This window comes from Lygodium microphyllum, chromosome 5 (genome assembly GCF_053477565.2).
Source record: "Lygodium microphyllum isolate KBCC chromosome 5, Lygodium_microphyllum_v1.1.10, whole genome shotgun sequence".
Taxonomy (NCBI): domain Eukaryota; kingdom Viridiplantae; phylum Streptophyta; class Polypodiopsida; order Schizaeales; family Lygodiaceae; genus Lygodium; species Lygodium microphyllum.
This window is the reverse complement of record NC_141139.1, coordinates 84,239,140-84,311,228: the sequence shown is the minus strand read 5'-3', so window position 1 is coordinate 84,311,228 and position 72,089 is coordinate 84,239,140.

Sequence of the window (72,089 nt, the reverse complement as noted above, 5' to 3'; positions counted from 1 at the left end):
ATTAGTCTTAGTGCATAATCAAGCCTCTTTACCTTTCTCTCTAGCTTTCATGGCTTCTTTGCTCTCTCTTTGTCTCTCTTCTTGTCTTTCTTTCTCTTTTCCTAGTCTCTCTCCTTGTATCTCCTCTTTGTAGTATTCTCTCTCTTCTCTTCTCCCTCTCTACTCCTCTCCATCACATCTCTCCTCTTCTCCGCACATGCACATAAGCTCTACGGAAATCCACTAAAGTTCTCTCCTCATCTCACCACACACATATGGAAGTTATGTCAAAATCCACTAAGCTTATCTCTTCTCTCCCATATGTGCATAGAGGATCTATCAAAATTCATTGAGCATTTCCTCTTTTTTCCTCTATCATATGGAAGCTCTATCAAAAACCACCAAGATTTTTTCCCTCTTCTCTAGAATCATGCAAAATCTTTGCTAAAATCCACCTAACCTTTTTCTCCTTTTTCACAATAATGTGAAAGCTCCATCAAAATTTGCTTTAAAAAATGGCTCCTAAGAGACATCATAAAGATAAAGATGCCCTTCAGAAAGACACTTCTCAAGAATTCAAGGAAGACACCCTAATGAAGAACATAGTAGGATGTAGATAGCATCAAGGATATAGATCATATTATACTGAGTCATGATAATTGGGTTTGAGTTATTTTATTTTTATTTGATTAAAAGTTCTAATGTAGTTGAGCTTTTTTATTGATAAAAAAGATTGTATTCCTTGCTTTGGTATGTCTTCTTTATGATTTTACTTGTGAATTAATGGAAAATTTAGGAGGACATATAGTGTTGGATCTATGTGATCAATAAAAAGAGGATATGTAGCTATTGGATCCACAAGACTAATGAAGCCATAAGCAATTTATCTAGCCCAAGGTCAAATGGAAATGTCAAAATGATTGAGATTTGAGATAAAACCAGAAGGGTACTACTTGATATCCAAGGCGGAGAGCTAAATGGTTAGATAGGCCAAGCTGGTTGTGTTGCTACATCAACTTGGGTGTGAAGAAGCTTAGATGAGCTTTGAGCTAGTAGATTCCTCAGTGGCCTATGATAGGAGCATAGAGTTTTGTAATCCCCATCACTAATGAGGGATGGATGACCTCAAACACTAGTCAAGAGGTGGGATGACCTTGAGGGGTTGAGAGTCCTTTTGAGAGGGACTAAGATAGCTTTGCGAAGGTCATGATCCTCATGGGGATCGTAATAAAGAAAGTGATCTCTAATTAAAAGGGATTTTTTCCCCCTTATTGATTCTTTATATCTTATGCCTAAATTATGTGCAACAAACCTTATGCAATAGGATAATAGAAGGAAGTTCCTTTATATGTTCTCATAGTGTAATAGCATGTTTTCTAATTAGATAACTAAGACAAACCCATCGAGGAAAGTGGGAGGCATCAGCCCTAACCATTGAGTATCTATAGTTGGGTGAACTTGATTAGTTAGATAACTTTCCTATATACTAAATAGAGTTATTAGAACATGACTTTGAACTTGATGGGATTGTTAATCAGCTTAGCATTATTTTAGGAGGTTGTAGCTAAAATTTAACCTTATGGATAGGGGAATTGAGTTACACTCAATGTCACGTTGTCGAAGGATTTTGAAAGCAAAGTCGCGACCACAGAGGACTTTGAATAATTTCAGGATAGAAGGTCAATTTAGCAGATCAAATTCAATTTGAAAGCTCTATTTCTACACCATTTCTAGTCTCTGAATCTGTAAATAACTAGGGTACATTCATGCACAACATCAGTAATATGAGGAGATTCTAATGCAAGTTTGTAAGTTTGCATCAATGTATTTCTGCCTTTCAAAACATCAACAGGCTAAACTTCATCTTCAAAGGCAAACTGCATAATACAAAGAGAATCATGTCGGGCAAGATCAACATCTTCACAAACAAAACCTATCATAAGGTGCTGTTCTGGATCAGCTCTAAGTAAAGTCATGGTAATTGTGCTGAATCTCTAAGTGTTGTTGCAGCAGCTATCACTGGATATCTCTCTCTATCTCCTCTGAGCATTCTCCTCCTTGATTCCTCTGATTTGACCAGAGATGCATATTCTGGATTAAACCAAAATCGTGCAATTTCATTAAAAAGGACCACTGTTTCAATCCGCAAGTTTTCAACCAGAAGAATGAAAAACCTTCTTATGGCCCCCAAACAATACAAGAGCCTTGTATCCTTCTTTTTCCAAAGTGACCTGACAAAGAGCAGGAAGAAGAAGCTGCACAACCATGGAAGAATTTTCTACAGAATCTGATGTAATACCAAATAGATATACTGAAGTAAAGACAGAAATTGAGCTCTGAGTTTCTTCTGGGAGGGAGGTGCGTCTATCAAATATCTTCCAAACCAGAAGTAATTATTCAGAACTGCCAATCATCCAAGCTGATGCCAAAAACTCATCTCCTTTTGTCAAATTCTTCTTCTTTGATTCCTGTTAAAAAAAACAAATCAATCACAGTACTCATGGTCTCATTCAAGGCAGAAATCATTCGCTTCAGAGTTATGTCACATAGTCTTGTCTCATCCGTTTCTTCAACAATCACATCTATGACAGTTTTTCATAAGGCATAACAAGCAGCCAAATTATCATGCCTCCTCCTTCATGTCTGCATCTTCCTTCGGCACGCTCATCCCCTCTCCGTGGCTGTAAGGACGTTAAAGGAAGTCACTACACAAGGTCTTTGATAGATGCGGTCGACGACATGAAGAGTCAAATCAAAGCTAATCTTCAGGCTTCGTCGTACCCTTCGCCTTCTTCTCATCCGATTCTTCCGCTATGACCATTCCAGCCTGGATTCACGTAGTCATAGCTCCAACAAGTCGATCCTTTTCTTCCGATACATCAAGGCCACTGAAACGAAAATATATGAGGTGTCCAGGATTCACACCAGAAGCAGGCTTGGGAAAAAAAATATTCTTTGATCACTTGGGCTTTTCCTCAACAAACAAGTTAGGTAATCGACTCAGGTAGACTGCATTAAACAGCGCTCTAGTTAGTAGGAAAAATGAAGCAGATCCAGGGTATGTCATCGTTGCTTTATCCTCCTTGCTCTAGGCACGATGGGATCCATCGTTACGAGAGGAATAATGTAAGCCTTTATCCTTCTTGCTTTTCCTGCTGTCTGTGTCTGACCTGGGAATCCGATATGTCAAAATCCACTGCATAACGCTCTGAATAGCGCACTTCTCCCGTGAAAAAGCGATGCTTTTTCTCTACTATATGTCGATGAAGGCAAGGATCAATTCAATTGTCTCACAAGGATTCAGAACAAACACCCCCTTCGTCGACTGAGAAAAACATTCCCCTCCTTTCCGTTGAATTCGCGCCGTTTTTCTCCTCCACAGTCGATTTCCCCTCCTAATTAGCTCTTTCAAAAATAGTTCTCTTTCACTTTTGCTTTTTCACGCCCCCTTTGTCCTCTTCCCCAGCACAGATATAGGCATAATGGTAGGCACATCAAGTACATACACTTCAACTCCAATAGTTGATCCCACACCCATCTGCTAGCTTGTAGCCAACCCGCGAAATGCATTTCCATCATTCAACTTGGGATGGTGTCCATAAAGGTAAGCCAAAGAGATAGCCATTGCACTCCATGATACGACATTTCGAAACGGTAAGCCAATAAACATACTCTCTGCTTCTTGTATGGTCCCATGTGCTCCATACATGCTCACAAGGCCATTACCAACAAAGACATCTGAAATATAACCCCTCATACAAGCATCATGATGCAATGTCTAACCAATGAGCAAACATAACGACTAAGTATGTACAAAGTATCAAATCACACACACAACTTTTGGGTGGTTTTCACACCTCGAATGCGCAGCAATACGACAACGTTAGTTTATACTATCATAAAATGCACAATGTTAGGTGCAATGTGAAAGGTAAGGGGAAAGCACAAGAAAATGCAAAGTCCATTGAGATTGTACCTAAGTCTAATGTGAAGATAGAGGAGATAAATCCCTTGGAGTACAGTTTTGATAACTATATTCTTATTACTTCAACACCTGATGCTACTCAATGTCCCCTCTACTTACTCTCAAAGTTGGCTTCTTGATTTGGGGGACTTCATTTCATATTACTGTACATCACCATTAGTTTCATAACTCCTGTACTATTACATGTTTTGTTAGATCGAGAGATGACACTACATTGGATGTCATTGGTATATGTGATGTTAGACTACAGTTTAGTACTAGTTCTCCTTTTTTGCTTCATGACATACATGATTTCTTGGCTTTGAAAAAAAGCCTTATTTCAACTAGATAATTGGATGATGGCAGACAACATGTATCTTTTGGTGAGTTTTCATAGAATATCAAACATGTCAATCTTGTTTTTGCTAGAGGTGCCAAGGTTGATAGCCTCTACCCTTTGCTTGTTTCCAGGTTTGTTGTCCATGTTTTGGTTGTGAATAATCTTCCACATGTATCTTCATGGTGTCTCGCCTTGGGTATATATCTTTGAAAGGAATGAAATTATTAACTCATTTATAGTATCTTTCACCATTGGATTATTCTTTTTTAGATTCATGTGATCATTGTTTATATGGCATGTAGACTTGTAGGTTGCATAAAAAGTTTGACTATGCATGTGGGTGAGCATTTATCTCTTGTGCATTTAGATGTTTATGGCCCCATTCCCTATCAATCATAGGGTGATAGAAGTACTGTATTACATTCATAGATGACTGTTCACATAAGATTTTGACGTGTCATTAAGCATTAGTTGACCACCTATAAATTGTTGAGATATTTGCAATCACACCTACTTTAGTCCCTTTGAGAGAAGCAGTGAGGGCTTAGGACTAGAATCCCATATGCACAGTAGGAGAAAGTACCACCACTCAATTCCTATAAAGTGTTGTACTTACACTCTTTTTCTAATGCAATGATAGTACTCTTTTCTTTCCACTAAAGTGTCATGTCACTATCAATACACAAGATTGTGTTTATGAGTCCAAGTCTCAATCTTGGAACCTAATTCACTTGTGTAAAAATTTATCCTAGTCAGGATCAATGTCCTAGTCAGGGCCAATTTGTCCTAGTTAGGGTCAATGTCTTCATGAGTTTCTTTTTCCTCGTTCAACCTCCATAGCTTTTGCATCTGCCATGCTCTAAATCCCGAGTATTTCACATGGTATCAGAGATCAGTTGAGAATGGCCCAACTCTCCTTTCACTCCTCTCAGCTCCTTTCCATCTCTTGTCAGCTCAGTTTGAGTATTGGAACCTATCTCCAACTTCATTTGCATTCCTACCTTCAATGAAGCTTCCATGGCAGCCATAGACAGTAGCACCCTATCAGTTTGAAGCTTTCATATCTCTCTCCACAAGCCAAATCTCTCTAAACTTCCTTCTGGAGAAGTGTTTCTCTACTTCCAAAGCTCCTTGTTGGCACCTCAATTATTGAGATTGGGCAACTATAGCTTCAGCATTTCCTCTTTTCAGAGTTGCTGCCATAACTGTGTGTGTGGACATCACCTACCTACCTCTGTTGGAGTAGCCATATCTCATCAACCAAGCCATATCTCTTTGAGCTTTCTTCTCAAAATTTTTCTTCAGGTCAAGGCGCAAATTCTGGCACAAAAATCAAGGATATTGATGCACACCATGCCCGGCATTTGCATTTTTTCAAATATGGGCGTAGTTTTAACAGCGACCACTTTGAAGGCTTAGATCTCTCAATTGGAGCATAATGAGTACAAACCCTCTTGGGGGGAGTTAGACCCATTAGTAAGGGTTCTCTATCTCAATGAGTTTGAGCAGATTCAACCTGTGGAGTGCGTGGGAGATCATTTACCAGTTGCTGGTCCCTGTTTTGACAGGACAGCCATAGCCACTTACCTTTAAGCTCATTTTCCCTTCATTTTCTCTCTCCTACCACTTAAACCAAGCCAAGGCCACTCTAACCTCAAGTTTTCAAAAAGTATTCAACCATCAAATCAGCGAGGAGGAAAAGCTATGAAGATTTTTTGAAGATCATCAAGTAAAACTCAAGCAACAAACATCAAATTGCAAACTAGTATGTTTTGATACTTCACTGCCATTGCTTGTGTCTTTTGACACATACAAAGATCAACTCATTCCTGGTTATTCTCAGTCATTTGAAGCTAATTTACTACTGGTCTCTCAAGTCAAACATGGGCAAAGATTCTCCAACAGCCCATTTCAAAGGAGTCGGGTTTCATACATGGCAGACCTGCATCAAATTGATCCTGATGAAGAAGGGCCTCTGGGCCATTACCACTAGAAAAGAAAAGAAGCCTCGTGATGCGGATCTTGCTGTCACTTGGCAAAAGAACGATGATAAGGCTCAGGCCATTATCAAACTGGAGCTAGACGACAGCTATATCCACCATGTGGATAACTGTGAGACCTCACAGGATACATGGAAGAGACTTGACACCTTGTTCGGTGCACAGTCTAAACCATCAAAGTATGGTCTCCTAATTGAGTTTTTCAGGTTTGAAATGAAGTCCAACACATCACTTGCCACACACCTAAATTACATGGAAGGACTTTTAACCCAACTTGCAAGAATCAACATTAAAATGGAAGAAGATGTTTTCATCGGTGTTCTACTTAAGAGTTTGCCTCCTGAATATAATAATGTATCAAAAACTTTAATCAACATGCCAAATCCTGAACTTGTTGATATCCAAGCATCATTGTTAGAGGGGGAAAAGAAGCTAAAAACTAAGGAAGAACCAAGTACCTCTAGATATGAGCATGCATTATATGTTGGCAACAGGTACAAAGGCAAGAAGGGTCAGCTCTTCTGTGACTTCTGCAAAAGGACCGGACACACCAAGAAGTTCTTCCATGCTAGAAAGAGGTCCCAAAAGGCCTATCTAGTTGTAGTCAAAGAAGAAGAAAATGGAGCAAAGGAAGAAGAAGAAGAAGAAGAAGACCACCAGGAGAAGGACAAACCTCATTAGTCCTTCTATTCAGATAGAATTTTTTAGTTTTGTATTTCCTAGCTCTAATGCCTCAAACATAAACTTGTAAACTCCTTAGTTATCCTTGTACTACAGCCTCTGTACACTTTGTGAGGTCCCTGCTACAGCCTCTGGATGTCCATCATGTTTGTGGTACCCACACTTAGCCTTTTCTGCGACAGCCTCTGGTGTTTTTGCCATGTTTATGGTGTGCCCACACTTTATAGGTGTTGCTTTCACTAAAGCTGCTACATACTTTTGGTTGTGATTGAGGAGGGGTGTTGAGATATTTGCAATCACACCTACTTCAGTTCCTTTGTAAGGAGCAGTGAGGACTCAGGACCAGAATCTCATATGCATAGTAGGAGAAAGTACCACCACTCAATTCCTATAAAGCATTGTACTTGCACTCTTTTTCTAATGCAATGATAGTACTCTTTTCTTTCCAGTAAAGTGTCATGTCACTGTCAATATACAAGATTGTGTTTATGAGTCCAAGTCTCAATCTTGGAACCTAATTCACTTGTGTAACAATTTGTCCTAGTCAGAGTCATTGTATTCATGATTTTCTTTTTCCTCTTTCAACCTCCATAGCTTTCGCATCTGCCATGCTCTAGATCCCGCGTATTTCACATAAACACCACCCTGGAATGGTGTTATAGAATAGATGAATAGGACTCTTTGTTAGAAGTGTAGCATGAGAACCCTTAATGAGTAAGGGTGAACGAGGGAAGATAAGGTGTGAATGAACTAAAGGGCAAGGAAAACCCTAACCATAGCCCATAATACAACTATATAAATAGCTTGAAGGTCTCTCAAATGTATAGAAAATGTACTAGTTGTAGCTTGAGCAACTTACTAAGCAAGATTTCTTGAAAGGGAAGTAGAGCCATGAGGAAGAAGCTTGGTGGTGAGAGTTATGGCAGATGGAGAGCAAGAGCAAGAGAGAGAGAGAGAGAGACTCAAAAGTGGGAACTCTAACAACCACAATGTGTGGCCAGGCCTTCCTTTATTTAAACTATCACTAAAAGAATAAAGAATAAGTGACTCTGATGGGCGCCTACCACCGGCAGTATGCAATGGCAGGTACTGTCAGTGTAGTAAAGTGTAGTAATACACGGGCGGCTAGACAAAGGTGCCTTTACCCCCAACAACCTCTCATTTAAAGGAGAATCTTCCCCAATGAGAAAGAAAAGAAAAGAAAAGATAGTACAATATGTACGCATGTACAATAGGATGAGAAAAAAGATGTCATCTCATCCAACGCCCATCAATCTCCTGAGGAAAGCAAAACGCTCCATAATGAGGCTCTTCGTGAGCAAGTCTGCAGGATTCTGCTTAGTTGGAATCTTGACAAGGTCAACAGACCTATCCTCAACAACCTTACGAATGAAGTGATACCTCACCTCAATATGTTTCATCTTCACATGGAAGACCAAATTATTAGCCCGAATTACTGGCCAACGGAATGGCACTCATAGAATCCGAATGCAGTATAGGCATAGCATCTGTCATACCACGATCTGCAAATCAAACGGCCTAACCAAATAGCCTTCTTGCAAGCCTCTATGGCTGCAATATACTCGTTCTCTGTAGTAGAAAGAGCCGTACACTTCTGCGCCCTGGACATCCAAGAGATAGCCTCTCTAGCATAAGTGAACACATAGCCAGAAGTGGACTTCCTATATCTACATGTCCTGCATAATTAGAGTCAATGTAACCCACGATTCCTGTATCCTAGCTGCCATAGCAAACACACATATCTATTGTGCCCTTTAGGTACCTCATGATACCCTTCACGACATCCTAATGTTTCTTGCCAGATGTAGCCATATAACGTGCCACAACCCCAACTGCAAGAGAAATATCTGGATAGGTGGCTATCATGGCATACATAAGACTGCCCACGACTAATGCATAGGGAATCTTGGCCATCTCGGCCCTCTGCTCATCTGTCTATGGACAATTGGCATGTGAAACCTTCACGTGAGAAGGTAATGGATAACCAATAGGCTTAGCATCCTGCATACGGAAGCGCTCAAGGACTTTATGAATGTACTCCCTCTATGAGAGATAGAGTAGTCCCTGAGATTTGTTGCGCGTAATGCGCATACCAAGTATATGAGAGGCATATCCCACATCTTTTATCTCAAAGCTCTACTTGAGCTGAGCCTTAAGAGCATCTAGCTCCTCATGAGTTGTCCCTGCTAAAAGTATATGAGAGGCATGTCCCAGATCTTTCATCTCAAAGCTCTACTTGAGCTGAGCCTTAAGAGCATACCAAGTATATGAGAGGCATGTCCCAGATCTTTCATCTCAAAGCTCTACTTGAGCTGAGCCTTAAGAGCATACCAAGTATATGAGAGGCATGTCCCAGATCTTTCATCTCAAAGCTCTACTTGAGCTGAGCCTTAAGAGCATCTAGCTCCTCATGAGTTGTCCCTACTAAAAGCATGTCATCCACATAGAGTACCAAAATTAGTAAAGATCCATCACGAGCTTTCTTCGTGTACAAGCACAGAATCATAGCACTGTGGCTGTAGCCCTATGACTGCATGAATGCATCAAACTTATGGTACCATTTCCTAGGTACCTGCTTCAAGCCATATAGACTCTTCTTTAGCTTGCACACTAGGTGTTCCCTACCAGGGTCTACAAAGCCCTTAGGCTGCTCCATGTAAATCTCATCATGCAAGTCCCCATGTAAAAAAGTCATCTTTACATCCATCTGGTGCAAGTAGAGGTCAAGCTATGCAACCAAAGCCAAGACTAAGCGTAGGGTGGTCATCTTAACCACATGAGAAAAGACTTCATCAAAGTCAACACCATGCTCCTGCTTGAAGCCCTTAGCAACCAATTGAGCCTTGTATGACAACTTGGGGTTTCTAGGATTCATGCATTCAGTCATACCATTTCAGGGAGGGTTGTAAGGGGCGGTCAACTAATGCTTAATACCTTGCTCATCACAAAACTGCTCAAAAGCATGTGATACATACTCACCCCCATTATCTGACTTTAGGCATTTCAGCCTTTTCCCAAACTGGTTCTCTGCTAATGCAAGCCAACGTTGAAATGTGTCTAAGACATCAGATTTTCTCTTTCTGGGATAAGCCCAAACCTTACGTGAGTAATCATCCATGAAAGTAACAAAATACTTTGCCCCACCGACTGACAGGGCATGGGTCCACATACATCTGAGTGCACAAGAGCCAAGCGCTCACCCATGCATTTCTTACCAGAATTTTTATGTGTATTCCTAGTCTGCCAGCCATACAAACAATGATCACAAGAATCAAAATGAAAAGAGTCAAAAGGTGGAAGATACTACAAAGCACGGAGCATTTTCATTCCTTTAAGGGACATATGCCTCAAACGAGCATGCCAGAGGGATATATGGGGGATAAAACCCACAGAAAAAATATGATTTAATGTAGCTCTAGATACAAGTAAGGGATAGAGGTTGCTAAACTTGGCACCTCTTGCAAGCGCAAGCCTGCCATGAGTAATCTTCCATGTAGAGTCTCCAAAAGACACAAAATACCTTGCATCATCAGGTTGTCCAACTGACATAAGGCTACGAGTCAACGCAGGTACATGACGTACATAATGCAAAACAAAAGAACTGCCTGAAGAAAACTGTAGCCTAACATCTCCAATGCCCATAATGTCAAGAGACCTGTCATCACCAAGATGCACAGAACGAGAGATGGTATGATAGGTATGAAACCAATCTCTATAGGGTGTCACATGAAATGATGCACCCGAATCCAAAAGCCAGCACTGTGCATACATAGAATGTGTCTCAAAAGCCTGTAAGGCATCGCATGAAGAAGTTGCAAGTATGTAATCCTCATCTGAATCAGTGGCCTGCATGACATTAACCTCTTCTATCTTTACATTGGACTTTGCAGGTAGAATACTGTGCTCAAAATTTTTTTCCTGCACTTTCTCTTTTCCCTTTTCCTTGCGCTTATCATTGTGCATCTTATGGTACTACGGCCTAATATGTCCTGCATTCCCACAATAATGACAGGTGAGATCAGCGGGACTTACTACAGCCACATGACTTTGACCTGGACTTCTAAGAGTCCTTGCCCGTATGATCATTATCATGCTTGCCATGTCTGCCACCTCTAATGGTCAATGCATGTGTAGAATGGGAAGCATCATTGTTTCTCATGCTGATTTCCTCAGCCAATAAAGCACTCTCAACATATTTGATTTTCGACCCATCAAGCTTATTCTTGCATATGGCAGTACGGAAGACATCCCATGATTTAGGCAAGGTGCCAAGCAAAAACAACAGGTGCAAGTTGTCTTTGAACTCAATATCTTGTGACAACAGAATCTTCATGATAGCATGAAACTGACTGAAATGAGATGATAGGGATGTCCCCTCCTTCATGTGAAGGTTCATTAACTGCTTTAGCCAATACATTTGTGACATAGGACTTTGTTGTATATAAAGCTCCTGAATCTTCTCCCATAAGTCCCATGCACTCTGATTCTCATCTTCAACAACATTATGATGGACCTCTTTTGAGAGTGATAAGATAATGGTAGACTTGCATAGCTCACATCAACTTCCATCCAAACATCATCATCCATATCTTTGGGTTTAACATCCTTGAAACGCAAGGGTTTAGTCTGCAAATTCTAGACCAAAACGTTCCATATCTGGGACTTCCAATACCCATAGTTGGTACCATCCAACTCGGCAATGTTAAAGAGAGCTATGTCTTTTAGATGACCAGCCATACTATCCTAAATCAAAGCAAAAATGCAAAATTGTAGGTTGTTGTAATTAATAGAAAATGCACTAAAACCACTACTAAAACTGGCTGAAAAAGTGGATATCACTAAGAGAACCAACTGTACACCGAATATGACCAAGATAACATCAAACAGTAAGCATTACCCTCACACAAGTGCTCGAAATTTGCAAATTTCAGCTTGTTGGAATAAATTATAGCAATATGTAAAACTATCCCAAAGTGAAGCAATCACTAATGCATATGTCACTGCAATTGCCATGTAGCAAGATACATCCAACAGTGAGTGTCAAGGGGCAAGAAGGTACCAAGAACTGCCAAACCAATAACCTGTCAGGCAAGAGACATCTCATAGGTCTAGAAGTCATGCACGTAATGGGTCTCAAGGTAAGAGAAAAGACCAAACACAAGCACAACTGATAGAGCAAGAAGCTCAATGCATAACCTTCCAAGATGCATAAAAATTTGACAAACCTATGACAAAGATAGGTGCTTGCTCCAATAGGTGTATCAAATCAGCCCACTATAGACTAACTGCAGACATAAAGCTCTCAATAGAGCAAATGCATGTAACTGTCCCACAAGCTCAAGCTCAAGTGTAAGTAAAGTGTGTACATCCGAATATGCCAAGAGGCTCCCACTAGAAGTAAAGTTAGATGCAAATAGAGCAAGAAATGCTCAAATACATCGAGTACATAGCATCAGACATTCCAAATCCTAGTAGGGTACATCTAGAGCATAAATCCCAAGCTATCTCAGACCCGTAAAGCATAAGCCTGAAAGTAGTCAAATAGCATGTAACTGAAAACCAAATATAATGTCCAGTAGGTCCAAAATACTCAAATACATCCAAAGACGAAGCTCCAAGTGACTATCAAGCATGGGCAAACCAAGTGGCATCCATATCTAACCAAAGCATAAATGCAAGAAGCCTAAATGTCAAGCAATGACAATAGGCATAAACTGGTCCAAAGCATGCCAGCTCAATCCCAATGCCAATGAATGATGACCAAGAGAGAGCCTAATCCAAGCTCAAAAGTATTCTAGAACCAAAAAGAAGCATTTGACAATCGCCAAATACATTGGTATGATCATTCAAATCTTCAGTAAGCACCCCATATCCAAGAACCAATGCATACACCAAGTAAATGAGCTTCAACCCATTCTATTACAGCGGCATATTCACTATCAAATGAACCTCAATCGGTCCCCAAGTTTGCTCCAAATTAGTCCCAAAGCATAGACATAGCATCCCATAACATCTGGGCATCACCGGGCATCAATAGGCATCAAACGAGCAATGCCAAGAAGTATCAAATATTAAATGTCAAGTGTTGCCCTATTTTTTACAGTCCTAGGATTGTGTATACATCAATGGATGAAGGTGGAAGCACTCATACAAATCTCCGAGAGCCAAGATCCAATGCTGAGGAGTTCGAAGATGATTGAGAAGGTTGAAAGAAATGCCAAGAAGCCAGGGAAGGAGCTGAAAATGCCATGAGGGGATCAGCTCAGCCCCTTAAAAATGCGCTCCATTTTGTGTTGGCTACTCCTAGGGGCCAGGGAGCCTTCAGCAGTGCTATTGAGCACTTGGCAATGATTAGGGGGCTCTGATGTAGCCCTGCAAGGTGCTGAATGAAAGCCGAAAGATTGTGGAGGAGGTAGAAGATCAAAACATACTTGCAAATGAAGGTGCCATGGCTGCCATTGAAGCTCGAGTTGAAGCTCTTTAAATCCGGGCTAAAAAGAATGCCGAGCAAGCTCCAACTCCTTTGCTCTGATACCAATTGAAAGGGAAGTAGAGCCCAGGAGGAAGAAGCTTGGTGGTGAGAGCTATGGCGGATGGAGAGCAAGAGAGAGAGAGAGAGAGAGAGAGAGAGAGAGAGAGAGAGAGAGAGAGAGAGAGAGAGAGAGAGAGAGAGAGAGAGAGAGAGAGAGAGAGAGAGAGAGAGAGAGAGAGAGAGAGAGAGAGAGAGAGAGAGAGAAACTCAAAAGTGGGAACTCCAACAACCACAATGTGTGGTTGGGCCTTCCTTTATTCAAACTGTCAGTAAAAGAATAAATAATAAGTGACTGTGACGGGCGCTCGCCACCTCTAGTGTGCAATGGAGGGTACTGTCAATGTAGTAAAGTGTAGTAATACACGGCCTGTTAGGCGGAGCCGCCTTGACCCCCAACATTTCTTTCTTATGCTTGAGCTCTCTCTCCCTCTTGTGCACATAGATTTATGCTCTCACTTTGATCTTCAAACATGGTATCAGAGCCATCTCTTATCAACTACACTTTCTTTAACTCCATCCTCCTAAGTGCATAAGAAGACCTTATTCTTCTCACTTTACCATTTCTCCACCATAGCCAGTTCTGACCACCAGCTACTAGTGGAGGAACTTGAGAAAGGAAATGAGGAAATATATCTATCAATTTCCTTCTGGAAACTTTCTCTCCACCTCATGGAATAGTAGCATGGTGCATCAGGGATTGACATTGGGCACACAAGAGCTCAGCATTTTGTGTTCTCCAAAAACAGCATAGATTTGAACAACATGGAGTTTTTATCAATTTTGTTGTGAGCTATAGGGGGTGCAATCATATGTGCCACCATGGGGCTTTGTTATCCCCCCAAGTGGGCTATCCAATGATAAAAAAAATTCTTGAAAATCTTTCTAAGTTGCTCATATAGAGCGAAACCCTAAGTATGGGTCTAGCTGGCAACCATAGCCAAAAAGCTTCAAGATTTCCCACTCCAACTTTAATCACTCTAGAAGTCACTAACAATTATTCTAATAACTAATTAATCTTCTCTGGAGTTTATTACAAACTTGGAAGCTCCTCTTTAGGCTTGAACACAATAAGTCCATCAATGTTTCACATCTCAAGTGAGGCATAAATTTGAGATGAGTGCTTGTAAGCACTAATACCCCATTTCTCAATCATAATCGTGGTCTAAATCCATTATGGAAGATATTTTATGTCTTTAGAGATTAGGTTTTCATCTTAATCATATCCTCTCAATGCTTAAATCTCATCATCTCACTTTGGAACATTGTAAGGCTATGTGCCAGATATAAACACATAGACCATTTCCTTCTCTTCATCTAATCTTAGTACACATCAATTATTTTTAGCTTAGGATTAAAATATAATTTTAGTTGCTTCCACTAGTATTGCCCTCCTTGTAAAGGATTAGAAATGGCCATTGCCTTATGCAATTGTTAAGACCTTTCTATCATGGCCTACTTGATGTAAAGCCAAATCCACAAGTTTGATGGGAGAGACTTCCACCCACAGTAGGTGTTAGTAAAATATAAAATGATGGAGAGGGGTTATTGGCCCTTCATCAAAGGGTGGTTGCCATTGATCCATCAACCCATATAGATGTAGAAGATGATGAAAGATCCCAAGCCATAGTAATGTTGCACTTGTGGATGAATCCTTAATTCACCATATTGACTAGCTTGCAACTATAAAGGAGGAGTGGGATAAGCTTGAGAAATTGTATGGTGCAAGAGGAAATAACTCCAAAATCTTATTCAAAATAGAGTTCCTTATCTTGGAATACAAGTAAGGAGAAGACCTAGGAAAGTTCATTTTCCACATGAAGGGTCTGATGGCTTAATTAGCTTCAATTCAAGCTCTGGTTGTTGCTAAAGAAGATGCCATTGCAATAATCTTGAAAGCCCTAAGGAAATTCTTTTCAACTCTTATCACTACCCTAAAAAATGTAACAAATTCTACACTTGAAGGTGTCATTCAGTCTTGTTTGGGTGAGGAGAAAATAAACCAAAAGGAAGGCAACACCAACTCAACATCTACCTCAACAAATCAATTCTTAGTCCATACTGTGGCTATTAAATGTTTCTTTTGCAATAAAAGAGGACATGTTGTAAAAATTTGTTGGAAAAACATCCCAACAAGATAAAGTGCAACGAATGTAAACAAACAAGGCATATCACTAGTAAATGTCTAAACTCTCCTAAAATGTAAACAAACAAGGCATATCACTAGTAAATGTCTAAACTCTCCTAAAATTCCCAAAGAATTGGAGGCCAACTATGTCTCCAAAGCACCTAATTACCAACTTTTCTAATATCTATTGTATCATTTTTCCATAATCATTAGTGAAGCCGATTTTATGAAGGCATCCCACTAATTCATTGAGGGAGGAACCATTTACATGCTATGTAATCCAATACCACCTTGGCATTGAGGGGGGTGTTAGAAGTATAGCATGGAAACCCTGAGTAAGAAAGGGTGCATGAGGGAAGATAAGGTATGAATGAACTGAAGGGCAAGGGAAACCCTAACCCTAGGCCATAGAAAGGCTATATAAATAGTTTGAAGGTCACTCTCAAGTGTGCAAAGAGTGTACCAATTGTATATTGAGCAACTTCCTAAGCAAGATTCCCTTCTTCTACTTGAGCTCTCTCTCCCTCTTCTTTACATATCTTTATGTTCTCACTCTAATCTTCCAACATTATTCAAGAAAGAGCCTATAGTATGCTTAGTTAGGTAGGCTTATTATAGCATTTTTGGGCTGAGACAGATACTATTGTCATGAATCTCATTAATAGATCCTTGTGCACTACTCTTGGTGGTAGAGTTATAGAGAAGGTATGGGCTAGTAAACCTCCCTCCTATGGACACTTGTGAGTCTTATGATGTGAGGGATTTTTCTATATTCCCAAAGGCAAGTATAATGAGTTATATCCAAAGTCCATCAAATGTATATTTCTTGAATATGGTGATGCAAGTAAGATGGGCTATTTTCTTTGGGATCCACATGCTTGGAAAGTTATCGACATCCCATGATGCTATTTTTCATGAGTTACAATACAACCAACCCCAATGAGATGGCATGACTGTTGATGGTATAATGGACCAAGATCCGCTTGTTGTATAGGATCATGATGTTGAACAAGGAGAACAAGCCATATGATCCCCATTTTTAATTGTGGGATACTCCACTAGAACTTCACATCATTTTGATTACTATGAGTCCTCTATGGAATATGTCATGGTGGGAAACTTTGTTGAGCCACTTAGCTATACGAGGAGACTATTCATAGAGGTGAGTCTCATTCTTGTGAGAGGGATATGTAGTCTAAGTTTGATTTGTTGTAGAAAAACGAATCATGGGACTTACTTTCTTGCCTAATGGAAATCGTGCATTGCCATGTAAGTGGATGTATAAGTTGAAGAGTACCATTGGTCACCCTAAGCCAACATATAAGGCTAGATTTTTTGCTAAGGGATTTAAGTAGAAAAAGGGAGTTGACTTTGATGAGATATTCTCTCCTATAGTCAAGATGACTACTATGCTTGGTCTTCTCTTTAGTTGCTTAGTTGGATTTGGATCTCTATCGGATGGATGTTAAGATGTCTTTCTTACATAGGAACCTATATGAGGATATTTATATGCAACTGCCTTAGGGATTTGTGGAAAAAGGTAGGGAATACCTAGTGTGCAAATTGAAGAAGAATCTTTATGGGCTTAAGTAGGCACCTAGGGAATGGTACCATAAGTTTGATACTTTTATGCATTCACAAGGATATTCCCACAGTAATATGGATTCGTGTTTATGCAGGAAAAAGATCCATGATAGTAGCCTTATAAACTTGGTACTTTATGTTGATGATACACTTATTTTTGGGAGTACTTATTCTATGTTGGATGCTTTAAAGACTCAACTCAAGAAGATCTTTGAGATGAAGAACATGGGTTAGTCGTGACATACTTGGTATGCGTATTATGCACAATTGCTCTAAGGGATGAAGAAAATGGGGGCAGTCCTGACATACTTGGTATGCGTATTGTGCACAATTTCTCTAAGGTACTTTTATACTTGTCCCAAAAGGAGTACATTCATAGAATACAAGAGCAATGCCATATGCTAGATGATAAGCCTATTGGCTATCCATTACCTTCTCATGTGAAGGTTAGTCAAGTAGATTGAGATGATGAGAGGGTTGAGATGGCCAAGGTTCTGTATGCATCCATAGTGGGCAGTTTGATATATGCCATGAAAGTCACTTGATGCCTTAAAATACCATTTGCAGTGGGAGTTGTGGCACATTATAGGACCACACCTAGTAGGAAAAATCGGGACATCGTGAGAGGTTTCATGAGATACCTTAAAGGCATTGCACATATGTCCATTTGCTATGGTAGCTAGGATATAGGAGTCATGTATTACATTGACTCAAATTATGCAAGATATGTAGACATTAGGAAGTCCACCTCTAGGTATATATTTACTTATGATGGAGATGCTATCTCTTAGATATCCAATGTGTAGAAATACATGGCCTCATCTACTATTGAGGCTAAGTATATTGAAAATACTAAGGCTTGCAAGAAGACCCTATGGTTAAGCCATCTAGTTATAGATATTGGTATGACTATGACTCTTATGCTACACTCGGATTTGATGAGTACCATTCAATTGGCCCCATAATTTGGTCTTATATACAAAGACAAAACACATTGAAGTGCACTATCACTCTATCATGGAGGTGGTAGAGGACAAGTCCATTGAGTCTATCAAGATACCTATCGATACAAATGCCATAAATCTATTCAATAAAAGTTTCTTAGTGGAACAATATGTCTTTCTTAGGAGATTGATAGGCATAGGATAAGATGATGTCTTTCCTCATTCTATTGTACTCTATGTATATATTGTATTTTAATTTTTTTTCTTTCACTTCTTACTAAGACACATTTTCCTTTAATAAGTGAAATGTTTTTGGGGGTCAAAAGCCACTTAAACCTAGTTGCTCTGATTATTTATATACTATATTCGTACACTTGTACACTATAAGTGGTGGGTGTCTATTACTATCACTTTATTCTTTATTCTTTTAGTGGCAATAGAATAAGAAAAGATAAGTCAAACATTGTGACTATTGGAGTTTCCACATACCAGTCTCTCTTTTCTTGCCTGAATCTCCATAGCTCTTGCTGCCTTCTTGCTTTTTGCTTGTACTTCCACTTTTGCTCCATCTTTTAGAGAGGTGGAGTTTTGTTACACTAGGAGGTATCAAATGTGTTGAGATATCGAGCTCCACTCGTGATACGCCAGGGTGACCGTTGTGTATTTATGTCACCGACTTGTCAGTTGTTGCAGACTCGGTTGGTACACCGCCCATGAATAATAGCTACATGATAGCTATCCTTATCTACTCTAGTTCGTGGCTCAGTTAGTATGCCACCTTAGTTAGTTGAGTTTGGTTTGAGACCCATATATAGGGTTCTTCTATTTCTTTGTACTAGAGTTCTTTTGGCTTACACAAAACTAAGAAGAGGAAAACTGTTTTCAGCCTCCACTCTTGTGTGTATTCCCCCATTGTGCAAGCAAGAAAGCTACAAGTGAGACTCCTTCCTTCTCTCCCACAATCTTGACATGGTATCAGAGCCTTGTTCGTGGTAAGGAGCTCAAGAAAGCAAGCCAAGCTCGCGGTGTTCTGGTAAGAGGAGCAGTGTTGCTTTCATTTTCTGTTTTGGGAGCAGATCTCTGCAGGTAGCACAGCCGGAAATTGCAGGAGTGCATTGTCTCAGGTTGAGACGCCCTTCGCGTTGAAGCAAGAGGGCAGTATATGTTGCGGAGAGGGCTTTAGCCCTGGGCGACCTTGTTTTTTTGATTTGAGGCCATTTCGGGGCCTGTTTTGCAGACAGAAGTTTTCTACACGCACTCAGGAAAAGGCTCAGTTTTATGCTGTGCAACCACTGTTCTACAGGTCGGTTAAAAGTTATTGTAGAAATTGCATTGTATGCTTGTGCGCAGAGACATTGGGAGTTTCATAATCATCCTTGGTTCCTGTTTATGCAAAATCGTCACTAGGAAGTGACTGTGTGGTCAAATACCACTTTCGCCAGTTTTGCAGATTTGCCCTTGTGAGGGTGAAGCTGTGTTTTTTGCAGTGACAGAATTTCTTGCAGTATTCTGTAATGGCGTCTGATTCTCTTTCACAGATTGTCACTGAAAAGCTTGACAAGAACAACTTCCAGGCATGGAAGTTTAGAATGACGAATTTCCTTATGGGAAAAGGATATTGGGAATTTGTTGCAGGAAATGAAGAAGAACCAGTTCTTCCTGATGTTCCCAATCAACAGCAAATGCAGGCATTCAAAGCATGGCATGAGAGAGCCAGGAAAGTTATGTACTGGCTGTCTATCAGCATTTCAGACTCTATGATTGTGCATATTCAGGATGCAAGTACGCCAAAGGAGGCATGGGATACTCTGTCAAAGATGTATAGCACAAATACGCAAGCCAGGAAAATGCAGCTCAAGCAAGAGTTGCACAATGTGCAAAGAGAAAATATGAGCATCAATGACTACCACATGAAGGTGAAGAAGATTGCAGATGCACTTGCTTCCATTGGGTCGCCAATGGAAGATGATGATTTAGTTTCTGTGACCTTGAATGGTCTAGGAAAGGATTATGCACAGTTTCGGACATCCATTTCAGTTCGTGAAAGATTTCCTGATTTTGAGGAGCTGATTGCTCTTCTAATTTCTGAGGAACAGAGAAATGGTGGTGCATCTTCTTCAAGAGGAACTTCAAAAGAAGCTGTCTTCTACTCAAATGCTGGAAGAGGTAGAGGCAGAGGTAGAGGAGGCCGATTTGGAGGCCGTGGTAGAAATCAGAATATGCAGCAAACTCAAGAAAACCAGTCCTATGGAGGAGGACGTGGTAACTCTAGAGGCAGGGGGAGCCAAAGAGGTCGTGGTGGATGGCAAAGAGGTCAAAATGCAAACAGTAATGTTGAATGCTACTATTGTGGTAAAATGGGTCATATGGCTAAAGACTGCTATAAAAAGCAGAATGACATCATGAATGGAAAACTGCAACAAGGAAATTATGCATCCTCTAGTAGACAGGGTGATGACAGAAATGAGCATTTGTTTATGGTGCAGCACATGAACAATTCTGTGACAAGTGCAGAAGAAAGCAACGATGTATGGTATGTTGACTCAGGTGCATCAAACCACATGACAGGTCATGCAGAATGGATGGAGGATGCAAGGAAAATGGAAAAACCAGGATTTGTGGAGACTGGTGATGATACTGCACATCCTATTGTGCAGATTGGAAAAATTCCCTTGTCTATGTAGGATGGGAAAAAGAAATACCTGTCCGATGTATTTCATGTCCCGAATATCACCAAGAATCTGGTTTCAGTTGGTCAAATGGTTGAACAGGGCTTGCAGGTCAGATTTAATCCTCATGGATGCTTTGTTGAGGATATGAAAAATAAAGGTCGCTTGATAGCAAAAGGAAAGAAGAAGGGCAGAATGTTTACATTGGATGCAGACATGTCTGAATTGAGTGCAGCAATGTTTGCACATGGGACCGGTGTAGTTGCAGATATTGATATCTGGCATAAACGCATTGGTCATGTTAATGTACAGCGACTTAAATCAATGCAGGCCCAAAATATTGTTGCAGGATTGCCCAAATTCAAGGTTGCAGAAATGCATAAGGTATGTGAAGCCTGTCAGTTTGGAAAACAGGCAAGGAAACCATTTCCTAGACATGTTCAAGAGAGTAAGAAGCCATTGGAATTAATCCACTCTGATGTGTGGACTACTAAAGCTGCATCTCTTGGAGACTGTCATTATTTTGTCACTTTTATTGATGACTATAGCAGAAAAGTTTGGGTGTATTTTATGAAAAAGAAAAGTGAAGTTTTTGGGCATTTCAAAACCCTTAAAGCTATGGCTGAAAAAGAAACAGGTCTGCAAATAAAATGCCTAAGGTCAGATGGAGGGGGAGAGTACCTCTCAAATGAGTTTGCAAAGTTCTTGCAGGAGCATGGCATAAAGCAGCAATATTCATGCAGTTATACCCCACAACAAAATGGAATTGCAGAAAGGAAAAACAGGCATATTGGAGAGGTATCTCGTGCCATGCTCAATGAAAAAGACTTGCCAGATTTTTATTGGGCTGAAGCAGTTGCTACAACAGTCTACATAATGAACAGGACTCCCACTGCAGCAATACATGGAATGACTCCAGAGGAGAGATATACTGGTAGGAAACCAGATATTTCTCATTTGAAAATTTTTGGTTGCATTGCCTATGTACATGTGCCAGATGAGTTGAGATCCAAGTTGGATCCAAAAGCTGAGAAGTGCATCTTTATTGGTTACTCTCTGCAGCAAAAAGGGTATAGATGCTATAACCCTTCTACTCGTAAGTTTACAGTGAGCAGAGATGTTGTTTTTGATGAGATGAGTAGCTGGTATAAACCAGTACATGTGATTGATGATGTAGATGCACAAAATGGTAATGCTGCACAAAATTCACAGCAGCAGTCACAAAATATTAGTGGACCTGGAGCGTCCTCTAGTAGTGGTTCACATTCTTCACCATGGACAGGCAGATTGAGATCAGGAGAATCTTCTCAAAGTAATGCAGATAGTGGTATGCAGGTATCATGAAAAGGAAAAGAGAAGGTTGATCAGTCCATGTTTGATGTGAATGCAGGTCACTCTTATGTGGATGGTGAATCCAGTGGCTCAGAACAGAGCATTGATGATGAGTTGGGTATTCCTTCTATTGTTACACCTGGAGTAAGGAAGACCAGGGATGTTTTGAGAGCACCTGGGAGTGAACCTACTTTGCACAGGTCTACGAGAGCTAGGTATCCTGTGGATAGGTTGAAATATGATGGATTTACAGCCATTCACTATGCATATATGGTCAAAGTGATACAGGAACCAGAACCCACATCTTTTGAGCAAGCCATGGGAAAAGAAAAATGGGAGAAAGCCTTGGATGAAGAAATGGATGCCTTGGAAGAAAATGCTACATGGGAGTTAGTACCTTTGCCTAAAGGTAAGAATGCAATTGGCTGTAAGTGGGTTTATAAGGTGAAGTACAATGCAGATGGTTCTGTGAACAGATACAAGGCAAGATTAGTAGTCAAGGGGTATGCACAAACATATGGCATTGACTATGAAGAAACATTCAGTCCAGTTGCAAGGATGGCAACTGTAAGAGCAGTCATTGCTATGGCTGCATCAAAGGGATGGTCTTTACATCAGATGGATGTAAAGAATGCCTTCTTGCATGGTGATTTGCAAGAAGAGGTCTATATGGAGCAGCCACCGGGTTATGTGCATGCTGTTCATCCTGAGTTTGTTTGCAGGTTGAAGAAAGCCTTGTATGGCTTGAAGCAAGCACCTAGAGCATGGTCTGACAAGATAGGACAGTATCTTGTCACTATTGGCTTTCAGATTTCCAAGGCAGATTTCTCACTTTATGTGAGAAAAACAGAGAAAGGTATTATGCTACTTGTCATTTATGTTGATGATTTGATTATGACAGGTGACAGTGATGAAGATATCCTTCATGTGAAAATGCTATTGAAGCAGAAGTTTGAGATGAAGGATTTGGGAGAGCTACGTTATTTCTTGGGCATTGAGGTGATTAGATCACCAAGTGGGATACAGCTCTTGCAGAGGCAGCATGGATTGGACATGCTGTCCAAATATGGGATGACAGGCTGTAAGCCTATTTCAGTTCCTTTGGAGCAGAATGTGAAGCTGAGCGCAGATGCAGGTGAACTTCTAGAAGACCCTACTATGTACAGACGCATAGTAGGAAGTTTGATTTATATGACTATTACCAGGCCAGATTTGAGCTATGCTGTTGGATTGGTAAGTCAGTTTATGCAGGCTCCAAGGAAACCACATTTGGATGCGGCTAGACGCATACTCAGGTATGTGAAGTCCACATTGCAGTATGGACTATTTTATGAGACTGGGGTTCAGATACAGTTGCATGGATACACTGATGCTGATTGGGCTGGTAGTATTTCTGATAGACGATCTACCAGTGGATATGTGTTCTCTTTTGGGAGTGCTGCAGTCACTTGGAGCAGCAAGAAACAGCCTACAGTTGCCTTGTCGAGCACAGAGGCTGAGTACAGGGGTGCAGCAATGGCTGCATGTGAGGTAGCTTGGTTGCATAAGCTACTTTATGATATGCATCAGTCTACAGATGGGCCAGTTGTCATTTATTGTGACAACATGAGTAGTATACACTTGGCAAATAACCCAGTCTATCATGCTAGAACAAAGCACATTGAGGTGCATTATCACTATGTGCGGGAGAGAGTTTTACTAGGTCTTATTGATCTAGTTTATGTCAGCACAGAGGATCAGGTAGCTGACATATTTACGAAGGCATTGGGCGCAGAGAAGCTGCGCAAGTTCAGAGACCTGCTTGGTGTGCAGGAATTGGGATTGAGCTCGAGGGGGAGTGTTGAGATATCGAGCTCCACTCGTGATACGCCAGGGTGACCGTTGTGTATTTATGTCACCGACTTGTCAGTTGTTGCAGACGCGGTTGGTACACCGCCCATGAATAATAGCTACATGATAGCTATCCTTATCTACTCTAGTTCGTGGCTCAGTTAGTATGCCACCTTAGTTAGTTGAGTTTGGTTTGAGACCCATATATAGGGTTCTTCTATTTCTTTGTACTAGAGTTCTTTTGGCTTACACAAAACTAAGAAGAGGAAAACTGTTTTCAGCCTCCACTCTTGTGTGTATTCCCCCATTGTGCAAGCAAGAAAGCTACAAGTGAGACTCCTTCCTTCTCTCCCACAATCTTGACAAAATGTAAAGGATTAGAATATGAAGGCAATGATAACTAAAGAATTTCTCAAAATCTAAGGCAAGGATTGCTTGCCTACTTAATCAAGCTTAGTAAAGCTAATTAGGATAAGGATTCAAAAGAAAAATCTTCTTGGATGAAAGAATATACAAAAATTTTCCCTAAAAAATCGATTGAAATTTGAAGGGAGCTCTCTCTAGCTCAACCCGCGAGATCTATATGTTGAGATATCGAGCTCCACTCGTGATATGCCAAGGTGACCGTTGTGCATTTATGTAACCGACTTGTCAGCAGATGCGGTTGGTACACCGCCCATGAATAATAGCTAGATGACAGCTATCCTTATCTACTCTAGTTCATGGCTCAGGTAGTATGCCACCTTAGTTAGTTGAGTTTGGTTTGAGACCCATATATAGGGTTCTTCTATTTCTATATACTAGAGTTCTTTTGGCTTACACAACTAAGAAGAGGAAAACTGTTTTCAGCCTCCACCTATGTGTGTATTCCCCCATTGTGCAAGCAAGAAAGCTACAAGTGAGACTCCTTCCTTCTCTCCCACAATCTTGACATGGTATCAGAGCCTTGTTCGTGGTAAGGAGCTCAAGAAAGCAAGCCAAGTTCGTGGTGTTCTGGTAAGAGGACCAGTGTTGCTTTCATTTCTCTGTCTTGGGAGCAAGTCTCTGCAAGTAGCACAGCCAGAAAGTGTAAGAGTGCATTGTCTCAGATTGAGACGCCCTTCGCAATGTAGCAAGAGGGCAGTATATGCTGCGGGCAAGGGCTTTAGCCCTAGATTGCTCTGTTTTTTTGATTTGAGGCCATTTCGGGGCCTGTTTTGGAGGCAGAAGTTTTCTGCACGCACTCAGGAAAAGGTCTTGTTTTGTGCTGTGCGACCATTGTTCTATAGGTCAGTGAAAAATTACTGTAGAAATTGCATCGTATGCTTGTGCGCAGAGACATTGGGAGTTACAGAATCATCCTTGTTGCCTGTTGATGCAAAATCGTCACTAGGAAGTGACTGTGTGGTCAAATACCACTTTCGTCAGTTTTGCAAATTTGCCCTTATGAGGCTGAAGCTGTGTTCTTTGCAGTGACAGAATTTTTTGCAGTGTTTTGTAATGGCGTCTGATTCTCTTTCACAGATTGTCACTGAAAAGCTTGACAAGAACAACTTCCAAGCATGGAAGTTTAGAATGACGAATTTCCTTATGGGAAAAGGATATTGGGAATTTGTTGTAGGAAATGAAGAAGAATCAGTTCTTCCTGATGTTCCCAATCAACAACAAATGCAGGCATTTAAAGCATGGCATGAGAGAGCCAGGAAAGTTATGTATTGGCTATCTATCAGCATTTCAGACTCTATGATTGTGCATATTCAGGATGCAAGTACGCCAAAGGAGGCATGGGATACTTTGTCAAAAATTTATAGCACAAATACGCAAGCCAGGAAAATGCAGCTCAAGCAAGAGTTGCACAATGTGCAAAGAGAAAGTATGAGTATCAATGACTACCACATGAAGGTGAAGAAGATTGCAGATGCACTTGCTTCCATTGGGTCACCAGTGGAAGATGATGATTTAGTTTCTGTGACCTTGAATGGTCTAGGAAAGGATTATGCACAGTTTCGAACATCCATTTCCGTCCGTGAAAGATTTCCTGATTTTGAGGAGTTGATTGCTCTTCTAATTTTTGAGGAGCAGAGAAATGGTGGTGCATCTTCTTCAGGAGGAACTTCAAAAGAAGCTGTCTTCTACTCAAATGCTGGAAGAGGTAGAGGCAGAGGTAGAGGAGTCCGATCTGGAGGCCGTGGTAGAAATCAGAATATGTAGCAAACTCAAGAAAACCAGTCCTATGGAGGAGGACGTGATAACTCTAGAGGCAGGGGGAGCCAAAGAGGTCATGGTGGATGGCAAAGAGGGAAAAATGCAAAAAGCAATGTTGAATGCTACTAGTGTGGTGAAATGGGTCATATGGCTAAAGACTGCTATAAAAAGCAGAATGACATCATGAATGGAAAACTGCAACAAGGGAATTATGCATCTTCTAGTAGACAGGGTGATGACAGAAATGAGCATTTATTTATGGTGCAGCACATGACTAATTCTGTGACAAGTGCAGAAGAAAGTAACGATGTGTGGTATGTTGACTCACGTGCATCAAACCACATGACAGGTCATGCAGAATGGATGCAGGATGCAAGGAAAATGAGAAAACTAGGATTTGTGGAGACTGGTGATGATACTGCACATCCTATTGTGCAAATTGGAAATATTTATTTGTCTATGCAGGATGGGAAAAAGAAATACCTATCGGATGTATTTCATGTTCCGAATATCACCAAGAACTTGGTTTCTGTTGATCAAATGGTTGAGCAGGGCTTGCAGGTCAGATTTAATTCCCATGGATGCTTTGTTGAGGATATGAAAAATAAAGGTCACTTGATAGCAAAAGGAAAGAAGAAGGGCAGAGTGTTTACATTGGTTGAAGACATGCCTGAATTGAGTGTAGCAATGTTTGCACATGGGACCGGTGTAGTTGCGATATTGATATCTGGCATAAACACATTGGTCATGTTAATGTACAAGGACTTAAATCAATGCAAGCCCAAAATATTGTTGCAGGATTGCCAAAATTCAAGGTTGCTGAAATGCATAAGTTATGTGAAGCCTGTCAGTTTGGAAAACAGGCAAGGAAACCATTTCCTAGACATGTTCAAGAGAGTAAGAAGCCATTGGAATTAATCCACTCTGATGTGTGTGGACTACTAAAGCTGCATCTCTTGGAGGCTGTCATTATTTTGTCACTTTTATTGATGACTATAGCAGAAAACTTTGGGTGTATTTTATGAAAAAGAAAAGTGAAGTTTTTTGGCATTTCAAAACTCTTAAAGTTGTGGTTGAAAAAGAAACAGGCTTGCAAATAAAATGTCTAAGGTCAGATGGAGGGGGAGAGTACCTCTCAAATGAGTTTGCAAGGTTCTTGCAGGAGCATGGCATAAAGAAGCAATATTCATGCAGTCATACCCCACAGCAAAATGGAATTGCAGAAAGAAAAAACAGGCATATTGGAGAGGTATCCCGTGCCATGCTCAATGAAAAAGACCTGCCAGACTTTTACTGGGCTAAGGCAGTTGCTACAGCAGTCTACATAATGAAAAAGACTCCCACTGCAGCAATACATGGCATGACTCCAGAGGAGAGGTATACTAGTAGGAAACCAGATATTTCTCATTTGAGAATTTTTTGTTGCATTACCTATGTTCATGTGCCAGATGAGTTGAGATCCAAGTTGGATCCAAAAGCTGAAAAGTGCATCTTTATTGGTTATTCTCTACAGCAAAAAGGGTATAGATGCTATAACCCTTCTACTCGTAAGTTTATAGTGAGCAGAGATGTTATTTTTTATGAGATGAATAGCTGGTATAAACCACTAAATGTGATTGATAATGTAGATGCAAAAATGGTAATGTTGCACAGAATTCACGGCAGTAGTCACAAGATATTAGTGGACCTGGAGCGTCCTCTAGCAGTGGTTCACATTCTTCGCCATGGACAAGCAGATTGAGATCAGGAGAATCTTCTCAAAGCAATGCAAATAGTGGTATGCAGGTATCACGAAAAGGAAAAGAGAAGGTAGATCAGCCCATGTTTGATGTGAATGCAGGTCACTCGTATGTGGATAGTGAATCTAGTGGCTCAGAACAGAGCATTGATGATGAGTTGGATATTCCTTCTATTGTTACACCTGGAGTAAGGAAGACCAGGGATGTTTGAGAGCACCTGGGAGTGAATCTACTTTGCGCAGGTCTACCAGAGCTAGGTATCCTGTGGATAGGCTGAAATATGATGGATTTACAGCCATTCACTATGCGTATATGGTCAAAGTGATATAAGAACCAAAACCCACTTCTTTTGAGCAAGCCATGGGAAAAGAAAAATGGAAGAAAGCCATGGATGAAGAAATGGATGCCTTGGAAGCAAATGCTACATGGGAATTGGTACCTTTGCCTAAAGATAAGAATGCAATTGGTTGTAAGTGGGTTTATAAGGTGAAGCACAATGCAGATGGTTCTGTGAACAGATACAAGGCAAGATTAGTAGGCAAGGGGTATGCACAAACATATGGCATTGATTATGAAGAAACATTCAGTCCGGTTGCAAGGATGGCAACTGTAAGAGCAGTCATTGCTATGGCTGCATCAAAGGAATGGTCTTTACATCAGATGGATGTAAAGAATGCCTTCTTGCATGGTGATTTGCAAGAAGAGGTTTATATGATGCAGCCACCAGGTTATGTGCATACTGTTCATCCTGAGTTTGTTTGCAGGTTGAAGAAAGCATTGTATGGCTTGAAGCAATCACCTAGAGCATGGTCTGACAAGATAGGATAGTATCTTGTCACTATTGGCTTTCAGATTTCCAAGGCAGATTTCTCACTTTATGTGAGAAAAACAGAGAAAGGTATTATGCTACTTGTCATTTATGTTGATGATTTGATTATGACAGGTGATAGTGATGAAGATATCCTTCATGTGAAAATGCTATTGAAGCAGAAGTTTGAGATGAAGGATCTGGGAGAGCTGCGTTATTTCTTGGGCATTGAGGTGATTAGATCACCAAGTGGGATACGGCTCTTGCAGAGGTAGTATGGAATGGACATGCTGTCCAAATATGGGATGACAGGTCGTAAGCCTATTTCAGTTTCTTTGGAGCAGAATGTGAAGCTGAGCGCAGATGCAGGTGAGCTTCTGGAAGACCCTACTATGTATAGACGCATAGTAGGAAGTTTGATTTATATGACTATTACCAGGCCAGATTTGAGCTATGCTGTTGGATTGGTAAGTCAGTTTATGCAGGCTCCAAGGAAACCGCATTTGGATGCGGCTAGACGCATACTCATGTATGTGAAGTCCACATTGCAGTATGGACTATTTTATGAGACTGGGGTTCAGATGCAATTGCATGGATACACTGATGCTGATTAGGCTGGTAGTATTTCTGATAGACGATCTACCAGTGGATATGTGTTCTCTTTTGGGAGTGCCGCAGTCACTTGGAGCAGCAAGAAACAGCCTACAGTTGCCTTGTCGAGCACAAAGGCTGAGTACAGGGGTGCAACAATGGCTGCATGTGAGGTAGCTTGGTTGCATAAGCTACTTTATGATATGCATCAGCCTACAGATGGGCCAGTTGTCATTTATTGTGTCAACATGAGTAGTATACACTTGGCAAATAACCCAGTCTATCATGCTAGAACAAAGCACATTGAGGTGCATTATCACTATGTGCGGGAGAGGGTTTTACTAGGTCTTATTGATCTAGTTTATGTCAGCACAGAGGATCAGGTAGCTGACATATTTACGAAGGCATTGGGCGCAGAGAAGCTGTGCAAGTTCAGAGACCTGCTTGGTGTGCAGGAATTGGGATTGAGCTCGAGGGGGAGTGTTGAGATATCGAGCTCCACTCGTGATATGCCAGGGTGACCGTTGTGCATTTATGTCACCGACTTGTCAGTTGCAGATGCGGTTGGTACACCGCCCATGAATAATAGCTAGATGACAGCTATCCTTATCTACTCTAGTTCATGGCTCAGTTAGTATGCCACCTTAGTTAGTTGAGTTTGGTTTGAGACCCATATATAGGGTTCTTCTATTTCTATGTACTAGAGTTCTTTTGGCTTACACAACTAAGAAGAGAAAAACTATTTTCAGCCTCCACCTGTGTGTGTATTCGCCCATTGTGCAAGCAAGAAATCTACAAGTGAAACTCCTTCCTTCTCTCCCACAATCTTGACACTATGGACCACTTATTGGTCAAGCGTTTCAAGCCGAGTGGCCATGGCTCCTCTCACATAGGCAACGTGCTATCCCTACCCATGGGGTGTAGTGATCTTACCTTGATGGTCAATCGAGTACCTTCCTCTCTCTTGCATACCAGTAGCTCTAGGATCCTTGAGGCAAGCTCAAGCAATCTCAATCCCTCTCCATTAAGCTCCATCCTCCATAGCCGCGTGAGACTAGAGAACAGAAGTGAAGAGAAGAAGATGAAGAGAGGAGATGGGGAGCTTCTTCTCCTCGATCCCTTGCTCTCACACACTCACTCCCTCACTCTCTCACACTCTCTCACTCCCTCACTCAAGCGCTCATAAGAAGGCAAGAGAAGAGAAGTAGAAGAAGAAGCTTTTTGCCACACACCCAAGAATGAGCTCTCATTCATCTTTTGAACTTTATATACAAAGCCCTCAATTCCATTTGGGTGGTCATCCCCTTTTTACATAGCAGATCATAACCTAGCCCCTTTTTTCCATTGTCCTCCTATCTTCCTAGCTTCCTTCCTACCGCCCATCTACCTTTACAATTTGCACAACCCTTTTTGCCTTGGCCTTGTTTTCTGCTTTAGAGTTTCCCAATGTTCCACCTTGTTCCTCTGAGGGTTAACATTACCCCCCTCCTAGATGAGTGCTAGTTCCATGGCACTTGCTGATGGTGAGAGGGATGGTGCTGTTGGGTGGCCAGGGGATTCTTGAGGCTGTGGTCATACTGTGTTGAGGGTGTGTTGGAGGGAGATCTGGAATTGGAAGGTTCTTGAGGGTGAAATGAGCCCTGATATTTGAGGGATTGATGGAGCTATTGGAGGGATTTATGGAAATGAAAGGTCGTCACGTTGGGTATGATCCTTGGTGTTGGAGGAATGTTGAGGGGCGGGTCCATCTTTGAAATTCAAAATGGTGTTAGATGGATCCACACTTGGAGGATGGCGTGTGGATAGATCCTTAGTTGAAATTTAAGATGGTACATGTTGAGATATTTGCAATCACACCTACTTCAGTCCCTTTGTGAGGAGCAGAGGGCTCAGGACCAGAATCCCATATGCACAATAGGAGAAAGTACCACCACTCAAATCCTATAAAGCATTGTACTTGCACTCTTTTTCTAATGCAATGATAGTATTATTTTATTTCCAGTAAAGTGTCATGTCACTATCAATACACAAGATTGTGTTTATGAGTCCATGTCTCAATCTTGGAACCTAATTCACTTGTGTAACAATTTGTCCTAGTCAGGGTCATGTCTTCATGAGTTTCTTTTTCCTCTTTCAACCTCCATAGCTTCTGCATCTGCAATGCTCTAGATCCCCCGTATTTCATATGGTATCAGAGCTCAACTGAGCATGGCCCAACTCTCCTTTCACTCCTCTCAACTGCTTTTCATCTCTACTCAGCTCAGTTTGAGTACTAGACCCTATCTCCAACTTCATTTGCATTCCTACCTTCAATGAAGCTTCCATGGCAACCATAGCCAGCAGCGCCTTGTCAGCTTGAAGCTTTCATATCTCTCTCCATAGGCAAAATCTCTCTGAACTTCCTTTTGGAGAAGTGTTTCTCTACTTCCAGAGCTCCTCTTGGCACCTCAATCATTGAGATTAGGTAACTATAGCTTCAGCATTGCCTCTTTTCAGAGTTGCTACCATAACTGTGTCTGTGGACAGCACCTACCAACATCTGTTGGAGCAGCCATATCTCATCAATCAGACCATATCTCTTGAAGTTTTCTTCTTGAAAGTTGTTCTTCAGATCAAGGCGCAAATTATTGGCACAAAAATAAAGGAGATTTATGCACATCATGCCCGACATTTGCATTTTTCCAAATCTAGGTGTAGCTTTGAGAGCGACCACTTTGAAGGCTTAGATCTCTCAACTCGAGCAAAATGAGCACAAACCCTCTTAAGGGGAGTTAGACGCATTAGTGAAGGTCCTCCATCTCAAAGGGTTTGAGCAGATTTGACCTATGGAGCTCGTGGGAGCTCATTTACCAATCATTGGTCCTTGTTTTGACATGATAGCCATATCCAAACTTCACCAAGCTAAAAAATCTCATCATTTTCTCTCTTTGACCACTGTAACAACCCACTGCCACTCAAACCTTAAGGTCCCAGTATCAAATCAAGAAGGGGAAGATCTGGATCTGAAAGAACTTGAAGGATTTTTGCAGGTTTGAAAGACTCAGGAAAGAAACATAGTGTCTATTGGAAGATCTAGATCTGAAAGAACTTGAAGGACTTTTCCAAGTTTGAAAGACTCAGGGAAGAAACATAGTGTCTATTGACACTCATTTTTAGTGATCTAAACACTTGTGTCTCTTGACACATCTCAACCAACTCTTCTACTATTTAAATTTGATAAGTCTAAAGCTGATTTGCTGTTGGTCCCTCAAGTCGAACATGGGAAAAGATTCTCCAACTTTCCAAAGGAGTCGGGTTTCATACCTAGCAGACCTGCATCAAATTGATCCTGATGAAGAAGGGCCTGTGGGCCATTACCACTAGAAAAGAAAAGAACCCTCGTGATGCGGATCTTGCTATCACTTGGCAAAAGAACGATGATAAGGCTCATGCCATTATCAAACTGGAGCTAGACGATAGCTATATCCACCATGTGGATAACTGTGAGACTTCACAGGATACATGGAAGAGACTTGACACTTTTTTTGGTGCACAGTCTAAATCATCAAAGTATGGCCTCCTCATTCAGTTTTTTAGGCTTGAAATGAATTCCAACACATTAGTTGCTACACATCTAAATTACATGGAAGGACTTCTAACCCAATTTGCAGGAATCAACATTAAAATGGAAGAAGATGTTTGCATCGGTGTTCTACTTAAGAGTTTGCCTCCTGAATATAATAATCTATCAACAACTCTAATTAATATGCCAAATCGTGAACTTGTTGATATCCAGGCATCACTGTTAGAGGAGGAAAAGAAGTTAAAAACTAAGGAAGAACCAAGTATCTCTAGAGATGAGCATGCATTATATGTTGGCAACATGTACAAAGGCAAGAAGGATCAGCTCTTTTGTGATTTTTGCAAAAGGACCGGACACACCGAGAAGTTCTGCCATGCTAGAAAGAGGTCCCAAAAGGCCTATCTAGTTGCAGTCAAAGAAGAAGAAGAAAATGGAGAAAATGAAGAAGAAGAAGAAGACCACCAGGAGAAGGACAAACCTCATCAGTCCTTCTATTCAGACATAATTTTTTAGCTGTGTATTTCCTAGCCCTAATGTCTCAGACCTAAACTTGTAAACTCCTCAGTTAACCTTGTACTACAGCCTCTATGCACTTTGTGAGGCCCCTGCTACAACCTCTACATATTCATCACGTTTGTGGTACCCACACTTAGCCTTTTTTGCGACAACCTCTAGTGTTTTGCCATGTTTATGGTGTGCCCACACTTTGTAGGTGTTGCTTTCACTAAAGCCGCTACATACTTTTGGTTGTGATTGAGGAGGGGTGTTGAGATATTTGCAATCACACCTACTTCAGTTCCTTTGTAAGGAGCAGTGAGGGCTCAGGACCAGAATCCCATATGCACAGTAGGAGAAAGTACCACCACTCAAATCCTATAAAGCATTGTACTTGCACTCTTTTTCTAATGTAATGATAGTACTCTTTTCTTTCTAGTAAAGTGTCATGTCCTTGTCAATACACAAGATTGTATTTATTAGTCCAAGTCTCAATCTTGGAACCTAATTCACTTGTGTAACAATTTTTCCTAGTCAAGGTTAATGTCTTCATGAGTTTCTTTTTCCTCTTTCAACCTCCATAGCTTTTGCATTTTCCATGCTCTAGATCATGCGTATATCACAAGACGGATCTGTCATTTAATGCTCCGTGGAGCCAAGTTCACCTGCGCTATTCCAAATGAGCTTCTTCATTCACTTTTGGATTGAGGCTGGCGCATTCGCACCTTTCTTGGGTACGCTTTTCCGGATGGCACAGGGACTGGGATGGGGAGTGCATTGCATGGATGATGGGGTCTCTAGAGCTAGTGGTGGGGCCTTTGCTTGTACTTGGAAAGAAAAGAAGGTGCACTACCCAGGGTGTGCCTGCCTGACCGTGGAGTGCATGGTGCCAATGCTTGTGGAACTGGGAGATGGGTCTACCTTGGGCAAGACCTTGGTGGTGTCCCATATTTGAAGACCCAGTTGGTGTAGACGAAGGGTGCAGTGTGGGTAGCTTAGGGTGATAGGTCTAACCATAGGTGAGTGGTACCTCCCTAGGTGTGTCTTGCCCTTGTTGTGCCCTAAGCATGTGTCATGGGGGGTGGAGCCAGGTATGAAAACACTAGGGGTAGTGATTTGTGGTGTGCAAAGTGTTTTTTTTTTTGGGATACTTAGGGTGCTTTCAAACTCTACCATGATCCTCAGATGAGTCGCGAGGTGGTCTTAGAGATTTAGTTAAGAAGGTGTGGCTTTGTAGGTATTCCTTGATGTTAGCCCTTGCATTGAGAGGTGTGGTTGACAAAAAATGGTGGCTGCACCTCGTAATGTGACTATCATTCATGTCTTCAAGGATCCTCATGAAAAACAAGGGAAGTAAGGTTGCCCTCATCATGAGCCTAGTCATAGCACAGCTATCTATTCCTAGGTTAATGTCAAAAAAGAGTGGGGGAAGGTGGGCTTTCTTAGCTACTGGCTTTTGTTTAAGAAGAAACCTAATGATCCTAAGGTAATTACAAGTGGTTATGAAGGCTGGGTCTGGGTAGGAAGAGAAGTCCTCAAGGAAGTGATTAATAGGAGGGTGCAAGTCCCCTATTCTAAAGGTCATGCATTCCTCGGGAGTTGTTGCATTGACATTGTAGATCTTTGGAAAGTCATACCTGCCATGCACCCAACTAACGTAATCCACTCCGTGTCTGCGAGGGTAGGGCCTATTGGCAAGATCATTCTATTTTTCCTATAGCGTGCCGCAGAAGGCCATCCATGCATCAAAATTGGTGTCCCAAATCTTCCTCCGCCACTTTGGTTGTGCTTCATAGCCTTGGACGGTTTTGGGAACTTGATAGATATTGTCATGCTAGTAGTTTGTGGACTTCCACCTCCATTGTGTGATGATGATGCTTCGCTCCTCGACCCATCGGTTTGCTAGAGTATTGCCCAATCGAATCAATCGAATGATTCCTTCGACTACTTTCAAGGGTAAGACTCAATTTAGGGCCCATGGGTAGAGGAAGGAGAACTCGAAGGGTTGGGATTGGAGCTCTTGTTGTTGCTAGATAGTCAGCTTGTGTGGCTAGTTAATGGGATGGTGATCCTTGCATGGTAGCATGGGCTCGTCAGGAAGCTACTATGGTTGTCCACGTGTCCTCTATTGGGCTTGCTCCACAAGTTCCTGTCTTCTTCTTCTTGCAGCAATAACACGCTTAGGAACCTGGGTAACCTCCGCCTCTTTTGGGGTAGATTAGGTAAGGGCGGACTCGCCTCCTTGATTTATGGTTCTTCTTTGAATGCTTACTCAAGGTCTAGCCCTTCCTCAAGCTATTCCTCGGTATCTTGTTCCATAAGAGTTGGATTGGGGGTGGGTGGGGCTGCTCTTGTTCCTCAAAATCCAAGTTCCCTGAGCTCATCGGTGGAGAGGCCAACTTCTTTCAAGTAGCTACATTACTGCTCCTTGGTTATGCCCATGCTGGTTGGAAGTGTGTGCTCTTGAGGACATATCTTAAGCTCTAGTTGTCAGTCATTCTCTCCACCGATTCCTTGCCTTCAACTTGTGTGACCTAAAGCATAGTGCTCAAAAAGGATTTCCTCTATGTGTTGGAACACGCTTCAACGGCCTCAGCTCTAGACTCAGCGAGCACCCTTTCACATTCTGATAGTGCTAGATGGTCTGTTAGTCCCTGGAGTCTTTTAAGGTTACATTCCTCCCACTGCTATGCCTTTTCTTCCATGTTTTCCTTAACCCTCTCCATCTCTTGAGACCGCATCATTACCACCTGTTGCTGCTTGCTCCATATTTCCATCATTTGGATCTTCTCTTTATCTTAGAGGTTCAGTTGCTTTTCGGCTATCCTCCTACCTTGCTCAGCACAGAGTACTATTGGTAGGCTTTTGCAATCCATTTTGATAGATATTCAGTGGTAAGCACAACTTTCAAGCTCTTCCCGGTGCAGCTTCCTTTTGATCATGGCCACGTCCATAAGTGCCTCCACCTCCTCCCGGGCATTTTTCAGGTTGTATTGCAAGCTTCCTGTGGCTTTGTCGATGGCCCCAACCCTCATTTCTGTCACGGATTCTATTTCTCTCTCCAGCCTTCCTTGCTCTTCCATTGTTGTCCACAGTTGGAATACCAGGGCCTCCTCCTGTTCTTGGCATTTTTCTTTTCATGCATGGTCTCCTTCTTGCAGGCTTCCTTGTAGTTCTGCATGCATAGATTCCACCCTCGCCATTCGCTGTTGGAGCTCAACATATTGCTAGATGAGCCACTTGTGGCCCCGCTTCTTAGCCACCAAGTCTTGGGCTTCATCCTCTAGTCTTTGTCTTAGGCCATCTTCATTTTCTTGAGACTTCTTTTCTTGGGCACTAAGTTGCTCTTTCAAGCTCTGAATTTCTTTCTGATGCTCAAAGGCTTGCCGTGTCATCTCTAGGCCATCTTCATTTTCTTGAGACTTCTTTTCTTGGGCACTAAGTTGCTCTTTCAAGCTCTGAATTTCTTTGTGATGCTCAAAGGCTGGCTGTGTCATCTCTAGTCTTAGGGCTGCCACAACCTCTCTTTCGGCCTCCACCTCCACAACATCATCCTTCTTCTCTTTCTTTGCCCTCTCTAGTTGGGCTAGGATTTAAGCCACATAGATGTCATAGTCCGTGGCCGATTGCATCGTTGGCAGTGTTGTGGTGGATGCTTCCAGCTTTTGCTACTTTCGGTCCTACTTGGACTCGGTGTGTGCCACAAACAACCTTCTGACTCCTGTCCATAGTGCCATCTCTCGTACTTTTGTGACCAGGAATTGCATCATGGACATGAGCTGAGTAGTGTCCATGGCAAACATTGGCACCAGTGTGGTAGAGGTGGTGGTGGCAGTTTGAGGCGTGAGAGTCAAAGGGAGGGGGTGCAATGGGGCCTTGCCCTTCCCCACAATGATTGGGGCTACTACAACACTGCTGCTTGGTTTGCCTTTGTGCTATGGACTCAAGGTGGCCACTCCTCTTGAACGGTAGGCCTCCTCTACAAACTTGTGCATGGCCTCCACCATGTCTTCATCTTCCTTTCTTTTTAGCTCTTATGCCTCTCTCTCAGCTCTTCTCTTTCTCTCATCTTCGGCCCTCTTGGACTCTTTTTGGGCCTTCCTCAAGTTGGCCCATTCTTCCCTTGTCATCGTTTCTTTTGTCTCCTTCTTCAGCTTTGATGGGGTTTCCTTCATCTATGCCTTTGGCTCTCCTTGGTGGCCGAGACTGCATCTCTTGCTCTTCCTTATCACTTATAGTCATTTCGCTTGACTACACTTGTTCATGATGAGGTAGTCAGTCAGGGGTTTCCCCTACTCCCTCTCCACCTTCCTTTGTGTCCTTCAAGGCCATCTAGATGATGGCCGTTAGGATCCCACCAAACCTAATGGTGGATGCTTTGAAGGAGGACTTCTTTCAAATTGATCTTGTTGTGGAGGTCAAGGATTCTTCTCTTGCTACCATTCTAATAGTGGTCAAAGTTTTTGCTGAGCTTTCAATAGTTTTGCACATGAAGGAGTTCCAATCTATTTAGTCTGGGGATCTTGTTGTGATGCTCTCCAACAATGAGACCCCGATTCTATTCATAAGGGCATTGTACCTTTGACTAGAGAAGACAATATGGACTATCTTTGCCTGCTGCTTGATTTCAGGATTTGGAATATCTGCCAAACTTACCCCATCCACTGTGCATATGGCAGCCTTGTTCATCCCTAGCATGCTGTACTCGTCCCTTTTTGGGCGTCGCTCAGTCCTACTAGTTAATCCTAGGGCCTTCTCCACCACCTCAGTGCTCAATTCCACGTCTAGTTGGTGGGCTTAATTGTCACCATGCCACAGTTCCTTTCGACATTGAATATCCTCAAAAACTCTGCGCGTTTTTTGTAGTTCACCTTTTCTACGTACTTATGTAGGCTCCACTCATCCACAAGTCGTTTTATGGGTGGCTCTTCCATGATGACATCCTCTAGGTCCACGATGTGCTTGAATGCTTGATTGTAACATAATTATCCATTTGAAAAACCGAAGGCCTCCATATTTTCTACTTTTTCTCTCCATCAAATTCCATTAATAGAGGAATCTCATGACATTTTCAAAGATTCCTAGGTACAGAGTTGTTAACACTTAAGTTGAGGGCTTGTGTTACAATTCTTGGGTAAGAGAAATGTGATGTTGCATGGTTTAAGAGCTTGCTCATTGTGAAGTACAAGGGTTTATTCCTTGTTCTCTTTTTTCCCCACTTGTAAAAGAGAAGAAGAGTGTTAAAGGTCCTATCGGCAAAAGATTCTGAAACAAGTCATCTCCCATATCCTCAGCAAGGTCCTTGGTGACCAATAGAAATAAACATTGCTCATAGGAAGGCCTAAGACCTGTTGGTGGTTGGGGTGGAATTGAGCTAGACAATAATGGTTCAAGGGGTGGTTGACTAGGCAGTGTTGGATCTAAGGATAACTTTATAGTCCAATCCACGTGTCGAGTGCTACTTTGGGATACCAAGGGTGGCTCTAGTGGCATGGATGGTGCATTGCTTCCCTCTTGTGCAGCCACTGGGGTGCCAAGTTCTCTAGACTTAGATGATTTCGGGATATCGAGCTGCTGTTTTTGTCGATATATTGGTTGCTGGAAGTTGTCATGATTCAAATGTTGCCAATAGAAAGGTGAATCTACTATAGATCGTAGTCCTAGGTGGGTTTGGCTCTATCAGTGGCATAGCAAGCCTTGGTGGAGCCTTGCTACCCTTGCTGGAAGTTGTCACAATTTGAACGTTGCCAATAGAAGGTGAATCTGCTATAGATAATAGTCCTAATTGTAGTGTGCTTGCTTCTTAAAAGTGTGTCCTAATAGCATTTCTTGACCTACATCCTTCATATTTGGCAATACATAAAGGATGACTGGTAGGCTCTCAGACTCGATAGAGATTGTGATCTTGAACTTCCTTAGGAGTGCATATGACTTGCCCCCGAATGGGCTGAGTTTAGTGTTGGCGGAATGTAATTGTGGCTAACCAATGAGGGTCTAATGAGCATAGGTCAAGACATTGAAGTCAGCTCCCTCGTCAATCAAGACATCAAAAGCATGCATATGTCGAGCAATGGCCATGATGCGCAAGTATGCTGGTGCTACTACCTCCTCATCCTCATCCTCTAATTTGATAATTGTGGCTATGTGGACATTGATAGGGGCTTCTAGCATAGGGGGCTCATGCAGTGGATGTGTGGGAAGGCAGTACTTCTTCATGCAACTGCCATTGAAGAAGCCTATGCCCTCACCTTCGAGGGTTTCAAGTTCTACATTGGCCATCCTACTAATGGTTCACACTCAGAAAAGGTCCTAGTCCTCGGGATTTCATTTTCTACTTGTGGCCCTTTACCAAGTAGAGCGAAACAAGGTCTCCCTGCTCAAAGTTGCATTGCTTGACGTGCTTGTCGAACCACATCTTCTGTCATGCTTTCTCACTAATGGAGTGGCAGTCCTCGTACTCATCATCGGAATTAGATCCTCCTAACTACTCATCATCCCCTAGACTCTCATCCCTAGCCTGTCCTTCATCAGTGATGACTAAGGCCCAACTGTACAAAAATTTCAAATCGTGCACCTTAGTCCATTTCCACTTAGGCTCATCCAATAGATCTTTGAGAGCTTTGAGATTAGCAGCAGGGTTGCTGGCCAATCTGCTTGTTAGGTATTCTAGGATCTTGTGAAGTTTTAGGCTATTGCTAGGGATATAGAAAGAGATAGGCCTTAGTTGGCTGCTTGAGCCCCTGGCCATCATGCAATGTGGCACTATGGGCTCCTTCAACATGCTCACAATTTTTGCAGCCTGTTTGTGCGTCTCCTCTTCGTCTGAGAATGGGAGATCGATGGTCTCTAGGATGTTGTCATGATGCTGCGCATCTACCACTGCAAACTTGAGGGTGGAGTTTTTCGCTATGATTTTGAACTCTTTAGTCAGCATCATTAGGAATTTATTTTCCATTGTATGTGACTTTTTTGTTTGCATGATGCACAAAAACAAGTAGTTAGACAAGGCATAGTACATTCATAATTTTTGTGGACTATTATTTGATTTGTTATACAACATTAAGGTATGTATGTTCTGAAGGCCATGAGGATTCACCATTTCATAAAAAAGCCTTGTGCCAATGAAAATGGGAAGTTTAGTTTTAGTTCAATGCCTTGTGGACAAAACATGCTTTTGCCATGCCATTGCCTATAAATATGCATTGTAACAGTGGTCTTGAGGAGGTTGCAAAGTAGCTTGCTTCACAAGTTGAGAGTTCATCGATCTTTTGATCTTGTGCAAAGGGCACATTAACCATATTGAGTGTATATGGTGCTATTGAGTCTCTATAGCATTCTTCTTGAATATGTATACCCTCTAAATTTTATGACTTGAATCGGACTGATTTGAGAGGCATTAAGATCAGACATAAAAGCTTTCGAGGAAAGGGAGCCTGCTTGCATAAGCTATGTGCATGGAATACTAAACTTCAAAGGTTTCCTTGCCTATGAGACACATCGGATTGCTCGACATACACCCAAGAGCACAAGAAAATATTGTGGAATTCGTCATCCAAAGATAGAAAGGGGTGCTATTTGGCTGGCGATCATGACTTAATCATGGGCAATGAATGCAAGAAAATAGGGAAATGTTTAATAATCTATATGAATTAGCCAAGAAGGACAATAGGTGATATGGTGTGAATTTTTTGAGTTATGAAAACGGGCATTACAAGCCAAATTGACAAAGTGTAGTCCAGACAGTGCAATGACTGATTAAGATTGATGACGAAAGTGATGACGGTGGCTTGGAAATGCAGGTTGACAGGAAAAGCGGCTAATGATCAACAAAAATATAAGCTTTTCTATGAATAACGAGCTTTATTGCATGAAAGAAAGTGCCATTAATGAAGGTTGTTCTTTTTAAGTTTAAAAAGGCCATTGCAAGAGGCCGCTGGGGGTGGAAGGGATCAAAAGAGTGCAACGAGGAGGCCGATGAAAGAATGATCGGCAAAGCTCTACAAGAGAGTGTAGAAGGAGAGGGAAAATAAGACAAGATGACACAAAGGATTGAAGAAGAGAGTCAACGATGGCAACAGGAGAGAGGACTACGACGACAAGCCGACTGACAGAAGGGTGATGATGAAACATGAAGTTGACAGATTGAGTTCGTGGATGAAGAAGACAAAGCGGAAGATTCATTCAGCAAGCTTGGAGAGTAACAAAAGAACGGACGACCAATCTGCCGATGAGGAGCCATAACCATTCAATCAATGACAACAATAACTGAATTTTGACTCGGCTACTTGCACCTCTTCGACGCACATTAATCAACCTTTCAGTGGACCAACGGGCCGGCCTTAGCTCAGAATGTTGGAAGTGGTCCTGGAACGAGTTTATTTATAATTCACATTCTTGCAGATCTATGATTCTATGGGATTTATTGGACTTGCAAATATCTCTGCAGTCAAACCTTTAAATGATTCTGCGAAAAGTTTGAGTTCCCAATAAACAATCACAACTTGAAAAGCTGATTTAAGACTATTATCTTCATCATAAGTTGTATTTCAAGGTGGCAACAACGTATCTCTGAAGAAGATGTTCTGAAGGAATGTTGTAATGGCATGCTAAAAGAATCAATTTTTTCTATAAAGAAGGGACTTCCTCATCTTTCAGATCCTTATTACTTGGAAGTTCCTTCTTCATCAATACCAAATATACTTCAATTTACCCCCTCTTTTCATGCATGATGTATAAAGCTCTCTTGTGACTAAACTTGGGAATTCTCTTGAGAATTGAATCATTAAACTTCTTTTATTCTATCCCTTGTGAGTAGCAATCAAGAAATCTATGTATGAGAACATATCGAGAAGATTGAAATCTATGTAGTATGTCAGCACATGAATTTGTTTGAATGAGAATCCTAACCATTCCTTCACTCCATGTATTTAACTTGATTTGAGTACTCTTTATCCATTATTCCCATCTCGCTTAGCGTCCCTGCAAAATGAGCGACATTCATGAACTCTCTGCGCACGTATCCTATGCAACAATGTGCATCCAACCTTGCTCATCGTTAGGGCAAGGGATGTACTTGGTTAATGGCCCATACAATTTCTTTACTGGCACATCACCCTTGAGCATGGTAGAGATAGCATCTAGGTCAATAGGGGTTGTCCTTCCAAGTATCCATCTCGACCCTTACTGCTTTGTTCGGTTTCCTAGGAAGATTAGACAGTTTCCCCAGACTTGAATGACTCAAGCTTCCTCATCCAGGGTTGGCCTAGCAGAATGTCATAATCGACTCCCTTCATGACGATGAAGATCACAAAGAACACTGGACACCCACGATCTTCATTGGCCAATTCTTCAAGACTCCAAATGGCCTTACCTTCGTTCCATTGGCTAGAGCGACTATGAACCTAGCAGTTTCAACAGGCGGGTTTCCCCAAGCCTAGAGCATAGTGTGGCTCAACACACTCACTCATGCACCAACATCTATGATTCCCTTCTATGTTATGTCTCCTAGGGCTAGGATAGGCAAAACTGTGTGCATCTCAGTGCCTTCCCAAAAGGTGTTAATATGTAGTGACTTCAACACTGAGTGCAGCATCAAGCTTCAATATCTATGTGATTGCATCATGATCTTGCAAGTCATCGGCAGCATGCTCCATCAGTTCTTCTACCCAATGTTTCAACTCCTGCCATAGCGTGGGGTGCTCTCTAAGCAGGTCTCCTAAACTCAAAGTCACTAGGGTGGTCACTAACGTGGCGAGGAGATTGTTGGTTTCTTGCCTCTCTCCTAGATTCGTGCTTCTTGGACATTGGTCTTGATTGACTGGTTGGCCCTTGGCATCTAAACTTGGCCTAGGTGGCACTGCCTGTGGCATGGGTGCATCTCTTGACCTTGGTCGTACAGGTAAGACTGGCGGCTCACACTAGAGAGGTCCTTGATCTCATCCTCTAAGATAGGCTTAGCATCATTGAGGTGCTCTTGGGCTTCCTTTACCCACTCCTTGAATTTGGCTATTGCCTCGAGTTGGTGCCTAGGGTGGGGATACTCCCCTACCTTGGCACTCCCTTTCTTTGGCGTCTTTGGAGTGGTGGTCTCTGCCTTGCATCTGTGACCTTCTTGCTAGTCACTAGCATTTTTGCATCCTCAATCATAAGCGTGACCTTTGCATTAGTCTTTTTCTTCCTTCTCCTTCGGCTCTTCTCTCCTATTGAGGCTACACCTAAATTGCTAGGCCCTGGCATAGTGATATGCCTACCTGCTTTGTCTGTGCTTTGGTCATGACATGTAGCGGAATGAGCGTGTCCTTGCTGTCAAATGTCTTGACTCCAAACAGCCCCAAGGGCACTGGTGCTACGATTGCCAAGCTAGGGGATTCCTTCTGTCTAGGAAAATTAGTAAAGAGATGAGTGATGCCACACTCGACACATCTGAGGTTTGCTTTTTCCTTATTCACTTGTTCTCTCTCTAGACAGTGTGATGAGATATGGCTTGGGTGACCGCAAGTCCAACACGAGATTGGATCTTGGGTCAGCTCAATGAATCCTCTTTCCCTACCTCTACCTAACGCCATCACTGGTACTAGTTAATAGTGCATCAGAATTAGATCGCCCTCTTCATTTTACGAGACGTAAGGGTTTATGTAGGCTTCGTCTTTGTTAGGCTCCTCCATGTAATGGGATGGAGCATCACTTAGTGGATGGGTCATGTAGGGTCCAGCCCGTCGGGCTGATCTCCATCTTAAGGGTGATGGGTGTTGCATTATGTGGTGTTGGAAATGCCAGCCGGGCTCCTCTTCCAAATAAATTTGGCGGCCTGTTCCCTAGCTATGGTGGGGTGTACTGCTGGACATAGGGGGATCTCTTGGGCAACCTAGAGGCCGAATCTTCCACATTTTGCACAAGACTTAGATCTAGGATCCTGGCACTCAATTGGGAGGTGGCTGCCGCCATTGCAATGCACGCATTTGATGTGCGATCGTGTTGGTCTCCTCACCAATTCCTATAGTTGTGCTAGCTCCACGGCTAGCTCCTGGTCTTGATCTACTCTCTTCCCCTTGTCTTGTGTGCTACGAGTTGATCCCTTGCTAGAGGTTGTGGTCCTCTCTAAGGTCCTCTAACTAGAGTTGTCGTGGTTTGAACTTCGAGAGTTTATCTCTCTCAGCTAGTCATCCACCCTAATTGCTTTGTCAAAGACCCTAGCTAACACATCTCACTGCAAGCTAGAGCTACTCGCTAAAGCCTTGTACAACTCCTCACCACAGATTCCGTTTATGAACACGGTGGAGATTGCTCTTTCATTGGGTTGCTCTTTCGTAGGGATTCTCTTGAAGAGGGCTGCGCACATGAGTGACGTAGTCTCTTATTTCCTCCTTGTCTTTTTGGCTGATGTTCATTAGGACTATGAGGTTGTCAAAGTACCCCGCTTCCGAGAATCTCTTAACGAAGAGATCTTTTAGTCTGGCAAAGTTCGCCCGCTCTGCTGTGTCTAAGCTAGTGTATCACATCCTACCTTTATCACCTAAGCAGATCCCAAACTCTTGGGAGCGTTGTGCAAGGTCCGTGAGACCGTTGGCCTTGCAAACTTGCTCAAACTACTCTATGAAGCTTTAGGCATTGCTACTAGGCTGGTACTTGTCTAGCTGCTTAGCTACTGCATGGATTTTTGGTTGACTCTTTGCCCCTTGAGTAATTCCTAGGCTTGAGAGTAGAGAGGTTGCTAGTGCTGCTGCACTTTTTTCGGTAGCCATGTTGTCCATGAGCCGCGTGGTCACAAGCTTGCTCAACGTGAGGTCTGCCTCTAACACGTTCTCTCTCTCCATATTTGGTCCCACTTTGCTTTTACCGACTAGGGTTGAATTTCATGCACATCTACGTCCTACTGCACCTTCCTAGCTATCTGGTCGCGGTTGTAGGTTGCTATGTCTTGCAATGCTTTCCTAATTGCTTTCCTTTCTTCCTCTAGGCTTGCCACTACCTCCTCTACTAGTCTATTATGGATTACTGTTCTAGTCATCAATAGGTCGTATTCATTGACCATGTCTTAGACTACGACTGGGAATTCACCCACGTCTAGCTGTTCGTCTTCTTGGTCTACATTTGCTCCTGACATCATTCCTGCTTCTTGCTCTATGAGGTTGTCAATCAATCCGAGTAGCTTTGCCCTCAATCTTGCTATCCTTTCAGTCCCCCTGCCATCTTCGTGGGTCCTTTTAATGGGGTTTTGAGGTACCCGGCTATGTTTCAGTGTCTTCTCCTACTAGTGGGTTCCTTTGAGTTATTACATTTGAGTATGTTCCTTGTTATTGAAAACAGTTCTCAACTTGTGTCCACTCAGTGTTGGGTGCTCTATTGTGTATGGTGCAAATGCAAGATTTTCATCTCTCTAGTGTACATATGTAAAAGAAATCACTGTGGGGTGCGCAAACAAAACAATCTTATAGCTACGGCTACCCCCTTGGCTTGTCTATGACTTAGTATGGCTCTAAGCACAGTCTGTGATCACTCCTAGGATCTATGCTACTCCCATTGACATAGGTATAAAAGATAGGTATTACTATGTTGCTCCCATTGACATAGTGAGAGAGTTATTACCAATATCTTGTCACACTGACATAGGTATAAAAGATATGAGACACGTAAATTTTGACATCTTTTATCATAGTACAATTACTGTCTCTCATCTCACCTTCTTGTACTAAGCTTTCATGACTTCTCTCTCTTCTTTTCTATCTTTCTAGTATTTCTCTCTCCTCATAACTCATTCTCTCTCCTCTTTTCTCTCTCTTTTTCTCTTCTTTCTCTCACCCCTCAACCCTCTCCTTGTGACAATGGTATCAAAGCATTGCCCTTTGATCCATTTGGTTCAATCTTTTCTTGGCTTTCTTTCACAAGCTTGTTACTTCTTGGTTACTCAAGGACAAAGTGTCAATTTGGGAAAATGGACAAGTGCACTGAAGGAGACCAAGGATAGCTAGCTAGAGATAAATTGGAGTACTTGAAGAAAAATTTGGAGGCATCTTGGATAAAATGGCAGGTCGTGCATCCATAATAAGCTTTTTTAGAGGTAAAATGCTCAAAGAGAGGGAGAATAGAGTTAGTTTTGGTTAGAAGTTCAATTTATTTTTAGGGAACGTTTTCTCTTCCCTCTCTTGTTCAAGCTTTTGGTTGAAGTTGTCATGGTAGCTATCAAGAAATCCAATCTCTTGCTCTTTATTGATCTCTTCTCACTCTTTGACCATGGGGCAAAGGTTCTAGACCTCTTGAGCAACAAATAGAGCACCATGGTAATAGCCATTGACAAAGGATTGGCCCTAGGAATAGGTCCACAATTTGTGGCCTAAATTGCAATAATTGGCTTGATCTTTGTAGTGCTTTTTAGCCATTGATCATTTGGCTCTAGCTTCTCTAGGCTTTAGACAATTCATAGCAACCCCTTGCAAGAAATCTTTATCGTCCATCTTTATTCTTTTACTCAAGGATCTCCGAAAACCCTGAAACATGGTAGGGTAGCCATAGCTATAGGCCTAGAAGCTTTAATTTATTTAATTTTGAATCTTCTTAACCTCCATGGCTTCTTTACTACCATTTGAGAGCATGATTGGCTTCAACATTGAAGACATTTCAAAGATTTTAGCACATTGAGCCTGTTGAAGCTCAAGTTATATTATGGGGCTTTTTTTCAAAGAGCTTGAATCTTCAATATTCAAGTGTTCAAGCAAGAGTAGGGCATTGATTCTTCACAAATTTAATATTCTTTAAGCATGTATGGACTGAATTTTATGGATTATTGGAGCTTCATGATGGATTATGGAAATTTCTTCAGCCATTGGTTTGAAGTTTGATTCCAAGTGAATCAATCATCATCTTCTAGCTTGATCAAGGTATTTTACTTGCTTAATCTTTGAAATCTCCCAATATCCACTTGTTGATGGGAGATTTTTGATCTATTGATTCTCTGAATTGATCAATATATTAGAGATTAGTGTCCTTTTCATTGATTAAAGCCCTTTTCATTGAAATTCAACATTCATTTAAGTTCTATTTCATCATAGATGTCATTTACATTGTCTTGATGCATAACCTTGATTTGGTTTTATGATTTTCTTTTCCCAAGAAAGAAATATTGTAAAGGATAAGTACCTAAAATCAGTGAGTTATTGAGTTGCATTGGTAAGACCCATAGCCAACCCTTATTTCTTGATTCCAATCTTTTATTGATAAATATTGCATATCATTAAAGATTGAATACATTTTTAGTTATGCATCTCATCTATTTTTTCTTATTGCCATGTTGATATTCCAATTGAGAAAAAATGTGAATGCCGAGGCAGATAGTGGGACAATAGAGAGATGACCCTCCCCCACTATTAAAGATACCAAATAGATGTAGCCAACCAACCCATAGAGAAATTTTCGATGATTTGGAGCTCATGTAAGTAGCTTGTCATGTGGTCATATCCCTCACCACAAGTACCATGAATGGAGTTATTGAAGATCTAAAGACTTCAACTAGATAGCATTTATTCAGACTCCATTGATCAGCTATGGATATTATACATGCTATTACAAGAATAATTTTAGCCATTAATATTCAATGATAGATAGCATGTGAACATTCATTTGGATGAATTTTTAGTCATCTATAGGTGTTCCAGGTTATCCTAGATTGGTTACAAGTCTTACACAGAGCATTTTACACTTTTTACTTAGTTACAAGTGTTACATAATAATTCAGATAATTTTTAGGTCCTATATAGGGTATTGCAAGTTATATTTAGCTCCTGAGGTCATATACATGGTACCATAGGAATGGGAGACCTTATCTTGGACTTAGGGAAGGTGGATACACTAAAATGGTACTTTTATAGAGTGCAAGACTATTCTAGATATCAGTAAAATAATATTTCCAAAATATTTTGTTTAGAGTGTTATAGCTCATCCTGAAAAGCTACTTGGCTTTATTTTCCATCAAAAAGTTCCTGATTATGATATTAGAGCCAAAATTTATAGCCATTTTTGTATCACGTGGTCTACTAGGAGTGCACTATACTAGTGAGTAGAAATGGCTGAAAACAAGGGAAAGAACAAGCCTAATGATGATGTTTAGTAACAAATTAGGAAAGAGTGTGAGAAAATACCTAAGCCACATTTCTATCAGCCCCATCAAAGAGGCAGTAATTATGCAAGCTTAAGTATAAGATTCACCATCCCTGTTACTACATTTCTTAGGCCAAATTTGGTGGCATGGTTCCCACCTACGTCTTTTGGCACATCTAGTTGTTCCACTCAACAAATTGGTGCATGTGGCAAAATGAACTTACCAATGGAATAAAGAGATTGACTTGGCATTCCGATGCCTACTGCTCTTACTCTCCAAAGCTCCTATTGTAATTTCGCTAGATTGGGCAGATACCTTCCATGTATTTATTGATGCATATGACATTGCTATTGGTAGCATGCTTATATAACATGATACTAATGGTTGGAGGTTCAGAGTTGTGTTCTATCCTAGCAGAAGATTATCCAATTCCAAGAAAAATTATTTAGTAACCAAAAGAGAGCGTCTTGGCATGATCTACTCCATTAAGAAATTTTGGCATTATTTGCAAGGACATGCCTTTGTTTTTCATGTGGATCATTTAGCACTAGTGTACCTGGTCAAACAACAAAATATCACTCGGTGGCTTGCTTGATGGATTCTCATGTCGCATGAATTTGAATACATCATCATCCATTGTCTCATAACCCAACATGTCATTGTAGATTTCCTATTGTGCCTTGCCTCCATCGAACCTCCAAATGGTATAGATGATGACTTCCTAGATGCCCAGTTGTTTGGCGCAGAAGTGAATGTGCTCGACCTAGAGCCACCCAACCCTCTGTGGTCGTGGCATGAAGAAATGATGATTTTCTTGGAAACTAGAGTATTTGCACCTCATCTCTAGAGGGATCACTAGAAACGATTCACTCTTCAAAGTTGGCATATTGAAATTATCATGGGATAGTTATACTGCCGGATGCTATCTTGAGTGCTATAAAGAGTAGTTCTTCTTATGGAGTAGCATGCTATTTCAGAGGAAGACCATGAGAGAATTTCTAGTGGCTACTTTGCTATTGAAGTGACAACCTATAGAATCTAGCAAGCTAGATTATGGTGACAAACTTTGCATGATGATGTTTGCATCTAGGTCTAGCATTGTGATTCCCATCAAAGCTTGGAGCTACAACTTTCCCCTTTGACCAATTCTACCTTTGGAACCTTTCAATAAGTGGAGACTAGACTTCATCAGTCCTTTCTCTCGAACTATGATATATACAAGAAGCAAGTATATGCTAATGGCAATGGATTATTGCATCAAATGGATCAAAGCATGGGCCCAATCAATGGCAACACATCAAAGTTAGTCGCCAAATGCCTCCTTAAGGATATCTTCACAATATATGGCACTCCATTTGAACTTGCCAGAGATAGAGGTACACATTTTGTAAATAAGGTAATCAAGGAGCTCACATCATTCTTTTTTATTGTACATAAGAAATCATCTCCTTACTATCTACAAGCTAATGGCTTTGCCAAGTCCACCAGCAAAGTCTTGTGTGAAGTCTCCACTAAGTTGGTAGATTAGTACAGAAAATATTGGGACACTACACTTCCTACAACACTATGTGCTTTTTCGAACTTCCTTCAAAGTCACCACGCGGCATGACTTCGTACAAGCTAGTAAAGCCATTGCCCCCCTGGAATTCGTAGTCCCGAGTTTTGGACTCATGGTGAAAGATTGACTCATTCCCAAAGAATCACTTTTATTTCGGATGGAAACCATAGCCCAATTAGAAGAAGACTAGATCCACAACATGTACGTTCTATCTGAGGTTCAAGCTTGGCAAAAATACCAAGTTTATCAGCTATCCAAGAAACCATTATTCCAAAAGGGCGAACGTGTCCTGGTCTTTAAGATGCGAATGGGAAAACTTTCCCACAAGCTCAAATTCTAGTGGATCAATCTTTTTGGGTCTTTCATGATTTCAGAACTACTTCATTCTACTTGATAGATTTATAGGGCAAGTTGTTGCTGAAGCTTGTCAATGGATTTTGACCATGTCACAATTATGTTGACGGCCTCCAATGCCTATTTGTGATCAAATTGAATTTGCCTATTTTTGCTTCTTTATCAAATTTCATCACTTTGTGCCCATTGGTCACCCGCCTCCATATTGAATGGCTTTCAGAAGTCCCCACATGTGCTAACATGGTGCTCATTTATGAAATCCATTCATTAACAAATGCTATTGATGGCACCCTAGCATCTCAAAATATCCACCCTCATCATATTTGCTTATAGTCTATTTTACTAATGTGGCACACATGTATTGGCCAATGCTTTTTCCCCCTTAAAAAAAACCATCACTTAAGAAAGAATCTCTTCTTTGGCACCCTCATTTTGGATCCAACATTTATGTACATCTCTTCTTTACCTCTTTTTTCCCTCTTTGTCTATTGTACCCTTTTCTTCTCTCTACCATGGCATTCTTCTAGCTTATCAATGAGGAGGTTAGACCAATCAGTCCTATGGTGCTTGTCAGTGATCAAGCATGGCTAGAGTCCTTGTAGCTTACCCAATCCACCAACATCCCATGGAGATCTATTCCTATCCATCCTAACACATAATCAATCTCAGAGTAGCTAATCAAGATGGCAAGTTCAACATGTGTAGATATTGATGATGGACTTCCTAGCTAGATGAGTCTGCACGTCTACACTTAGCACATTGGTGGTCATTATGATACTCACATGGCCACTTACTTATCACTTATTATATTTAGTTTGTTACACCTATCTACAGTTGGCAAAGATATAGTACCACTAGATTGGTGTAGTCTGTTATGCATTGTTTTACTTAGTAGGCCACTTTCCTTTATGTTGTATCTTATCTATACTTTGTGTACATTGTATAATGTGTGGAAGAAGAAGAATAAATTAGCAAGAAAATGTTTTGGCCTCCATCTCTCTTCTTGTGTTCTTGAGCGATCTCCCTCTTGTGTATACAGTGTGTGTTTAGCGCTCGGGGAAGTTACTATATGTATATCCTCTACATCACGTGAGTTCAAGGCCTATTTATAAATATCCTTGTTTGTGAATTTTTTCTAAATAAAACATAACCCTTTTCTATTCAATCTGCAAATAACCCCTATATATTACACCCTTCTATATGTTAAAAATGTATAAAAATGATATTTTAAAAATACCTTATTTTGAACCCACGTGATGCACACATATATTCATGAGTAACTTACCCGAGGTTTGGTACAGTATCTCAAGCAAGTCTCCCCACCACACGATTCTTGACAATCATTGGTTGCATTGTGTAGATTCAAGGCAACACATACAAGCTCTCCATGAAGAAAGTACAAAGAATGCTTCACTTTCTATCAAGCTTGGCGGCCAAGTTCAAACTTGTTGTCCAACCAAACTACCCACACTTCGGATTCTTTCTAACCATCCATCCGATGACCTCAACGACAAGGCCAAGCACACATTATCAATTAGAAAATGTAAATAGATCACCACAAAAGATCCTATCATCACCCTTTGAGTGAGGAGGATGCTTCACCCAAGCCCCTGGCTCTAGACCTCTTTGACTTCTCTACAGGCACCAGTTCCATTGACCCCAAGTGGTAGATCATGGTAGAACATTGTAAGGTGGATGAGCAATGGCATACAAAAGAAAGGAGAAGATCTAGGTGTGTCAACAAGCCATGACCTAAACTGGGACTAGAAGATCGAATCCAACCTCCTCTTGTGAAATATCCCAGAAGAAGTGAGGGCTTGAGTGGCCTGGAGATGAAGAATTCCTCGTCTGCCATGTTGGACTTGAACTGGGACTAGAAGATGGAATCCAACCTTCTCTAGTGACATATCCCAAAAGAAGTGTAATATCCCATCTCGCCGCAAGGCCCCCCTTAAAAGAATTAATATTAAAATGATTTTAAAAAAAACATCACCCCCTCTCAATGCCATCAATTGGTGGAGGGAGGGGGAGTAGAACTTCGAGTTGATGGGAGTGAGGGAGGAGACGACAAAAATAAAGAAGGGAGGGGAGGGAGTTGAACATGCAGTTGAGGTAGGAGAAGATGATGACGAAGATCACAGAGCTATAGTGGGCGTCGACACCAAGAGAGGGCATGTATATGACAACGAATTCAATGGGGGGGAGGGGCACACGTGTGCCACCTCCAACACCCCCCGACTATCTCTCCTTCTCCTCTAGAAACTATTACATGGTGGGAAGGCCATTCTGGCTGGCTGAATGGAGGGAAAGGGAGGGGCCCCATGTCAACCCCCCCTTAAGAAAGGATGCCAATCCTCTTCCTTTTCCCCCCTTAATTATCACCATCTTTCCCTTATAAATAATTTCTCCCCCCCTTCCTTTCAGTAGACATGGTATTCTTCTCCCCCCCTTGCTGCCAATTTGTGAAGGAGAGAAGAAGAGGGAGAGGTAGTGAAGGAGAGAAAGAGAGAGAGAGAGAGAGAAAAGAGAGAGAGAGAGAGAGAGAGAGAGAGAGAGTGTGTGTGTGTGTGTGTGAGTGAGTGAGTGAGTGAGTGAAGGGGAACCTAGGGTAAGAGAGGAAGAAAGAGAGAGAGAGAGAGAGAGAGAGAGAGAGAGAGAGAGAAAGGAGGCCCAAGTACAATTCCTTACCTAGAAAAGCCTCGAGCACCCACTCTCCCCATCGACACTTCCTGAGATCTGTCCATCGATTACTTTTAATTAAAAAGGAGATCACGAAAGTCAAGACAAGGATTAGGGAACTCCGGCACTAAGGAGTCCTCCAAGAGGAGTGAAGGTTGTATTTCAAGCTCCTAAATGGCTCCAAAAGCATAAACTCTCCCAAGTAACTGGAAAAGCCGTGACTACACAAGGAGCATCAGGCAAAGATGCCACCATCAACACAAATGGGTTATCGATCGTAAACTCTAATTCCACACTCCAAAACCAGGTACTGCTACCATGTCTAGTACTTGAAATTGAACATTTAAGCATGGACATCATTAGGAAGAAGTCATACATCGCATGCGTAACTTGTATAACTCAAAAGGTAGTTGAAAAGGCTTAATAACCATGAATTGCCGCAAATAGACTGAGCATCTACGGGTTCTTATAGTAATTAAGCCAAGTATTAGGTTCAAACTTTCGCAAATGCATCATATATTTCCGGTGTACGTAAATATTCCATATAGGTCAATTGCATCCTAAAGACCATTGGAGTGAATTAACTCACATTTACAATGAATTCATGTACACTCACATTTAAATAATTAGATCGCACCTTATGAATTGCATAAATGCACTAGAATGAATTTTTAGGAATGGAAATCTCGCATCCTATCATCAAATCAGGAAAGATTTGCATCTAGATTTGCATGGCATCATGGATAGCCTCATTTGCACCATAAAATAGGGATGCATCTAAAAAGGTAGATTTAAGATGCGCATGTGAAGTGCTAAGCTTAATTGCAAGGGCCAGTTTGGTAAATGAAATACTACATGATAAGTGAGGCTAATATTTAATTCGACTCAACTTAGGGTTCTAATCGCAAATAGGTCAAGTTGCCCTTACGACCATATTTTGACTTAGAGTCAACATGCTCTTTGGTCTCTACCCCAATAGCCAAACGTGATGGATCCAAAACACTCTGGGTATATCATTTTCAAATTATGATACATCTCAAAGCTAACACAAGGAAGCTCGAATGTCGTACCCACAAGAAGAATGACTATTCGCCAAGTTACATTCCATGCTCCCAACTATTTCAGAATGGTAAATAGACTAAGTTTATGCTTGACTTGTCAAGAATCGCGTGGTGGGGGGACTTGCTCAAGATGCTGCACCGAACACACACAGAATGCACAAGGAGAAGCTCACTCAAGAGACAAGAAGAGAGGTGGAGGCCAAAACGTTTTCTTGCTGGTTTCTTATTCTTCTTCCACACACTTTACAATGTACACAAAGTATAGATAAGATACAATATAAAGGAAAGTGGCCTACTAAGTCAAACAATGCATAACTAACTACACTAGTCGACTGGCGCTATAACTATGCCATTTGTAAATAGGTGTAACAACCTGAATATAATAAGTAATGAGTCAGTGACCATGTGAGAGTCATAATGACCACCAACGTGCTAAGTGTAGATGTGTGGACCCATCTAACCAGGTGGTCCATCATCAATGTCCGCATGTGTTGAACTTGTCATCTCAACACTCCCCCTCAAGCTCAACTGCATCTCTGCAACTCCAAGTAAGCTTCAAAACTTTTGAAGCTTCTCTGTACCCAATGCCTTCGTGACGATGTCAGCTACCTGATCCTATGTGCTGACATACACCAAGTCAATCTCACCTGCTAGTACCTTCTCTCTCACAAAGTGGTAGTGTACCTCAATATGTTTTGTCCTGGAATTCTTTCTAGGTACTTGCATAAACTGACTCACAAGACCAACAGCGTAGCTCAAGCCTGGCCTTGTAATGGTCATGTAGATCAAACTCCCCACTATCCTCTTGAACATAGTAGGGTCTTATATCTCATCCCCAACATCAGCACTCAACTTTATATTCTGCTCCAATGGGACTGAAAGTGGTTTGCATGCTGTCATACCATACTTGGACAACATATCCAAGCCATATTGTCTTTGGGACAGCCATATACCATCATCACATGTGATCACCTCAATGCCAAGGAAGTGCCTTAGCTCACCTAAATCCTTCATCTCTAACTTCTTCTTCAAAAAGTCCTTGAGTTCAGCAATCCTGCTATCACTATCACCTGTAATAATCAAGTCATCCACATAGATGACTATGATGACCAAACCTGCATCTCCCTTTCTCACATAAAGTGAGTGATCAACATCAGAAACATAAAAGCCAATATTGACAAGATACTCTCCGATCTTATCAGACCATGATCTAGGTGCTTGCTTGAGCCCATAGAGCGCCTTCTTCAACCTGCACACATACGTGGGATGCTCTAAATCTTCATAACCTGTTGGCTGATCCATATATACTTTTTCTTGCAAATCACCATGCAAGAAGGCATTCTTCACATCCATTTGCTGCAACCTCCAACCTTTGGCTGCTGCCAAAGCAATCACACATCTGATATTTGCCATTCTAGCAACTGGACTGAAGGTTTCTTCATAATCTATACCATATGTATGGGCATAGCCTTTTGCAACCAGCCTAGCTTTGTACCTACTAATAGAACCATCTGCATTGTACTTAATCTTATAAACCCGCTTACATCCAATATCTTTCTTGCTCTTCGACAATGATACTAGATCCCAAGTCTTATTGGCCTCTAATGCAACCATCTCCTCATCCATTCCTGCATCCCAATGAGTATGACCAACAACATCCTCAAAACAAGTGGACTCAACATCCTCAACTAGTTTCACCATATAAGCATAATGGTGAGCTGCATAACCTTCAAAACCAAATCTTTTAACAAGGTATATGACCCTGCTAGATCTATGTACCACTGGATCACTCAATGGAGCCTTTACATTACTATGAGCTCTCTGTACACCTGGTGTCCTGACATAAGGAATACCAAGCTCATCATCCAAGCTCTCTGAGCCACTGGAGTCTCCATCAAGAACTACATCAATGCCATCTGACACTTTATTCTTTACTTTGTCTTTACCTGTAGTACTACTAGATGCACTTGAAGATGTAGAGCTACTCCTTAGTCTCCCAGACCAAGGACTATCAGATGATGTCTCTGGTCCACTAAGAGTCCGTGATTCTTGCTTTTGAGCCTGCACATGAGTGTCATGATCATCATCATCATCATCATCCAATGCATCACCACTAGATGCATAGCAACTGCTCATTTCATCAAAGATGACATCCTTGCTCACTCTGAACTTACATGTGACAGGGTTATAACAGCGATACCCTTTCTTCTCTAAAGAGTATCCAATAAAGACACATTTTTCTACATTTGGATCAAGCTTCTTCCGTAGCTCATCTGGCACATGAACATATGCAACACAGCCAAGTACCTTCAAGTGTGATACATCAGGCCAGTAAAGCATTCTTCAGGAGACTTCCCATGAACTGCAGCTGTGGGAGTTCTGTTCATAATATAAACAGCAATATGAATAGCCTCAAACAAAAAATGCTTAGGCATATTCTTTTCAGCCATCAAGGCACATGCAACTTTTGCAATATGCCTATTTTTCCTTTCTACAACACCATTTTGCTGTGGGATATACCTGCATGTGAACTGTCTCTTTATCCCATGAGACCTCAGAAAATCATTGAACTCATTCGAGAGGTACTCTCCCCCTCCATCTGACCTCAAGCACTTTACTTTCAAGCCTGTTTCTCTTTCAATTGCAACCTTGAAAGTTCTAAAGTGCTCAAACGCTTCACTCTTTTCCTTCATAAAATATACCCACAGCTTTCTAGAACAATCATCAATGAATGTGACAAAGTATGAACTGCCTCTAAGAGATACATTTTGTGTAGGCCTCCAAATATCTGTATGCACAACATTAAGGATATTTCTGCTTACATCTCAGTCATGTGAAAAGGGTTGTCTTGCCTGCTTACCAAACTGACATGCTTTGCATACCTTATGAAATTCTCTAAATGTAGGCAAAACCTATAACCAACCCTTTGGACTGCATTAATTTCAGCCTTTGTACATTTGCATGTCCAATGCATTTGTGCCAAATTTCAATATCTGCAACAACATCTTTTCCTTTAGCATACATAACAGCATTCATAGTAGGAATTCCAACATCCAGAGTAAACATACATTCAACTCTACTTCCCTTTGCAACCAACCTGCACTTGTCATTGAAGTCTTCTACAAAGCAGCCCTTTGCATTAAATCTGACTTGCAGCCCTTGCTCTACCATCTGATCGACTACACCAAGTTCTTTGTAATAGATGGCACATGTAATACATCTGAAAGACTCTTTGTCTTACCATCATGCAAGGACAAGGAACTTTTCCAATGTGTGAAACTGGGTGACATGAATCATCACCCGTCTACACACAACCTGTATTTTGCAAATCCTGCATCTCTCCAAATCATTCTGCATGGCTGGTCATATGATTGGATGCACCTGAATCAACATACCAAACATCATCATGTGTTCCCTTTCCTGTAATAGCATTCAGCATATGCTGCATAACAAACAGACGTTCATTTTGGTCTTCATTCTATTGTGAAGACAATGCATAGTTTCCTTGCTACAACTTACCACCACTGCGAATATCATCTTTCTTAGCATAACATTGGGCTACAATATGACCTGTTTTGCCACAGTAGTGACACACAATACCAGAGTTGTTAGAACCTTTGTTTTGCCATCCACCTCTTTCTCTAAAGCTCCCCCTGCCTCTAAAGTTACCACGACCTTTTGAAACCTGCATATCGCCAAATTGCTGATTCAATCTATTTTGCTGGTTGTAACTACCACGTCTTGTACCACGACCTCTTGAAGAGGACCTACCATGTCCCCTTCCTGAACTGGAGTAGAAAGATTAGACCTGTTCACCACTTTTTTAAGATGTCTCACTCTGCATGTTGATCTCTTCAGTGATCATAAGGGAGACCAACTCATCGTTTTGGAAATGGCTTTCTAACATATATGGAAGTTACAAAAGACTTCCATGCCTTTTCATTGTTAAGTCCACCCAAGGTAGACAACACCAAATCATCATCATCGGGCATCTGTCATCTGTTTTTGTAGCAATAGTGTGTTGCTTCTATTGTCACAGAGACTGTTGAAATGTAGATTCAATCTTCAGAAAGAATTTTGAATGGTAATGCAGAAGATGCACAAATGTAATATTTCCACCATAACACTTCATAAAACAAATTTCGGCTTGAAATGTTTTAAAAATTACTCATTGAGTTATCACATAAGTGATCATATATAATATCAAATCTTGCATTAAAACAATTCTGCAATCCCACACGAGAAGACGCCTCAATGACCCCAGCCTACAAAAAAGCAAATACACCTCGTAAATAATATTACGACGGCTTGATCATAATTTTTTTGCAGTATATTTGATTTAGCATTTCTAATTCTATTTAATGCATCAAAGATCGCATTGATTTTGCAACGGCAAGACAAATCACAAAAGCCTTAATTGGTAGACAAAGAACGCACAAGAACAAGCATGATATTGAGTAAGTTAAGTATCAAAGAGTATGGCATGACTTTATAAACTAGATAAGTCATGGGGTAACTTGGCCAAAAACTACCAGATGAAGTCGTTTTGATGAAAAAAATAAGTTTTTGAAAAAATAGGCAAAAAATCATGACCTTTTTGACGCCTAGAGGGAGAGAAAGCATTTTAAAATCATCCCCATGCTACCATCCAATAGGTAGGCAATCAAAAAGCATTTTGTATCAAGCTTACTTAGCTCTTAAAAAGTAGCCAAAAGAATGAGTGACTGCATGCATCCCCCTCATGGCTATAAATACAACCCCTCTCCTTCACAACGAAAGCAAGAAGGAAGACCTCCTGATGATGGAAATTTTTCTCTACATCTCTTTTCCATTCTAGGTTGAGCCTTGAAGAAGGAAAATACCCCTCTTCTACCTCATTTCCATTTTCTCTACCCCATGTTACACCTTTCTTCCATACAGTCATATCGCTAAGCAAAACGTTGGCAAAATTTTTCTAGATGACCACAACTCTCCCCGAGCTACCACGTTAATTTTGCCTGACATCCATGGCTCCACGAGGTCACAAAAATTCAAGAAGCCCATTTGAAGCAAACATCAATCGTTGCCAAGGCATCTGCAATGCTCCTTACCTTCAGTGCATACTCATTGATAGACATCTTCCCTTTCTTCAATGTATTCAACTCTTACTTGAGTTGAATCTTTCATGCCTTTGTATTTACGGAAACATACTTTCACATGGTCCAAGCTGCATATGAATTCTCTACATTTCTAATATGTCCCAGCACATTATTGTCAATTACTACAGACAGCCAATACATTACCTTTTTGTCTTTTGCATTCCATTCCTTCCGTGCCTTTGTCTCTTCTGCAGTTGGAGGATCACTCACCTCCGGCTCATTTTCTTCACCTGAAACAAACTCGTAGAGACCTTTTCCAATAAGGAAGTTCATGACACGGAACTTCCATAAAGGGTAGTTGTTCTTGTCGAGCTTCTCAATGATGGGGTTTCCACTGTTCTCTGCCATTATCACAAAACTGATACCAAACAACAAGCAAATTTTCTACAATCTTTCACAACACGTGCACAGTACTACACCAAGCAACCTTTTTCACTGATGGCTCAATAGCACATGTAATCTGCAACTTGTTTGTAGATAAAACTTATGTTTTCTTCCTGCAAACACCTCAAAAATTACAAATTCACAATATGTAATATGTGCACCCACTTTGGTCAATACAGCCGAAATCACTGTGTACCCTAAAACTGTTGTCCGCATGATGCAATTTCTGTGGTAACTTTTCACCGACCTGTAGAACAATGGTCGCACAGCATAAAACAGGGCCTTTTCCTGAGTGCGTATAGAAAACTTTCGCCTTCAAAACAGGCCCTGAAATGGCCTCAAATCAAAAAAACAGGATCGCTGAGGGCTAAAGCCCTCGCCCGCAGCATATAATGCCCTCTTGCTTCACCGCGAAGGGCGTCTCAACCTGAGACAATACACTCTTGCAATTTCCGGCTGTGCTGCCTGCAGAGATCTGCTCCCAAAACAGAAAATGAAAGCAACATTGCTCCTCTTACCAGAACACCGCGAGCTTGGCTTGCTCTCTTGAGCTCCTTACCACGAACAAGGCTCTGATACCATGTCAAGATTGTGGGAGAGAAGGAAGGAGTCTCACTTGTAGCTTTCTTGCTTGCACAATGGGGGAATACACACAGAGGTGGAGGCTGAAAACAATTTTCCTCTTCTTAGTTGTGTAAGCCAAAAAGAACTCTCATACAAAGAAATAGAAGAACCCTATATATGGGTCTCAAACCAAACTCAACTAACTAAGGTGGCATACTAACTGAGCCATGAACTAGAGTAGATAAGGATAGCTGTCATGTAGCTATTATTCATGGGCGGTGTACCAACTGCATCTACAACTGACACGTCGGTGACATAAATGCACAACGGTCACCCTGGCATATCACGAGTGGAGCTCGATATCTCAATATTGCGATGGTCTTTGGGACTAAGAAATTCAGGCACTACATCCTCTATGAAAAGGTAGTATTCTATACGAAGGCAAAAGACTTAGATTGCTTATGAACAAGCTGCAGCCGCCTGATCGTTTGGCAAAGTGGTTAATCACTTGCAGGAGTTCGATTATGAGATTAAGAGTAAGCCATCGAGGTTGCAGGGTATTGTGGAATGGCTTGTGGATTTTGGGGAGCCGAAAGAGACTTTGGCTGAAGGAAGTGATATTGAGGAAATGTTTAAAATTGATACAGCTTCTATCCCATCTTGGTATGCTGCTATTACACACTATCTATCAACAGGAGAGACGGGAGCTGGTTTGTCAAAGTCTGAAAAGAGGAAAATCAAACAGAAAGTATCGGCAAGGTGTTGATGATATCTATCGCCGATGTGTGATGCCCGACGAGGTTCCTTTTATCTTAGAAGAGTGACATGACTCTGCATGTGGGGGGCACTTCGCGGGACGGTTGATGGCATAGAAAGCTTTAGGAGCCGGATATTAGCAGCCGTCTATCTTCCAATATTCTTTTGAGTATGTAAAGAGATGTGATACCTGTCAAAGGTATGACAATAGAGAGAATAGGAAACGCCCACTGACGCCTATCATGGCAATCCTTCCATTCTTTTGAGTATATAAAGAGATGTGATACCTGTAAAAGGCATGACAATAGAGAGAATAGGAAACACCCACTTACGCCTATCATGGCTATCCTTCCATTCGAGAAGTGGGGCATTGATTTTGTGGGTCCCATTACCCCGTCGTCTACTACCCAAAAGAGATACATTATAGTAGCCACTAATTATTTTACAAAATTGTCAGAAGCGCGGGCAACGAGGCAGGACAATGCAAAAGAGACTGCAAGTTTCCTGTTAGAACAGATTATCTACCACTTTGGTCCACCGAGAGAATTAGTGTCGAACCGTGGAACCCATTTTCTGAATAAGGTGATCAAAAGCTTGACTGAAGCTTGGAAAATCAAGCACAATAAAATGACTCCTTATAATCCACAAGCAAACGGACAAGTTGAAAGTACTAATAAACAGCTTGTGGGTATCTTGTCTAAAATAGTCTCCGAGAATAAACGAGACTGGGACAAGAAGTTGTATATGGCAATATGGGCGTATAATACCACGTTCAAGCGAGCTACCGGCCATACTCCATTCAAATTGGTTTATGGGGAAGAGTGTGTGTTACCCCTTGAAATTGAATTGCCGACCATACGGTTTGCAATTAACCATTCTTTGGGAGATAAGGATTCCCTTTTTGAACATTTCACGACTATAGCCCACCTGGATGAGCTAAAGTTGCAGAGCTTATTACACCGGGAGGTAGCCAAGCATCGGATGAAGCAGTTGCATGACCTTAGAGCGAAGAAATATACCTTTAAAAAAGGGCAATTATTCCTCTATTACGATGCGTGTAGGGAGTTGTTTCCAGGGAAGCTGGAACCTAAATGGGATGGTCCCTACAAGATTATTAGGGAAAAATAGGTCTACGGCCCTATTAGCTGATCTATAGGGAGTAGAGTTTAAGAATAAGGTTAATCTTAATAAGATTAAACCTTATTATTTCTAAGTATGCGAATACAGAGAAATGCATTGCAGGTCCATGCTGGGGATGATTTGAGACTTGCGGAAGAGCTTAAAGTCGGTTGATGGGGCGGTTAATCCCTTATTTGGAGCACCCATATCTGGAGCAGAGATACCATCAAGGGAAACTTATCTGGTGGAGCAAAGGGTATAAAGTGATTGAGCAAGAAGACAGAACCTTTGTGTGGGAGATTAAAGTCTTCTGCCATCACTGCTTACGACTGTTGACAAGTATCCCTGTTGAGTTCAATGAAGAAGGTGGGATGGAGCCATCAGTTCATCCTCTAAACATGCTAAACTTTGATTACCATAATTATGAATAGAGGAGTTTGTGATGGCCAGCTGTGTAAACCCATTGTGGACGTATACATTATATTTTGATGGAGCATCCAAGGGCCCTAATAAAAAGAGAAGTGTTGGAGTAGTAATTCGAGATCCCCGACGTCGAGTTAGGATGAAGTTAGCTGCTTATCTCGGGGTAGGATTCACTAACAATATGGCGGAGTATAAAGCCTTGATTATGGGACTGCATATTGCGAAACAAGGTGGTATTCGTCGGTTGTTAGTAAAAGGGGATTCCTAGTTGATCCTAAATCAGCTAGATGGGACATACACAGTGTAGAATCCCATTCTTTGTATGTATCATCGGACTGCGATGACCCTACTTCAAGAGTTTGAGAGAGTGTCTTTTCAGCTGATTCCACAGTACTGGAATCAATTTGCGGATTCGTTGGCAAATCTTGCTTATAAGGAAGACCTCTTCTTTAATTGTGGTCCTAGTTTGGATATTATGATCAATGATGAAACAGGACCCGGTCGCTTGTGGGGAATGTTATCAGAGCATGCGATATATGGCAGATGATGGTTGATATGGGTGATGCAAAGAGTTTCCGAGACCAATCTACCATTATTATCCTGGATCCATAGGTTAATTAGACAACATGTTATACGTACGCCTCTTGTTGTATATGCAGGAGGGATGGGTCATAATGTTATGCATTTAGTTTAGGGCCACAAGCCTGTTTTTCCTCCTTGGAAAGGAGCCTATTACTGTATATCTGGATTCTTCCAGGGAGGGATGTGTAGGTGCTATTTTGTTTGATCTCATTAGGCCAAGAGGGCCAGTTTGCAAGGTTTTAGTATTCTATCTCATTAGGCCAAGCAGGCCGATTAAGTTTGATAGTGAAGTGCTTTATTTCATTAGGCCAAGAGGGCCCATTGTCTATTTATTGTAGGTGCGGTTAATGGTTTCTTGTTTTAGTTTTGTGCTAGACAGGTTTGAAGAAGAGCTTGGAAGGAGCCTTTTGTTGCGTGAAAGCTTCTCATGGCCCTATCCAGGTGGTATTCCTCCTTTATGAGTACCGTGTTTTATGCTATATGTGTTTCTGTACTTGTTAAGGGATTTTCTTTCTTGTTGGGGACCGGAGCCCAAGGCATGAAGTCCCGAGGTTTAGGTTCAGTATGTTTGAGGGAGGTCTGAGTAGTTGTTGCCTCCTGTAAAGACATTGTCAGGCATTGAAGGACCTGTTTTAGAAGGGAGTTCTAGTGACCCTGTTTTGCTAGCCTGCTAGGCGGCCGTTCTAGGAGTTCTTGTTAGTTGTGAGGCAATTATTAGAGAAGCCTGCAAGAAGAAAAATAATGATGATAGAGGGAAAAAAAACACTGAATATCTTAAAGACAACAAATATATATACGAAGGTGTGTAAAAAGGGGTTCTAACCCCTATCAAAATAGAAAAGAAAAGAAATGAAAATTTATAAGCAATTGATCATCGCCTAGCGAAGGCCTGGTAGGTTCCTGGGGACGAGTCAGACCCGGGGCTGATGCCTTGTCTTCCTAGGGGTGGCATCTTGCTAGAAAAGAAGAAATTAAGGAAGGTTGGAGTGAAAATAAAAGTGAGCATCAGAAAAGGATTAAGTGTCGCCTTGCGAGGGCTTGGTAGGTTCTTGGGTATCGAGACATGACCTGAGGCCGATGCCCTGTTCTCCTTGGGTCACTACGCTCAACTCCCTCCTTTTTACACGCCCGAGTCTGGAAAAAAAAAAACCCTAAAAGAAGAAATGTGCTACAAGAAAATACTTCTTGATCAGGCTATAGGAGCCCTCGCCTAGTAGAAGCTCCTGGTTGTGTTGTCCTTAGTTAGGTAGGTAGTTCAAACCACCACTTAGGGCAACCTCTTTGATAAGTTCTTTTTAGTTTGGCCGTGTTGGAGCAGTTGGTTAGTGACTAGCTTCGGACCTTCTATCAGATTATGCTAGGCCTACTCCTGGTGGATGTCATGCCCTGGTTCTGTTAGGGGGTAGGGTGAGCATTGTGCTGTGTTTAGTATGTATCTACTTTGTATCAGCTTGATGCTTCCTTTGGTTGTTTTGTGCAGATCTACTGTGCGATTCGACGGGCTGAGTCGCCCTATCCCATGGTCGCCAATGAGAGCAGAATTTTGATGCCGAGAAGTGCTTAAAAATAGCTAAAAATTACGAATATCAAGGGAAAAATATTCAACATCGAAGGCAGCAGCTTGATATAGGACAATTTTAAGCGTCAAAGTGCCCTAAGAACACCTATGCAACACTTCTAGATTTTTAGTATTTTTTCCATGTGCCTGTGCGAGTCAGGGAAGCTGTCGACCAATCTAGGATGTTGAGACGGACACCCAGGATTTTTCAGATCGCAAATCAGACGCCAGACGCGGGAGGTGCCAAAATTTGACCAATTTGAAGCCCCAAAAATCAACAAGAAGGAGGGCGGCATGTCATAAAGGCAGCCGCGCGCAGGAAAAACGCCCCCCGCCCCCATGGATGAGGTTTTTGGCTGCAAAGAAGCCATAGCAATGATGAGGCAAGGCTACTCCACTACTTCTTCGCTCCGTATCGCCGTCCTTCGCACGCAAAATGGTGGACTGTAGAGAGAGAACAGAAATCAGTCTTTCTCTCTCCTCTCTCTCTCCTCTAAGGGCAGATTCATGCGGTGAAGAAGAAGAAGAATAATGGATGATGGATGCTTGTCCAATGAAGACCGGATTGCTCCGTGGTTCAAGAGGAATGAAGATTGCTGATTCTAGACTGTCATGAGAATTAATGGCGGCTGGAAATCAGTCCCGCAATGAGGCATAAAACCCGCAACCCGAAAATACAATTGGTAATGCATTTTTATAAGAAAATTTGATTCTTTATGCTATTTGATACATAAGACATTGTTCATATGGGCTATAAATTGATAATAATGTTATTTGCAATGTCTTCCAACTGTTTGAAATCAAAAAACCAGAAAATCATGAGACGTATGGCCGAAAACAATAAAATAAAACATGTAAAACACGCGAAATAGAGGGAAGTTGGGTATTTTTGATATATAAATGGAAAATATAATAAGACACACCAACTAAATTTGTGTTTTTTTTGCAAATGAACCTAAGGGCCACAACCCATAACTCATTTTTCATTTTTAATTATTTAATATTGTGAAAAAGACAAGAAAAATAGGGAAAATGGGTAAAAATAAGGGAAAAATAGGTTTTGAGTGTGCGAAAAATACTAAAAAATAAGATTCATGTTTGTGTATGTATGGGGGTTCTGAAGTATGAGGTTTGACCTCAGTTCAGCCCTACCTTTATGTTTTAGTGAGTTTTTATCGCTTTTCATACAACAAAAAACATGGAAAAATATTACCCTAAACCTATGCATCGTGCACAATCTAAACGGCGAGGGGGTAGAGAGAATGAGAGTGGTGTTTAAGTGCTGAGAGAAAGAAAAGGCTGATTGCTTTCATCCATGCATATCATATAGATCGATCGTTAATTCAAAATAAGAATCTAGTAGCACGGTCTCCTCGGTGCTAGGTTCGTGCAACATAGCAATTACGTGTCAGAGAAATTCATTGAAAGAATGCTTTTGCACTAAGTACAATGCTGATTTTTCTTTGTTTGAGCACATGGACACTCACAATTTGCATGAAGCATAAAATGATAAAGGGTATCAAACAATACCTCCTGGATGCATAGCACCTGTATTCTCTAGATCGTGACCAACGTTGAGTGAGTGAGGTTGTCCCAAGCTGCAGGCTAGACGTTGGGTCTAAGGGGAAAGTAAAGTGAGGTATAGTACATCCTGGAACGAAATAATTGATACCTTGAGAGGACTATGTGCGAAGTGTCATATATGTTTAGCGACGCATCGAGGGGCCAATCCCCAAGATGTAGGAGAGTCGCAGTGAGATAGTGGCAGTCAGCCGTGGGAGGACCTCCTATGTTTGTACTTCGTGCCATTTGGCAATGTGCTGGGACTCCCTCTGAGGAGTGTTAATTGGGTTAGAGTTGGACCATGAGACATGATACAAATGCAAGATGTTTAGGAAGGCAATGTATGTGTCATCGATGCTCCTGACCGCGAGGCCGTGGGGTTGTTGAGCGCATGATAGAGATTCGGCTAGTGCATGAGCCAGTGCCGGCCCGTTTTAGGTCCCATCATCAGGTCATTTAGCTGCTACTTGTTGGAGTAAGATTAGTTCCCTCCAACAAGGGAGTAAACAATCAGGCCCAGTGAATCATAGAGCGCAAGGCAATAACTTGTAGCAGAATGATGCACCGAGATAAATATTGCAGAGGGGAAAAACAACTATAGAAGAGTTGCCACAAGGCAACATAGTCAGCCTTATTGAGTCTGTACGAGTCCATGATGCTGAAACCTCTAACTTAAGAGCCGTGACAAGAGGCCAAAAGGCTAAAGAGGTTGACAAAGATAAGGAAAAACCGGTTGAGGCAAACCCTAAACAAGGGGATAAGGGGACGCAAGTCCAGAGTCCTAGCATGGAAGGGGGACCGTTAAGGCCGGTTGACAAGAAAGTTGACCCTAAGAAGGATGAGGAAGGGCTATGAAAGAAGGCAAGAGCCAAGAAAGAAGCACCAAAACCAGTCCAAAGGCCAAAAAAGAGGATGGTTTGGTGAGAAAAGAGAGCTTTGGCTACTTATCATGACTTTGATTTAGGGAGTTCTCTTTGCGAAGTTAAACCAAACATAAACCTTCTACAGTTGATTAAATTGTCTCCAGGAGTACGCAAGGAATTTAATAAGATCCTGCATATTAGGTATATTGTAGAACCCTTGGGCATAGCACGAGTAGGGGAAGATTGGTTTGACCATGCTAAAAAGAACTTCCCTAGGGTTCCAGCTTATGTGGATGGAATATTAGTGGAACATGCCATTGTAGACACTGGATCCTCTGTCAATATCATGAGTTGAGATTTGATGGAGAGGCTGGGTCTAGGTATCCAAAAAGATAGCTCCACCCTTCTTAGAATGGCTGATGATAGTCTAAGACAACCAGAAGGTTGCGTTACTAGAGTCCATGTTACAGTTGCGAGTGTAGAATGTTTCTTGGACTTTAGGGTGATAAGATTTGCAGGACCTCCTAGCTATCGGGTTTTGCTAGGTAGGCCTTGGATCTTACAAACAGACTGTCAAGTTGATATACCCACTGGTCGTGTGGTGCTAGGTAGAGGTGCTAATTGAGTAATAGTCGATGCTTACCTTGAGTCTCCTCAAAGTGAGAGAGCTCCTTTATCTTCTACTGAATTAGAGACAGCAGACGATCCATTTGGTAGTGAGACATCATCCAGTGATGAATCTAAAGAGGGGTCCACTACAGAGGATATTTATCAGATAACTCTAAATGAGCTGATAGAGCCGCAAGATAGGATAAGAGATGTGGATGTGATTGAGTTGGACCTTGGCACGCCGAATGATTCGCGGCCAGTTAAATTAGGTTCCATGCTCAGTTCAACAGAAAGGGAGGACTATGTGTCCTTGATTCAAGAATTCCACGATATCTTTACTTGGAGTTATGATGAGCTGAGAGGCATTCCTCCCAGCCTGGCTGTTCATACTATTCTTGTAAAAGAAGGCAGTCGTCCTGTGCGTCACAAGGTAAAGCGTATGCCTTTTGAATTGAGGAACGGGCTGTTTGAAGAGTTACAGAAGTTATGGAAAGCTGGTTTAATATTTTCTGTACAACACACAGAATGGTGTTCACCAATTGTTATCAGGAAGAAGAAAAAAAACCAGATCCGATTATGTATAGATTTTAGAGAGCTGAATAAGCAGACAATGAAGGATTACTACCCGTTGCCGTTTATTGACCAGATTTTGGATCAATTAGCGGGTAGGGAGATATATTCGTTTATGGATTTCTTTGCAGGATATAACGAGATGGCAATTCCAGAAGAGGACAAGTTGAAAACAACTTTTATTACTCTCTTTGGTACTTTTGCATAACTGCTAGTCATTTACTACCCACAAATTTCAGATTGTATATATGTACCTTGGTAGTAAGGTGCATGATACAGACTTAAAGCAATTACATGGTCTATGTATTGAGACTGATGTACCTACGGGTTATGCCACATGTTTGTGGATGGTTTTGAGATGTTGATGGGCCGAAATACTCTGTTTTTAATAGTGAATTTGTTGCATAAAACTATCATAAACAATCAAAGTCTGCAGTTAGTCAGTTAGACTTGTTGGCTTGTAGGCATTGTTTGCAACATGGAAAATGCAAACAGAATCAACAATATAACCTAGATAGTGGGGGAAAAGCTTGATAGCAATAAGTATGCCATATGGAAGTTCTGCATGGAGAATTTCCTGATAGGAAAAGGATATGGGGACTTGGTGATAGGTGTTGAAGCTAAACTTGAAATTCCAAAGAGGAATCCTACAATTGATCAAAGATAAGTGCACCCAGCTTGGTTGGAAAGAGCTCTCGTCTGATAGAAACATGTCATAGGCTCCTTATGGGGGTGGCTATGATTTCTTAAAGAACGTTTCTTTCTTCTATTTTGTAGTAGCTTCAATATACAAGAAAAATATGTAACAATATTATCTTCTCCTAAGAACTATTCTTAATGTATTGGCAATGCATCAGAGTAGTCATCAAGGCTCAAACTTATTGTGAGTTTTCTTAGTATATATACAACCACAAAAGAGAAGGTTCTTTGTAGTTGTTTTTGTAACAAATAAATCTATTTTTAAACCATTTTATATTGGTTGAATTGATTGCATTCTTGGATTGGCCCCTTGGATGCAGATAGACTTGCACTAAGACAATAGGATGCATGTAGATATTCTGAAGATGGGGTTACTTATACATTGTATTTTTTGTCTATGCCCCTATTCCATGTGTGATACCATGTGATGGCCTTTGGTTTGTGCAATGCACCTGGATCATGGCAACGAACAGCAGATAAGGCCTTTGGTGACATCTCCCCAGATGAGTTGAAAGCATTTATTGATGACCTGGGGGCAGCCACTGTAAGGGAAAGGATGTTGATTATTTTGAGAAAGTGCTTCGAGCGTTGCAGACAATTTTGTATCGCTCTTAACCCACAGAAGTGTGTCTTTGGAGTGCCTTATGGGTTATTGCTAGACCATGTGGTCAGTTCAGTAGGGATAGCAACTGACCTTGAAAAGATCAATGTCATAGTTGCTATGAGTCCACCACGCACTCCAAAAGAGGTGCATAGCTTTCTGTCCGTCGATAGGGTACTATCGAAGGTTTATAAATGCCTTGGCAGAAAGAACATTGCCATTAACGATTTTTTTATCCTTTAGCTGTCTATTTGAATGGAGCGACCCTTGTAAGGTAGCTTTAAAGGATATGAAACATAAGCTAGTAAAAGCACCTGTTTTAAAAGCACCTAAAAGAGGTGAGGTGTTCTACATATTTTCAGCTGTCACTATGCATAGTATTAGTTGCTGTTTAGCCCAAATCTGGGAGGAAAAGTGGTATCATCCGATAGCTTTTGCTAGTCGAAAATTGGGCATTTTAGAGATCAATTATACCTACATGGAGAAGTTGCGTCTTGCGATGGTCTTTGGGACTAAGAAATTCAGGCACTAAATCCTCTATGAAAATGTAGTGTTCTATACAAAAGCGGAAGGGCTTAGATTGCATATGAACAAGCTACAACTGCCTGAACGTTTGGCAAAGTGGTTAATCACTTTGCAGGAGTTCGATTATGAGATTAAGAGTAAGCCACCGAGGTTACAGGATATTGTGGAATGCCTTGTGGATTTTGGGGAGCCAAAGGAGACTTTGGCTGAAGGAAGCGATATTGAAGAAATATTTAAAACTGATATAGCTTCCATTCCATCTTGGTATGCTGCTATTACACATTATCTATCAAGAGGAGAGACGGGAGCTGGTTTATCAAAGTCTGAAAAGCGGAAAATCAAACAACAGGCTTTGAATTTTCCCTTGATCGCAGGGACGCTATATTGGTAGGGTGTTGATGATATCTATCGCCGATGTGTGATGCCTGACGAGGTTCCTTTTATCTTAGAAGAGTGCCATGACTCTACATGTGGAGGGCACTTTGCGGGATGGTTGACAGTGCAGAAAGCTTTACAAGCTGGATATTGGTGGCCGTCCATCTTCCAAGATTCCTTTGAGTATGTTAAGAGATGTGACACCTGTCAAAGGCATGACAATAGAGAGAATAGGAAATGCCCACTTACGCCTATCATGGCTATCCTTCCATTTGAGAAGTGGGGCATTGATTTTGTGGGTCCTATTACTCCGTCGTCTACTACTCAGAAGAGGTACATTATAGTAGCCACTGATTATTTCACAAAATGGTCAAAAGCGCGGGCGACGAGGCAGGACAATGCAAAAGAGACTACAAGTTTCCTTTTAGAGCAAATTATATGCCGTTTCGGTCCCCAAAGGAACTAGTGTTGGACCGTGGAACCCATTTTTTGAATAAAGTGATCAAAAGCTTGACTGAGGCTTGGCAAATCAAGCATAGTACAATGACCCCTTATAATCTGCAAGCAAACGGGCAAGTTGAAAGTACTAATAAGAAGCTTGTGGGTATCTTGTCTAAAATAGTCTCTGAGAAGAAACAAGACTGGGACAGGAAGCTGTATGTGGCAGTATGGGCATATAATACAACGTTCAAGCGAGCTACCGGCCATACTCCATTCAAATTGGTTTATGGGGAAGAGTGTGTGTTACCCCTCGAGATCGAGTTGCCAACCATAAGGTTTGTAATTAACCATTCTTTGGGAGATAAGGATTCCCTTTTTGAATGTTTTACGACCATCGCCCACCTGGATGAGCTGAAGTTGCAGAGCTTATTACACCAGGAGGTAGCCAAGCGTCGGATGAAGCAGTTGCATGACCTTAAAGCCAAGAAATGTACCTTTAAAAAAGGGCAATTACTCCTATATTATGATGCATGTAGGGAGTTGTTTCCAGGAAAGCTAGAACCTAAATGGGATGGCCCCTACAAGATTGTGAGGCTAGAAAAAAATAGGTCTACGGCTCTATTAGCTGATCTACAGGGAGTAGAGTTTAATAATAAGGTTAATCTTAATAAGATTAAACATTATTATTTCTAAGTATGTTAATATAGAGAAATGCATTGCAGGTCCATGCTGGGGATGATTTGAGACCAGCAAAAGAGCTTAAAAGCTAGTTGATGGGGCGGTTAATTCCTTATTTGGAGCACCCATATCTGGAGCAGAGATACCATCAGGGGAAACTTATCTGGTGTAGCAAAGGATACAATGTGATTGAGCAAGAAGATGAAACCTTTGTGTGGGAGATCAAAGTCTTCTGCCATCACTGCTTACAACTGTTGACGAGTATCCTTGTTGAGTTCAATGAAGAAGGTGGGATGGAGCCGTCAGTTCATCCTCTCAACATGCTAAACTTTGACTATCGTAATTACGAATAGAGGCGTGATGGCAGGCTGTGTAAACCCATTATGGACGTATACATTATATTTTGATGGAGCATCCAGGGGCCCTAATAAAAAAGGGAGTGTTGGAGTAGTAATCCGAGATCCCCGACGTAGAGTTACGATGAAGTTAGCTGCTTATCTCGGGGTAGGATTCACTAA